Source organism: Lontra canadensis, unplaced genomic scaffold (assembly GCF_010015895.1).
Source record: "Lontra canadensis isolate GAN:19392208 unplaced genomic scaffold, GSC_riverotter_1.0 scaffold15, whole genome shotgun sequence".
Taxonomy (NCBI): Eukaryota; Metazoa; Chordata; class Mammalia; order Carnivora; family Mustelidae; genus Lontra; species Lontra canadensis.
This window is the reverse complement of record NW_022631009.1, coordinates 24,064,525-24,135,760: the sequence shown is the minus strand read 5'-3', so window position 1 is coordinate 24,135,760 and position 71,236 is coordinate 24,064,525. Positions and strand designations below refer to the sequence as shown.

At 44.6% G+C, this 71,236-nt stretch overlaps 1 protein-coding gene, 1 long non-coding RNA gene, 1 other non-coding gene and 2 pseudogenes across 4 annotated transcripts; 3 read left to right on the top strand and 2 right to left on the bottom strand.

Annotated features, from left to right (window-relative positions):
* Positions 1-15,855: 15,855 nt before the first annotated feature.
* Positions 15,856-35,151, top strand: LOC116868385. Its single transcript, XR_004382805.1, has 3 exons — positions 15,856-15,988; positions 31,502-31,776; positions 34,269-35,151. It is a non-coding gene; the product is annotated as an uncharacterized LOC116868385 (long non-coding RNA).
* Positions 35,152-44,449: 9,298 nt separating this feature from the next.
* Positions 44,450-45,622, top strand: LOC116868384 (annotated as a pseudogene).
* Positions 45,623-45,994: 372 nt separating this feature from the next.
* On the top strand, positions 45,995-46,993 carry LOC116868383 (annotated as a pseudogene).
* Positions 46,994-48,987: 1,994 nt separating this feature from the next.
* CUNH8orf37 (chromosome unknown C8orf37 homolog) lies at positions 48,988-68,919 on the bottom strand. 2 transcript variants are annotated; one of them, XM_032858659.1, is made up of 7 exons: positions 68,747-68,919; positions 66,494-66,553; positions 65,528-65,615; positions 62,450-62,514; positions 61,839-61,904; positions 53,006-53,101; positions 48,988-49,558 (listed from the first exon to the last, which is right to left on the bottom strand). In XM_032858659.1, the coding sequence occupies exons 1-7, from the start codon at positions 68,899-68,901 to the stop codon at positions 49,405-49,407; spliced, it is 684 nt and encodes a 227-aa protein (XP_032714550.1). In that variant the 5' UTR covers positions 68,902-68,919; the 3' UTR covers positions 48,988-49,404. The 2 variants fall into 2 exon arrangements, with proteins under 2 accessions (XP_032714550.1, XP_032714551.1); XM_032858660.1 differs by lacking the exon at positions 66,494-66,553.
* A 470-nt stretch (positions 68,920-69,389) lies between these two features.
* Positions 69,390-69,471, bottom strand: TRNAS-AGA. The gene has a single exon. It is a non-coding gene; the product is annotated as a tRNA-Ser (tRNA).
* Positions 69,472-71,236: the final 1,765 nt, after the last annotated feature.

Sequence of the window (71,236 nt, the reverse complement as noted above, 5' to 3'; positions counted from 1 at the left end):
GAAGAGAGAAGATGTGGTATGGTGGCTGAGCCTGGTGATTTGATTCTGGCTTGTTTTCTTGGAGATCTGACTTGTTACCATTGGGACCCTGGGCAGGGGTGGAGCTGCCCTTCTCTGCATCTGTTCTCAATGCCTGGTGTTAGCAGAATGCCAGGATTCTAAACACTTCCCAGGTCTAGCTGGGCCAATGTAGATAGTACCAGGAATCTGCAGTCAGGCCAGCGGGAATACGCAGGCCCTGGAGGGCACAGGTGAGCAGGGAAAAGAGGAGGCCCTGCCTCGGCCAGAAGTCTCAGGCACACTTCTTGCTAGGCTCTGCTACCTGTCCCAGCTGTGGCCAGCCTGCACCTGCAGATGAGCTGTTCTGGGGTGGGTGGGAAATGGGGAAGTCAGCAGAGCTGAGAAGCAAGACCAGAGCAAGTTTCATTTATAGACAAAAGGGTCACTCTATGGACTTCGGAGATTAGTCTAGGCCGGATAAGCCCTTCGCTGGTGTCCGATATGCAAGATGGAAAAGCTGCTCTTATCTTTGTCTTTTGCCGTAATCCAGCTGAGAATGCCCCTAGCACATGGGCAGTATCGACACAGCGCAATGGTTATTGAAATATGCAAGTTTTAGATCCAGACTGCTTGCATGCAGATCCTAACTTTATCCCTTCCTTACTGGGTGACTTTGGGCAAGTGATGTAACCTGTCTGTGCCTCAGTTTTCTCCTAGGGAAAATGGGGCTCATCACAGTATCACCTCCTAGGATTGTTGTGAGGGAGGGAAATGAGTTAATACGTGTAAAATGCTTAAAATAGGGCCTGCTGGCACAAGATAAAGACTCAAGAAGTGTGAGCGATTCTTGTTTTGTGTCATTATCACAAGAGTGGCCTGTTTCCCCTTTTCTTTTGGCATGCCTGGCTCTGATGGAAAAAGAAGGTCCAACTTGTGTGTCAAAATCAGTCACTTGGTTGTAGCTACCTGAACAGTTGTGTTGGGAAGGACCCTGAGGCCACATCCAGTCCCAGCAAGGGGGAATTATAAATGTCCCATTAGCAAGGTCCGCCATGAGTGAGGAAGTAGGGAGTGGAGGCCTGAGTGCCAGAGAGTTTCCTGTTCTGTGACTTCTCTTACTTTTAAGTTTTTTCCCTTATCTCTGTCTCAGTCCTTCCTGCCTTTGCTTCTGCAAAGCATCCTGGTCCTTGGATGGGTTTTCCTGCCAATAGGAAGGAATCTAGAGTCCATTCCGAATAGGAAACTTCCAAGATTATTTTCTTTGGAGGCAGCAAAGTCCACGTGGCATGGTACTGAGGATGCTTCTAGCCCATCGGGGTGTCTGTCGGTATTTCTGTGTGCAGAGCAGGAGTGTTTGTAGAGAAACCAGGAAGCACTTCGCCAGTTAGTCTTCTATGACCCCCATGGTTCTGGAATCCAAACACTAAACAAAATTTAGCATAGGAACTTCTTCAGGGCCTTGCCTTGACAATCACTGATTTGTTAATCCATGCAGAACCTCCTGCTGAGTTATGTCTGTTTCCATTGTGATGTGGTCATCTGGTGCATCTCTGTTTACACTTTGGTTTGCAAATTGCCTTTCTGGCAGTTTTTAGGAAACGCACTCTGTCTTAAGCCAAAACAATCTGAGTTTGAATTCCTTTTTCTAGCAATTATTAGCGTTATAACTTGAATAAGTTGCTTAAATTCTCTAAGCCTCACTATCCTCCTCTATAAAATGGGAATAACAGTCCCACCTGAGCAGCTCGTACTGAGGCCACAGGGATCGATGTATTGAAAGCACTCTGCATAGGCCTTGCTCAGCATTAAGTGTACCAAAAGCAGTAGCCATTCTTTTCTTAGCCAGAAAGGTCATCAATGTTAAGTGATATAATATACAAATAATACAATGTGATATAATGTCAATTTGTGTGACACTTTTGCATTTATCATGCCTCACACAGAGCAAATGCTCAATGAATATTAGCTATTATTATTACTATTATTATCTCAGCAGCTATGAGGCGTAAGATTATCATCCAAGCCTTTGACTAGGCTTTTTAATATGGGTCCCATGGAGCCCATGATGGTCTGTGTGTAGAACTCATGGGGTCTGTGACCTTGGCTACTAAAAAATATTGACCTTCTGTTTTCACTAACCACTAACTAAAATTTAGAATCTCCTCCAATTATGAATATAGGCAACAAAACACACCAGTGGGAACAGTACTTCTGACTTTGACACCGACACAGTCCACTTTTCTTTATAGTTGTTGCAGAAGACTTGAAAGATCGGCTATACTTGTCACTACTTCAAAACTAGGTATTAAATCTGCTACTAGAACTTGTTATTTATTTATTTAAAGATTTTATTTATTTATTTGACAGAGAGAGAGAGAGAGCACAAGCAGGAGAAGCAGTAGGCAGAGGGAGAGGGAAAAGCAGGTTCCCCACTGAGCAAGGAGCCTCATATGGGACTTGATCTTAGTACTCTGGGATCATGACCTGAGCCGAAGGGAGACGCTTAACTGACTAAGCCACCCAGGTGCCCCTAGAACTTTTTATTTAATGTGTCAATAAAGAAACACATGTTTTGATACTTCAATTTCAGTGTGACTGGTTTTCTTTGAATATTTTATATTTTATTTTATGAATTTAAGAACATTATCTTGGAAAAGGTCCATAAGTTTCCACTAGACTGCCAGGAGTGTCAGTCCATGGCACAAAAGTGGGTAAGAACTTAGAATGTGGAGGCAGCCCCTAAGACGGCCCTCACTTCTGGTGTCAATTGCCAAGTCTGGGGGGTTCCCAAGTCCACCTTCAGTTTGGATAAATTACTAGAAGGACTTATAGAATTTACTGGAGGTTCTTACAGTTACAGGGTATTACAATGAAAGGAATGGGCCAAGGGAAGAGACACACGGGGCAGAAAGTTCCAAGAGTGGATGGAGCTTCTGGCTCTCCTTTCCCAGTGGAATCATGGACAGCACCATTTTTGCTGGCAACGATGTGTGACAACATACGTGGAGGATTGCCAACCAGGGAAACTCACCTGAAATTTGGTGTCAAGAGTTTTTATTGGAGCTCAGTCAGGTAGCCATCTGGGACCACCTGCCATTCTGGAGCCCCTCCATAAATCACATTCTGTGGCCCAAGGCCCTCAGTTAAGCTCTTATCAGGAAGGATAGTCCAAGGGCTTAGAGATACCTCAAAGGAGCTAAGGACAGAGGCTGGACTTCTCTTTGGATAAAGTTGATTCTTTACTATTCAACACTCCACTTGGGAAGCTCCGTCTGGAGCTACAAGCACAGAGGCGGGTAATGAGGAAGGGGGTGGGCAATCAGCTAACCCGTAGTTGTAGCTACTGAAACAAAGTTTAGAGGAAGATTTTTCCAGGGGTCGGGTAGGACCTTGCAAAGATGATGTAGAATTCATTGTTTCCAGAGGAAACTGAATAATGACAACAATTAAAAACCTCACTTGGCCTTCCACACCTAATTCTTGTCTAAGTGTGCTTCCATCTGTCGTCTCGTTTAATCCTCAAAAGAGGTGGAAAGAAGGGGGGTTGTAAGTGTCTGAGATGCAGGAGGCCCAGGAGGTTGGGGTGGGTTGAGGACTGTCTTGGCCTCCTCCCTCGCCCTGCACCGCCCATTGCCTCCTCTCGGGTTTTCAGACAGAGCCCTGCGGCCAAGACGATCAGCAGACACTGTGCCCCATCAGGTGCCTGGTAATGCCGGGGTGGTGCACGGAGCGTAACCCATTTCGGGGTGGCCTGTGGTGTACCACATGGGGTGATTACATGAGGTCATTGCCGGCCTGATGGAGCCAGCTTACGTGTGGGAAAGAACAGGTTTGCCAGAGTGCGGAGTCTCCTAGGCCCAACGTGTTTTGACGCATCTAAAGCAAGCCCAGAGCTGTGGCTTCACCCTGAAGTTTGGGTAAATTACATGCGGTAAATCTCTGAAAAACCGTTCTTTCAGGGCCCTTCCCATAGTATCTTCCCCGAGTTAGACCATTTCTGTGGGCCTGTCTCCTCGGCAGGAGCCTCTAAAGAAGGGAACGCCGTGAGCGTGGGCCTCCTCTGACCAGCTTTGTCCCCACAGGGACCGAAGGCTTTCTGGGGTGCAGCTGGGATCTGGAGAGCTTGGTGTTTCCCCTGACGAGCACATCTGTGCTTACAAGTATACTTATATAAAATGTGTCCAGTAATTGTCACTATTTTAGGGAGGCCCATGTGTTTTTTTTTTCTTTTAAGCTACCTTTGGAAAGGATCACTTATGTATTTGTTTTTTTTTTTTTATTTTTAAGATTTTATTTACTTGAGAGAGAGAGCATGTGTGAGAGAGCACAAGCAGGGCGAAGGGCAGAGGGAGAAGCAGACTCTCTGCTGAGCAGGGAGCCTGACGGGGCTCCATCCTGGGACCCTCGGATCATGACCTGAGCAAAAGGCAGACGCTTCGCCTACTGAGCCACCCAGGTGCCTCAGAAAGGATAATTTAAAATGACCCTTGTTTCCTCAGCTGGGAGGCTGCCATAGTTTGTAGGCAGCTCTTTCAGGTGGTCACGACATGCAGTGTGACCCTCCTCAGCAACTGGACTGCAGCTCTGTGGGGCCAGGCCTGCTCGGGCCTGGTCACAGCTGCATTTCAGCACCTATGCCGGAGCTCGGCCTATGGTCGGCATTTGGTAAATGTCGAATAATAATAGAAATGAATCTTATAAGGTCACTCACTGTCTTAACTTCCTGTGGTTCCTTTAGCAGAAACTGGGCGGTTTCAGACAGCAGACATTTGTTCTCTCACACTTCTGGAGGCTGTAAGGGCTATGTCAGCCTCACTGGGCCAGGATCAAGGTGTCAGCAGGGTCCTCTGGAGCTCAAGGGGAGAGTCTGCTCCTTGTTTCTTCGAGCCTCTGGAGGCTGTTGGGTTCTTTGACTTGTGGCTACGTTATTTCAGTTTCTGCCTCTGTGGTCACCTCGCCTTCTCTTCTGTGAGTGTCAAATGTCCCTCTGCCTCCTTCTTACAAGTATCCATGTGATGGTATTTGGGGTCTGCCAGGAAATCCAGGATAATCTGCCCATCGCAAGATCCTTAATCACACCTGCAAACTTCCTCCCCCCTCCCACCCTTTTCTGTATAAGGTAGCACCCACAGGTTCCAGGACTAGGAGGTGGAAATGTTTGGGGGACCATTGTCCAGCCTACCACACTCACACAGATGAGAGAAGCACGGAGAAGGCTGGGTAGTTCCCCACTGAGGATGACGGCAGGGAGGGGCACCTGTTCCTAAACACTGTTAATTCAGACAAAGAGCCAGCAGAGGAGTCTGGTTCGTGGGAAGCCATCAGACAGTTTTAGGGACCTATATTACTATGGAAAAGGTACGGACAGGAAAAACTGCCCTTTTTGCCCTCTGAGCTCTTAGCCAACCCACACTCGCTCTCCTGGCACACCTTCCCCGACTAGACCCTCCTGTGGGAATGGCATGTGTCTGCGGAAGCAGGAGAGGAAACCCTTCCCGTGGAGGGCTTAGGAGGGCCCTGGTTCTAGGGGTCTCTGGGGGGTTTCCATGGGGGACCCATCTCTTCCTGGTATGCATAGGTAGTCACTCTTCCTCTTGGCCATTACCCCAAGCTCCTCAGTCCCATGGCTGGGTCGGCGAGGGGTGGGTCGAAGAAGCTGATGAAGAGAATGGTTAATAATTTGGGAGGCCTGGATAAAGAAAGGTCAGATAGGGAGGACCCTACCTCGGGCTGGTCAGCTAAATGGGGTGAGTTTTGCTTTAAGTGCTCTTTGGGACTTACAGGTGCTGCTGCCGGCCACCCTCTCTCCCCACACAGATTGTGAGAAAGACAGACTGGAAGAAACTAGAAAGGGGCTGGTTGCAGGAATTTAGCAGATTTGTCTATGCACACCCCTCCACATCACCCTCCTACTGGATATTCCTGCCTCTCAGTGTTGTCTCCAGCCTATTGTTCTAGGGACCCTCATCATTGAACTCTATTATTTTCCGTCCTCCAGAGTTTCTCTAAAATTACCATTGCTTTGCCAGACCTCCCAGAGTTAATCTCCAAGTAAAGAGGCAGAGCATTACTCCAGGATCTCTCTGCTCTGGGGCCCTTCCAACAACCAGGCAGAGGGAGCTGGAGGGAGGGATAAGGTGGAGAGATTCACATTTTCCTTCCTGCAGGGCTCGGTTCTCCTCTGCTGAATGGGCCACCCTCTCTGGGAGCCTGGAAGCATTGCCTCCCATGAGCCCCTGGCAAAGTCTCCATCCATCGTTACATGGCTGCCTTTCCTGATTTACCCCCCGTAGGCACCAAGAGCCACTGTGGGCTGCAGGCAGAGTGCTGAGTGGAGAATCAGGCGGACTCAAGGGGACTTCTGCTTTAGATGCCTGAGTTTTTCCGGACAGGCTCTTGGCCTCGGTCTGCTATTCTAAACTGGGACAGGGTGACACAGGCTGATCACTGGGAGCTTCCCAGTGGTGCCACCCAGACTCTGTGGGGTTAGGATTGGCTCCAGGACTCCGTCTGGATCTTGGAGTCTAGGTTTTGTTCCGTCTGTATCTGTAGCCTTCTTTGAAGAGGAGAGGGGAGCACGCTTCATGGCCCAGGGCTCTGTGTCTGTCTGGATTTGTAGTCATGGTGTTTAATTCGTTCCAGGACAGGTGTACGCCTAGGCCTTGCAGGGGGACCAGGCTCTCTGGGTGCCCTCAGCAGGGATGGCTGGGCAGCAGAGGCGAGGGAGATAGGCTGGTGAGAAGCCGCCTGTGTCCTCCCTTTCTGCACAGCCTTGCTGGGTGGATCTGCCGAGGAGCAAAGCCTGAAGGGGTAAGCCAGGAGGTAACAAAATCCCACAGAATGGGGGAGCTTAAACGAAAGAAATTGACTTCTCAGGGTTCTTGAGGCCCGCAGGTCTGAGACCACAGTGCCAGCCCACAGTCAGGTCATGGTAAGGGCTGTCTTCCCAGCTCACAGACCATCTCCTTTCCTCTGTGTCCTTGCATGGGGGAGAGAGAACATCTCTTCTGTCTCTTCCTAGAAGGGCACTGATCCCATTAATGGGGGCTCCACCCTCATGACCTTATCTAAACCTAAGCACCTCCCACAGGCCCCACCTCCAAGTGGGGCAGAGATGGGGGGGCATATAGCAGTGTTCTTGAGGGACAGTGATGTCAGCATCACTCCTGTTGCCCACAGCGCCAGGTAGCTGCTGGCAAGTCTGAGTGGCGACATGAGGGTGGGTATGAAGGGGGCTTCCAACCCCCAAGCCCTTCCCTGGGGTTAGGCTTGCCTGGACAGAGAGTCTTCCATTTTACACATGACACACTCATTACATCCATTCTCTCTCCATGGGCCTGAAAACCCCTGAACGCCGCCTATGTGTTGTGTCCTGCAGAAGTAAGAGGTGAAGGCCAGTCAGATGTGGAGCCTGCCCTCTCTGTGCTCCCCTCGGTAGGGAAGACCAGCCAGTGAGCCTGGTGTGGGGGGTCCAGCAAGAGAAGCCTCTACAAGACTTAGACTTGACATCTCATATTCCTTCTTACCTCCAGGACTTGACATGTTTCTTCTACCTGAATTACTCTTTCTCCTTCCCCTGTTGAGCTCCTATGACCCTTCAGGTGCCCACGAAAATCTTCCCTGAGGCCCTTTCCCTCATCTTTCCAATTCCTTTCGACATCTCAGAACCTTGGTTCCTTTTCCTCTCCCTTCCTGCAGGGCTGTGACTGTGTCAGTTGTGTTCCTTGCTGTACCCCAGGGTCTGGTCCCTAGTTAAGTGCTCAGTAAATATTTATTGGACCATTGGAAGAAAGGTGTTGCCTAGAAGAGGCACTGGTTAATTTTATTGGAAAGGAATCAAGGACAGCTTTCTGGAGATGGGGATGAGTAAGCAGGGGTTTAAGGAAGGAGTTTGCTGAGTTGCAGTGGGAACAGCATGTGCAAAGGTCCAGTGATATTGTATGGAAGGTCAATATTGTTGGGATGTAGAGTGAAGGGGGAACAGGTGAGATGATGGTGCAGCAGAGGCCTGGGTGTGGAAGGCCCAGAGGGTCTATTCAGGAGCTGGGGGATGTGGATAAGAAGGAGGATAATGGGATTGCTGGGTGAGGTAGATTGAAGGCTCTCAGACTGATGCTAGGAAGTTGTATGGTGGTACAGGAGGAGAGATACAATGAGGCCTGAACCCAAGCCGCAGCTGCAAGGATGGAAGATGAATGCATTTGAGATTTTAGGCTGGAGAGCCAGGGCTTGATGACTAATTTGATGTGATAGAAGAAGTAGTGGAAAGTAGTTACGTGAGTCCACTAACCCAAACCACAAACATGAGAAGAAGAACAACTTTGAAGAAGTTGAGGAGGGAAGATCTAGATCAGTTCTCCTTTAAATACGTTCAGTTTGAGGACCCCTTGGGACTTCAGGGAGCAAACAGTTTTCTATTTGGTCTAGAGCTCAAAGGATAATTCAGAGCAGAAGGTGCAGGTTTGGGTTCCTGGACATATGTGTGGCAGTTGAAATCATAAAGATGAGCAAGACTTCTGGAGAGAGGGTGTGGAGTAGAACCAGAAGTCTGGGCATACAATACTCAGGGCAGTAAAAATTCAAGGGGCCTTCAAAAAGGGGACCTGGGAGTGGACACCAAGAAAGAGTGGCAGAAGAGTGAGAGAAACAGCAAAGGGAGTGTCATGGAAACTGTTGCAGGGACTCTGGGTTGTCTAAGCAACACAAGTCCCTCCACCTCCCTTGATAAGCACATGGGCCTTCCTGCTCCAGAGACTGGATCATGATGGTGGAAGCCAGCAGTGGTAAACCCATTCCCTTCATCAGTGATTAGCTTAGGAATAAACATGTGATCCATTCTGACCAATGAAACATGAGTGGAAGAGTTCTAAAGGGTTTTGGGGGGGAAAAACTTTTCTATACTTAAGACAGAAGCCAGGATGAGATGGTTCTCTTTAAATTTTGAACTTGGTTGAGTTGGCAGGTTCTGGAATAGTTGCAGTTCTCTTGTGACCGCATGGAAAAGCAGCCTAGCAATCAAGTCAACACACCAAAGCTGACGGAGAAGAGAAGTGAAAAGAATAGGGGTCTTTGATGACATTGCTCTACTGTAGCAACCATCCCCGGATTCTACTCCTTCACTGAGCCCTTTCCTATGTGATTATAATGAAATGTATTTTTGTTTTAGCCAGTTTGGATCAGGTTTTCTGTTCCCTTCCATTAGAGTAACCAAGGAAATATTTCAGCAGAGTCACACTCCTCAGAAATTCAGTTATGAAGATAATAGTGTTGATTGGATTTGGCAACATGGCGGTCATAGGGCACGTTCAGTAGAGAGATGGATGGGCTAGAAGTCTGGCCGAAGAGACTGAGGGTGACTGTGATGTGCAGAAGTAAAGACCAGAAGTGCAGACAACTCTTGTAAGAAGCTTGGTTGAGGAAGGGTAATGGAAAAGCATCTTGTCAGAAGACCTCAATGTTTAGTCAGTTATGGTTAGGCTTTGCTGTGCTAACAAACAGACACCAAATCTCTGTAGTTCAACATACACAAGTTTTATATTTTGTTTTTGTTTCTCACTTGGAGGCAGTCCTCTGAGGATCACACAGAGATTTCTAGCAATGACTCAGGGATCTGGGTTGTTTTGTGTTGTGGTTACGCCTTCTCAGTGTGGGAAATTCACAGTCACCACGGCAAGGGAAAGGGGAGCTAAGGAAACTTGCTGCGGTTCTTTCCTGCCTTATCCTCCTCATAACATTTGGCATTTTGGCTCTGAGTCCATTGACCAGACTGGTCACAGACGGGACCCTCAAATATGCCTACTTCTTAAATCCCTGGGACCTCTGATGGTCCCCTTGTATGGCAAAAAAAAAAAAAAAAAAGATGTTGCTATCATCCAGATGAGATTAAGTTAGATTTAATCCAGATGTGGGTAAGGATCTCAAGATGGGAAGGTTATCCTGGATTATCCAAGTGGGTCCTGAATGCAATCACACAGTATTCTTGGAGAGGCAGAGGAAGATTGAATACAGGGAAAAGAAGGGATGCCTGACTGGTTTAGCCGGTCGAGCATGCAAAGCTTGATCTCAGGGTCATGAGTTCAAGGCCCACTTTAGGTGTGGCCCACTTTTAAAAAATGAATTAAAAACAAAACATAACAAAAGAGAAGAGGAGAAAGCAATATGACCACGGGTAGGGAGATGGAAGTGATGTGGCCACAAGTCAAAGAATGCCCATGGCCACCAGAAATTGGAAGAGGCAAGGAATGGATTCTTCCCTTCCTGAGAACCTCTGAAGGGTGTGTGGTCTTCCCAATTCCTTAATTCCAGCCCAGAGATACCTATTTCAGACTTCTGGCTTCCAGAACTATGAGATAATAAATTGTTGTTCTTTGTCGTGAGTTAATTTATGGTAATTTGTTATGGCAGCCACAGGAAACTGATATGCCAGGTTTCAGGGGATGGCCCAGGAACACCCCAGTCTTTGGTCCTCTGACTTTTCCCATCTGGGAGGTCAAGAAGGGTTCCTATGGGCCCTTGTGCCCATGGCGGACGGGAGGAAGAGGCTGAGCTGCACTGTTGCTGGACTGAAGAAAGAGCTTCAGAAAATGGCCTTGAGACACACAGGAATCCTTTATGCACCTGCTACGTGGCAGACAGTCTTGGAATACAGATATGGTAAGACTTGGAGGTGGGTGTGGATGGATTCCTGTTGTCCAGGCTGAGGCTGGTCTGTCCCCAGGCCCAGCTGTGGGCTGGAGTTGTTGGAGCACAGGACTTCCCAGGCCCACCCTGCTGGCCTTGCTAAGCAGTCAGGTGCCGGGGCGGGAAGGGACTGGAATCTGGAATGTCCTCCACCCCAAAGCAGATGTTAGGAGGGTGCCGGTCCCAAGGGCACATGCTGGGTGCAGGTTTCTCCGGGAGGCAGGACCAGGGCAGTAGAGTCCTGCCAGACCGGCGAGGAAGTTCATGGGGTGAGGTGTGGAGCTGCCAGACCGCGGGGGGCCTGGGAGGTGTATAGCCCAGGAGTGGAGCTCCGGGGCTGAAAACAGCCATCCAGAGGGCTGCCAGCCACGAGAGCTTCCAGCAGCTCTCTCCGGGGCCAGAAGTAGGCCTTGACGGGAGCTGTGGTTTGTGTCACTTTTGTGCCTGCTTGGCCCGAAGGAAGGGATGGATGTCCCTGGAGGACAGAGGGGCCTTCGGCCTTTCTACCACTGGTGGGACTCTGGGCAAATCTGACCTTGGGTCCGAGGGTTTCTGGACCTCGGCTTCCATGTGACACTCCACCGTGGCAAAGGGGATGTGTGTGAAGCCATCCCTGGGCACACTGAACCAGAGAGCGGTACCTGCCTAACTCATTGAGCCAGCTGATGGGGGTCATGGCATCTCACCTTCAACTTTATGGATAAAACAGAGTGCAGGGAAGAGGGAGTGGTCCTGTCAAATCAGGGAGAGAAAGACTGAGGGAAGTTAGCCAGGAACGGGAGCTGGGGATGCCAGTCAGCCCTCAGCAACCAGAACATTCTGGCACTTCCTGAAAAGAGGATGTCCCCCTCAGAGGAGAGAAGTAAGTACTCCATTCATGTTTTGAGGGGGGAGGGCACTTTGAGAATCTGACATGATGAAGACAGTGGCAGCTTCTGTGGTGCTCTGTGGCTCCCTCTTCTCTCTCCATTTCTGTCTTCCCTTCCCATCTCATCTCCTGGCTGCTCTTTTCTCTCTCCATCCCTCATTTTGTCTCTGTATGTCTCCTGACTCTTCCTGGATCTCTTTCTGTCTACTGCTGCTGTGACACACATCTGCACACACTCCCACCCACCCTGGCTTTATTCGGGTCACTTGGGCTCAGGGGCCATAATGTGACAGGAAGCACCTGTGCCCTGACTCGGCCCAAGCACATTTTATTTTCCTCATTTATACTTCCTCATTCATCCTTTCCTTTACAAATACTTGGTCACAATGTCATCTGTGACTTTCTGTCCCATCACATATCTTCATCTGTTTTTATCACCAAACAGCCAAACTTCCTTGTGTCTTCCTGGTATCCCCCAACGCCCAACCCTTTGGTCTGGACCAGCCCAGCAGAGAAGCCTCAGCTCCTTGGGGCCCAGATTAGGTCAGGAGCCTGCTTCGAGGTGGGCTGCAGGCAGGCATGTCCAGAGAGGTCTAACTCCTCACCTTGACTCCTGAGAAGCCACTCAAATAAGAAGAGGGAAATACAGCCTCCCCTCAGCTCTTAGCCTCCTGGGGCTGCTCCCCCAGGAGAGCAGAAGAGCACCTAGGTGAAGGCTGCAGAGATTCCCATTAGCACATGACTTAGAGCTGGGACACCAGACCTTGGTGACCTCTGGCAAGTTCCATAATCCCTTGGAGCTTTAATATATACTTTTTTAAGATTTTATTTATTTGACAGAGAGAGATCTCAAGTAGGCAGAGAGGCAAGCAGAGAGAGAGGGGAAAGCAGGCTTCCTGTGGAGCAGAGAGCCTGACACAGGGCTCGATCCCAGGACCCTGAGATCACGACTTGAGCCAAAGGCAGAGGCTTAACCTGCTGAGCCACCCAGGAGCCCCGAGCCTCAGTATTTTTAATCTGGAAAATGGGTAGTTTGTCATCACAGGTGTCTTCACGTATAAAGTCACTTAATTCTACCACAATCTCATGAGAAGCTACTATCATTATCTTTGCTTCACAGGTGAGAAAATAGAGGTGCAGAGAGGTTAAGCAACTTGTCTAAGGTTGCACAGCTGCTGAGCAGCTGAGCTGGGATTCAGACCCAGCAGTCTGGTCCCGACCTCCCACACTGATGAGTGCACATTTTCCTGTTGGCTGGGGAAATACCGTTCCTTTCCTATATACTTCAGTAGCCTAGGGGAACACTGGCGGTGCCCCTCTCCCAGGGGCCCTGAGAAACTCTATATACAGGCCTGGCTCTGGGGACAAATGCCTGGGAAGAAGTGACCCAGTCTGCATAAGTGATGGTCCAGCACCTGAGGGCATGTGGCCATCTCCACCTTGGCCTTGTGAGGGATGTGCAGGGGGTGTCACTGGGAGGAGGGGGCTGCTCCCAGACTTTAGGAACCAGCTGTGTTTTTCAGCGAGGTTGCTTCAGGCTTTGTCACCACAATACGTTTATTTTTGGAGAATTACTATTCCCAGCTTGGCCCACCAGGCCTCTTATTCATCAGCCCCATCCCTTCTGGTTTCTGTGTAAGTGCATTGTGAATCAGCTTTGCTGCTGCTAACTTTGCTTCTCTTCTAAAAACAGTATTTGTGTGGGAAGCTCTGTGTATTTGCTTGCTTCAACAAACATGACTTCCGCCTACGGGACACCATGATGGCTGCTCTGGGGACATCAAAGATGAGATCGGTGTGGCCTTTGCCCTCAAGAGTCTTACAGTCCATTCACAGCACTATAATACGCACAGAGGTCCCTGTCATGGAACGTGAGTGGCCTCCAAAGTCCCACCAGGACATCAGACAGGGCTCTCAGGAAAGCTTCCACAGGGAAGACTGTACAAAAGTAATTCATGGTGCAGAGATTCCAAGACACTGTCACTCGTACAAGGACAGTCTTAAGATATAATTTTATTCCTCTCTCCTACGACAGTGCAGATGTTGTGGTGGGACAACCTCAGCTCCACGAGGTCATTCAGGGACCCAGTTCTGCTCTACCCCATTGCTTTGCTCCATTGTCCTGTTGGGTATCCTCTTCAACCATATGGTTAATGCTTGGTTGTTGCCACATGAATGTTCCAGCATGTTCCACATGAATGTAGGAAGGGCAAACAGAAGATGGAGGACAGACCCAGAAGGGGCTCACTTATCCCGGTGGCCACAACTTGTTCATTTGGTCACATCTAGTTACAAAGGATGCTGGGAAATACAGTCTATAGCCAGGTAGACAGCCCAAAGTGTAATGTGGAAGAAAGGGACGATAGGGGGATAAAGGCGTGGGCCTTGGCATATGGATAGGATACGCTGGGTGGAAATTAGAGGGGGAGGATATTCTAGACAGAGAAGATGGCAGAAGCATGGGAAGGTGCAGGGTGGATTTGGGGCAAGTGAGTAGCAAGCATAACTGAGTGTGGGGTTTAGGTAAAAAAAAACTGGGGTTTAGGAAGAAGAGATTGTGGCCCACCTATGGGTGGAGCTGGGGCGGACTTCATCTCTTTAACAGGCTAATCAGTCTTCGCATAGAAGGTGACCCTTGTCACCTGCTAGCCAAAAACAAATCTTCTTTGATCAACCACACAGGATGTGCGCACTTTGGGCCCGACTCAGGAAATTTAATCTTGAACTGATAGTGATCTAGATCCTATCAATGGGGCACCTGGGTGGCTCCATCAGTTAAGCTCTGACTCTTGATTGCAGCTCAGGTCATGATCTCGGGGTCATGAAATGGAGCCCCGCATGGGGCTCGGCACTTAGTGGAGTCTGCTTAAGACTGTCTCACCCTCTGCCCCTCTCCCCACCCATGTGAGCTTGTGCGCGTGCTCATGTCTCCCTCTAAATAAATAAATAAAGGCACCTGGTTGGCTCAGTCGGTTAAGTGTCTGCCTGCAGCTCAAGTCATGACCCTGGGGTCATGACCTTGGTTTTGGCGTTGGAATACATGCATTTTAATCATGATGTTATTGTTTTAGCTCAAACCTTGTTTTTGTCTTTCCCAAAATGGCCATGCTGTCTTTCTGAGTTTTCATAATTTCTGGATTTTTTGTGTGATTTACTAAACAAAGGAATTTTTTTCATGCATAGTTATCCCTCCTTCCGATATGAAATGCCAAAAGCAAACAAACAGAAATCATGAAGAAAAAAATCACCAACTAGGTATCTCTCTCAATAACACGCTGTTCTGTCTTTGGCATTCGACACTTCAACAAATGCTTATTAAGGCGCTATTGGCAGGTACAGTGCCAGGTGCTCGAAATACAGAGAAGAGACACAGTCCCAAATATCAGGGAGCTCACAGTCTGGGGCAGGGTGCAGGGCTGTGTGGCGTGCAGCATAGATAGATAAATAATTATTTATGATTTAATCTGTATTTATGTATTTATTATGTATGATTTAATAAGTATTTATGATATAATCCACAAATGTTGCAAGAGACATAGGACAAGACTGTATGGGAACCTGAGAGAGAAGGCTGAAGGGGCCTCAGAAGGGGCTGATCTCGAAGACTGAATAAGGGTTAATAACGTGAAGAATGAATAAAAGAATGTTCCCGGTGAAGGGAACAGTTTATGCAAAGGCTTGGAGAAATGAGAACGGGTGGGGCAGGGGTGGTTGGGGAACTTCTGGTAGCTCCACGGGGCTCTGGCTCAGGGGACCAGGGGCATTGGGCTGGGGAAGCAGCTGGGGCTGTCCACACAGGCTTTGTTGCCACGCCAAGCAGGTGGGTTTCAGGCCCAAAGGCTCTGTGCGGTCTTGTATGTGATCGGATCTGTCTGAGAAACAGCAGCCTTGTCAGCACAAATTGGGAAAGGAAGAGACTGAGAAGGGAAGCTGTTGCATTATTTCAGATGGGACATGCTGTGGCTTTCAGTGTGTGCAGACGAGGGAGGCCAAGAGAGATCTGGAGGATATTAAGAAAGAAGCACCTCTTGCATTTGGTGACTGGTTTGGAGAAAAGGAGTGGTACCTGTAGATGTTTGGACGGGGGTGGCCGCTCCCACAGATGACATTATGAGGAGGAGCAGGTAGGAAGTGGACGGTGTGGAGTTTGACCCTGGCAACTTTGAGATAAGGGTAGGCAGTCTGAGACACAGGAGGAAGTTGGAGGTAGAGGACGTACCAGTGTGGTGATGCTGGTTGAAGACAGGAGTGTGTTTAAACCTGGTGAACACTGAAGGACGCACCTGCTGTGTCGTCAGCTACTTTCACTCAATTAAAAGAAGCTTAGGGGATGTCCGCTGTGGTCCCAGAACCTCTGCATTGACTCTGTTAGCCCTCTGCAGAAACCTGCAAGGAAGAATTTGTTTCCCGTTCCCGGGCCAAGCTGAAGAAAGGATGTAGGTACGGGGAGCAGTCCAATTTTACGGGGAGGTGCCGGGAAGAGCAATGAGCTTGCTCAAGGTCAGACAGCACAGAAGGTAGCAGAGGGGGGATCTGGAGCAGGTCTTTTGCAGCCTGGTCTTTATCACAACTGCTTTTCATGCTGTGGGTGAACTTGGAGCAGAAGGTGCTCATATTGGGGTAGGATGTGGTACCCACAGGGGGTTGCACGAGTAGGTGGGCTGAGGGCAACCTGACCATGGCCTTGACTCTTGTTCAGGTACTGAATTCTGTATTGGGCACGTCATGGGGAAGACTCACTCAACCCAGTGATCTGGTAACCTTTGCAAAGGGTTTGGTTCTCTTTTTATTATCCTTGCTGGAGCAGGAGGCTTACCTGCCTCTCAGGCCTCCACATCTCCTGCCATCCAAGTGGCTGGAGGTGAGGTCTGCAATGAGCCAAAACGGACGCCAGGGTAGGCCTGTCTCTGGTGAGAGGACACGTTCCCTAGCATGAGGTTTAAAAAGGTTTGCACAAAGGGGGTGAGGGGTGGGGGGCAAAGTAGGAGGAGGCACTTAATCACCCACATTTATTTAGCAGGAGGCTGAGGTAGTGGGTTGAATTGCATCCCCCATCCCCCATAAATATGTCCAAGTCCTAACCCCTGGTACCTGTAAATGTGTCCTTCTTTGGAAAAGGGGTCTTTGCTGATGTAATGACCTTACTGAGTGTGAGATGAGATCATCCTGGATTCGGGGTGAGTGCTAAATCCATGAATTGGTGTCCTCATAAAAGAAAGGGGAGGGGGATCTAACACACGCGAAGAGGTCCCTGGGAAGCTGGAGGCAGAGAACGGAGGTCTGCTGCAAGCTTGTGGCCAAGAGCATTTGGAAGGAGCGCGGCCCTATGGACATCTCAATTTTGACCCAGGAAGACTAATTCAGATTTCTGGCTTCCAGAACTGTGAGAGAATAAATTACTCTTGTTGTAAGCCACCCAGTTTGTGGTAATTTGTTGTCATAGTCCCAGGAAAGCAATTCGGCCTCAAACAAGGGGCAGGCAAGAGCCTCCTATGCCCGAGGCAGGCATCAGTAATCACTCTCAGCATTCTTTCCCATGGAACCCGGTGGAAGCAGACCCTGCCCCATCCCGACCAGCTGCAAACCCGTGACTGGAGCTGGCAAGCCCCATGAAACTCATCGGCATCCTTGGTTTGGTGCCTACCCCTGGGTGACGCCCTGGCAGTTCTGGAAAGGGTCTGGCGGGACCACTGTTCTCAAGGGGCTGGGTGTCTTTGCCTGTGTGGGGTGTGGGGGGCATGGGGATGTGAGGTCTCGCCTCTGCAGCATTAACAGCTCTCGTCAGTGTTTGAACATCTGCTCAGGCCCACCTAGATTCTATTCAACAGCTGGGCATCTTCCAGCTCGCTGGCTGCCCAGCTGTGGCCCTGCACACGGCAGCCCAGCAGTCAGTCGTGGCTTACCCCACGAGATGAATAAGTCACCCACCGAGCATTTGGCAGTGAAAACCACGTGATAAATAAAATGCACCAGCGCCTAGATTTAAGGGCTATGAACTTCCCAAGGAGGCCTCCTTAACTTGGAAAGGAGCCACGGAGAGAGCACAGAGAAAGCGTGACCTGGGAGCTGGGTCTTGAAGGAGGAGGAGAAATTTATCCAGGTATGGAGAAAGAGACAAGACCTCGTTAAGGATAGAGGCTTCCTTACGCATCATGGCGGGCATTTCTTACCCATCTGTCAAGGGCGGATTGCTCACTCAGGGTACTTTCCTTCCTTCCTTCCTCCCTTCCTCCCTTCCTTCTCTCCCTCCTTCTTTCCTTTCTCTTCTTCCTCCTCCCTTTTTTCAGCATATTGATGAAGTATTACTTTCATCAGAATCACTGACTATAGTTACAAAAATGCAGATTCCTGAGCTGTATCCCAGACATTAAGTGTTGGAATCTCTAAGGATAGGACTTGAAGATCTTCAGTACCTGCATTTTTAAAACATTTTATTTATTTATTTGAGAGAGAGAGAAAGCATGAGCAGGGGGAGAGGCAGAGGGAGAAGCAGGCTCCCCACTGAGCAGGGATTCCCAACACAGGATAGGGATCACGACCTGAGCCAAAGGCAGACGCTTAACTGACTGAGACACCCACGTGCCCCTTAGGTATCTGCCTTTTTAACCCTCTTCCCAGATTACTCTGCTGCACCATCACCTGGAAATTATTGACCTAAAGGTACTTCCAATGCAGCCCACAGTCGATGGACTGATAAAAAGCAGGCATGTGGGCCTTTGTCTGGAGTTCCATTCTCTCCTCCGGAAACTGGTCGTGATATATGGAGGCTCCTTGGTTCAGAACAGCCCTGAACTGTGGGCCAGTCTGGGCAGGCCCTGCACAGGGTTGTAGCACTTAGTGGCTAGCCTGGGATCCAGGGAGAAAGGCTTTTTGCTACTTATTACCTGGGTGGTCTTAAGCAAGTGGGTTCACTTCTATCTCAGTTTGCGCATCTGTAAAGTGGGGCTACCAATAGAACAAACCTCAAAGGGCTGTTGAGAGGACTAATGAGGGTGTGTATGTAAGTGCCTCACCCTGGTAACACTGTAGAGTTTAATAAAGCAGAGTTTTTGTTTGTGTTTGTTTTTAAATAGTGGTGATGAAGAAAAGTAACTCATATCTTATCTAGGAGAGAAAACATGATTGAAATCATCATTACAGAGCCCAGGTGAAACTTAGCTGTTTAGGAGCTACTGATCAAATTGCTGAAAATAGTGTCAGTGATGCCTGAGGGTAAGCAATGATTCTCAATAGACGGCACATCAGATCCGCTGTGTTCAAGAACGGTCTAACCTTAACCCTGCCAGGCCCACTCTGTTGAACTGTAATCTCTATGAGGAGGCATCTGCATTTAAAAAAAAAAAAAAAAAAAGAGGGGCACTTGGGTTCCTCAGCCTGTTGGTTAACGGTCTGACTCTTGATCTGAGCTCAGGTCTTGATTTCAGGGTTGTGAGTTAGAGTTAGCCCTGAGTTGGGCTCCTCACTGGGCATGAAGCCCAGCTTAAAAAACAGATAGATAGATGATAGATAGATAAATAGATAGAGCAAGTAAGCTTTCCTACAATAAGTGTCAAGTGAAGGCACTTGAAAATCTTTCCTGATCTTTCCTGATTGCTTGATTGCTCCAGGAAATCTTGCTTCAAGGCATTGGGGGTGGGTTCTGGAATTTGCATTTTTAAACAGGGACTTCTTCAGAGAAGTTAGGGAAGCTCTGGTTGAAAGCAAGTTTGACCTTCTGTAGCAGAGAGAACTTTTGGTGTCATCTGACTAGTCAGAAGCCTCCTCCTTGACTAACCACCCTTCTTTGTGATTGTCTTTCCCTGCAACCAGGACTCCGGAAAGTGCTCTTGTCAGGGAGAGGGAAGAGTTGTCTGGAGGTTACAAAGCAGAAAACCTTAGTCAGTGCACGTATGTGTTTGTGCGAACCCGTGCACACTCAAACACACTTGCGGAAACTACCTAAGACAATGGTAGAAAAAAGAACTGGTTAAATCGTTGAATTTGGGCACAGAGACTGTGCTCAGAGAAATATTACCTCTAATTTTCAAAACAAAAGGATGAAGAAGGGATATTCTCATGGATAGCTGGGGAGAATTTGGGTCTCAGCCCTGAATGGAGGGTCCTGTCCTGAAACCCAACAGTCTCCGCCTCTGTCACTTTCCAGGATGGTTACAGCTTCAACGACGGTTTCCTCCTGGGGAATTCTGGGAGGGCTAAGCACACCTGTGTGCTTAATGCCTAGAAAATGCTAGAACCTGACCTACTAATGGTGCAAGAGGGAAAGGGGCTCTTAGCCAACCTCAGTGAGCCCGGAGTCAGGATAGGCAAAGGCTCTGGCTCCCTGCCTCCCCATTGTAGAAGGCACTTTTAGGCAACAGGCTTGAGCAATAGAAACCAGAGCAGGACAAAAGAGACCACAGTGACCACTGAGCTGAATGCAAACAGTCTCACTGACTGACTGACTTCAAAATAGCCATAGGCCCTAACTAACCGATGGGCCACTTATGACTGGTAGTCCTAAGTTTACCAAAAAAGGGAAAATTCCATAGGTCCCCATAGTCCCTCAGGATGGACCCTCAGCACTGCCTCATGGCCAACAATCTCTTCTTTGCTGTCCTGCCTGCTGCTCCCTGGCCATGTATTCAGAAAACTTCTGGTTCTTTTGTTCTGCCTTGGGTGAATTCTTGACAAACTGCGCTGCTGACCCCCAACCCATCAGAGCACCCCACATCCACCTCTTTCTAAGGAACACTCTCCCCAGTCTAGACTCTCCTGTTTGTCTCCTCCCCGAGGCGGGCTGCCAAGAGGACGGCTTTGCTTGCTGAACCCCATGCTGCTGGTATGGTAGCTTTTCTAGGTGACTTCTCTAACAGGAGCTTGGAAATAGTATTTTGAACTTTTCATGCTCATCTAGTCCCATTTTGAGGGACTGTCCTCAGCAGACATATTGAAGTTTGGGATGAACCAAATGTGCTGGATTAATAGACCAGACCAGGTACCACCGGATATGGCAGGGATCGAACAAGGCCCGGAAAATGGTTTATGAGAACAAAACAACAAACACGAGAATATGATGGGTGGATTATGTGGCACGTGAATTATCCCTCAATAAAACTGCTGCCCTCTCACCGGCCCCTCCCCCACCCCAACAAATAATTAAATACTGAAAAGTAGTTGATTTCCTGGAAAGGTAGTTTCTCATTTTAAGACCTACTGACCAGCCTATGTGAGGCTTGGTTTTTCTCTCCCATCCTATCCTGTTTAGAAATACAGCCTGTGTCATCCACCAGCATCCCAGAACCGGACCCACGCCCACCCCCACAAACCATGCCACTATTTAAGAGAGTGAGATTTGAAAAATCCCGAAACAGCTAGAGAGGTTAACCATGGTTTTTCAGGTTTGGGTTTACAAGCTGAATCCTGATTCCTCCTACTACTAGCAGCACTCAGTGAAGAGTTGACTACAGGCCAGGCGTTGAACCCTATAAGGTAGCAGGAGCTGCATTTCACGCCGGAGAAGACTGAAGCACGGGTTCCGGAAATTGCCCGGAGTCACTCAGCTGCTAAGTGGCTGGCCACAGCTCAACCTCAGGTTCTAACTTTGGTTGCACATGGGAAACATCTGGAGAGCTTTATAACCCACTGGTGCCTGGTTCCTGCCCCCACATCTTCTAATTTTATTGATTTGGGGTGTGGCCTGAGCATCAGGCTTTTTTTTTTTTTTGGTTTTGGTTAGAGCACACCAGGTGATTCTAATGAGAATCTATCTCCAAAGTTGGAGGACTACAAGATCAAGGCTGTTCACTCCTTGCACGCGCCGCACCCACGACTTGAGTAGCTGTAACTGACACAGCGTGGCTAAATTCCTCCATCTGGGGTTAATTCAGGGACGAAGAATATAAGTTTCAGGCCAGTGGCCGTGGCTGCAGAACCCCACAGGATTTCTTAGGCCGTGGCCGATCCTTGACCTTTGTTAGCCTCCTCTCCCCACAGCAGGAGGCCAGGATCAAGTCCAGCCCCACCCCACTCCAAGCCCTCTGCCCACATCTCGCCCTGGGTGGGGCGGGGTGGGGGCCGGGCAGCTCTTCAACTCCAGAGTGCGTGTCAATAGCAAGAATTCTTGATTGTTAACCCACCTAACCCAGTGCCAAGTTCCTGTAACTGGCTTCTGGACTCGGTCCTGCGTCAGCCCTTGTAAATCTGGCTAAGATGACACTGCTTCTGCCAGCTTCTTGCAAAGTTCCCATCAGGAACACTGCTCCTGTTTTCATGTGCTGCCCTTGTTTCACTTAGCAAGGGTCTTGGGCCCAGAGCTGCCCCTTTGTAGTAACCGCCCCAAATCCCTATCCTGCCACCATTCCTGAGTGGCTCTCCCTCCATCTAGTTTTGCGCTGGCTTCCTTTCAAGTCCTGGCAGTCTGCTGCCTATTAAACGGTCCTCTTAAAGACCCCACACTTGCCCAGGACTTATACTTTCAATGGTTTATTGATCTGCCCTTCAAAAATAGAGATTAGAGTCCTCTGAATTTAATATGGAAATTCAGTTGGAAACACGCAGTTGAAATACTCAAGAAGACAAAGCGGGAAATGAGCCCAAGAAAATGATGGCCCACCCTTAGGACCTCTCTGCTGTGGCCAGGCGGTGAGGGTGAGGGGAGGGGTTCCTCCTCTTCCTACCCTGTCCTCAAGGCTGGACTGGCTCTGCCTGCAGCCGCCCTGCCCCGCCCTCCCAAACCCGGGCTGCCTTGCTGCCCACCCCTGCCATCAGGAGGCAGCTGCTGCAGGGAACCTTTGTCTCCCCAAACCTCACAAGTTCAGCAGGACATTGGCTAAACTCGATTGAACAATGTGAGACCCCTGACTCTCATCATTGACCTCTGTCCTGAGTACGGACCCCTCCTGTGGTCTAGCACAGGATGCTCTGACCTGCAGACTCCCAGCTCATCTTCTCACGGCTGAGCTCCCCCTTCTCAAGGCTTTCAGGTCTGACTTTTAGAAACACTTCCGGTACCGACACCCTCCCCCATGGCTTCAAGCTCTTTGCAGAACCTCCCTCCTCCTCCTCCTCCCTTCAGCTGAGGAGCACAACTGCCTAGAGCCCATGTGAGTAGAGGCGCTTTGTTCTTACACCTCCAATTTACCTTAGGCCTAGAAGCCACTGTTGACGTTCTTGTAGCTTCTTGCAGTTGACAGGCAAATACGTGCTCACCTTCCTTTGAAATCTGTGCCATCCTCCTACACCATCTGTAATGTGGAGGCTTAGTTCCTCTACTGACAGAAAACCTAAAGTAACCGTGTTTCAGCCACACAAGATTTTTATTTTTTAAGTCAAAGAAGTCTCAGAGGTAGACAGTCCAGGGCAAATGAGTTGGCTTTGTGAGGTCCTCAGGGACCCAGGCTTCCTTCTGCTCACTGGTCTGCCATTGCTAGGTTGGGACCCTCATCCTCACAGCCCAAGATGCAGCTCAAGCTTCTATCATTCCACGAGATTTCCAGGTTGGCCGTAGCACGAAGGAGACCAGAAGTCTTCCAAAAGTACCAGAGAGCAGGCCCATGGCCACCCTGAGCTGCCAGTTAGGCTGGGCAATGTGTTTAAACAGTCTGGGTGACAGTGATTCCAGCTAAAAAATCAGTCCTAATTGTTGAGGAAGAAGGGGTGGGTGTGTGTTTGACAGCAACTTTCTGTCCCTTCCAGGCCCTTCCCTGCCAGCCTTGTTGTGCCCTCCATCTACAGCTTGGTTCTTCCTCACAAGCTCTGAGGGCTTTAATGCTTATATCATTTGGGGAGTCCTCAGCACCCCTGACCCACTCTGTGACCTTCCCAGGCCAACAGTCGTGATCTCCCTCCAGCCTCCCATCCTGGCGGCCACAGCATGGGGCTCATTGGTCTACCTTGGTGAAGGGTGCAGTGTCCTCTGACCACAACCCCTTATCCTTCCAGCTCCCTCCTCCCTCCCACCGATTCTATTCTGGGACCTCGTCAGGATCTTGAGTTCTCTGACTCTGCATTTAACATCCTCAGTTTACCTCTCAGGGTCACATGGTGTCCTGCCTTTCTTCTGCCCACAATCCCAGCTCCCTCCCTCCCTGATGAACCCAGCCCTGTCTGCAGAGCCTGCCCCTATGGACACCACACAGTCCAGACTCGTGGTGTCCAATGGCAGCTGCCTCCACACACTGCTTTCAAAGCCTCTTCCATGGGCTTTGAATTTCCTTTGCAGAGATTTCAAACCCTAATGACTCCCTTAAGCCCACCCTGCCCCCCAGTAATGATTCTGCTTCTTCTCTTTTATTTTTTTTAAAAGATTTTATTTATTTGAGAGTTTGGAGGGTTGGTGGGGGCAGAGGGAGAGGGAGAGAGAGAATCTGAAGCAGACTTCCAGCTGAGTGTGGAGCCCAGTGCGGGGCTTGATCTCACAACCCTGAGATCATGACCTGTGCCAAAATCAAGAGTCGAATGCTTAACTGACTGAGCTATCCAGGTATGCTCCTGCTTCTGATCTTTCAGAAAAGGGGTCCTCAGGTATGGTCTCCTCCATTTCCTTCCCTCTCCCCACACCTGCAAGCTTCTTCAATCCAACCTTTTCCTTCTGTCCCCATCACCAAGGGGGAGGGGTCTCCTCACTGAGCCAAGGCCCAACCAGCTAAGGTAGCTCCACCTCTCATCTTCCTTTGAGTAGCCACTCCATTTCCTGTACCTTCAATTTCTTTGTCTTCCTCGGCTTCTTCCTCCCTGTACAGAAATATGAGGCTGTCTTCCAAACTGAAAAAGCCCTCGTGTATCTCACTCTACTGATCTCTATAGAGATCTTTCCACAGCCTGGTTTGTGGAAAAGTTGCCTACCCTCCCTTTCTCCACTTCCTCCCTTTTGGATTTCTGCCCTTTCCTGTCTGGCTCCTGCTCTTACTATTCTTCCTGGAAACTGGGCCAAGGTGCCCACTGATAAGGCCTTTTCGGGCCTGTCCTTGGTGGCTGCCCTGGGGAAGGACTCACTATCAGCCCCTCCCTCCCTCCTCGGAAATTCTCTGTCCTCTTGGCCACCCTTTCTCTCGTCACCCCTCCATGGTCTCCTGTGCCAGCTCCTTCTTCTTGGGGCCTTGATACCGGTAATTCATCCATCCCAGGCAACGGAGGCTGCCCCGGCGGCCTGGGCCACCTCACAAGTCTATATCCGCTGAACTGACAGAGCGCCTCCCTGTCAAGGAAATGTAACATGCAAACTCAGCTTTCATTTACCTTTCCCTAGAAAACAGGACCTGCTGGCCTTATAAGGAAGGCCCTGACCTTCCAGCCAGTCCCGCCCTGTTCCCCAGTTGTTGCTCTAAGAACACAGGCTCCCTCGGGAGAGTTCTTCAGTGCCTGAGAGGCACCGTGTTCCCCAAGCCGGGGGTTGTTTTCCCTTGAACAAAGCACATCAAGCTCCTTACCAATTGTTTTTATTTTTGTCACTTGACAGCGTGTTGAGAACGTTGGATTTTCCCAGCGCTCCTCAGCCCCACTGCTCTGCTCAGGGGCCGTATCCCTGTGGGGAAAAATAGTTGGAAGAAAGGCAGGCAGGGATGAGGGGTCCCCACCCTGAGAAACCACCCTGAAAGGATTTTTATACCACCCTGGAAGGAGCCCTCTACCTTTTCCTGCCTGATAGGTAAATGACAAAAACCTCATTGGGTGACAGGCATGTGGAGGGTTAATCAGATTAAAACAGCCCACCAGGGAGCCCATACAAACCCCTATACAAACTCCCCTGGCAACCCTCTCAGGTCCACCTCCTTGGGTCCCCTCCCTCTTTGGGGGGCTTTGTACTATCGCTCAACAAACTTTACTTTGCTGCTCACTGCTCTATCTGGTCTACCCTTCATTCTTCCAAGCGCCATGACCAAGAACTGAGGGCACTGAAAGGAAAAAAAAATCCTGTAACACCCAGGGATCTCTTTCATGCCCAGGTTTCAACTGCTTCCTACATTCCAGCAGGACTCTGGTTTGAACCAAAGTTCCCCAGTTCTCAGGCATGTTTGGGAATGTCTGGGGGCCCACAGAATGGGATCAGCTCCGGTGTGTTTATCAGTGGACTAGATGTCTCCTGGGGAAGAACACGGCTATTGTTTCAGTTCCCTCCATCGCAGATCAACAGAGGGATCACGGAGTTAATCCAATACCCATCCACAAGCACTCTTCTAGCAATGGGAGGTGGAGGTCAGCAGGGAAGGAAAAAGACCAAATCCTGTCTTCATGGAGACAGGCATAAACAGCAAAATAAGGAAGATGCGTGTGAGAAATGCAAAGGAGAAAAATTACATGGGTAAAGGGATAGGAAGTGTGTGTGTGTGAGTGTGCATGGCTGTTGACATTTGAGGAGGCATGATCACTAGGGCGGTGTGGCGAGATCGAAGTGGGGATGCATGACCGTGTGCAAGGGAGAGTGCTCCAGGTGGAGGGAACAGCAAGTGCAAAAGTCCTGAGAGGACAGAAAAGGTCCTTCACTTGAGGATTGAAGGGAGCCCAGTGATTAAAGAACAGCAGCCTAGAGATAAGGTCATTGCATCCTGAGGGTGTGTGAGTGTGTGTGCGCGTGCGCGTGTGTGTTAAGGCTGATAGCTCAGGGCTTGGTAAAGACTTGGGTTTTGCTCTGAGGTGGGAGGACAGGGGAGGGTTTTGGGCAGAGTGGTGACATGGTCTGGTAGATCGTAAAGGTTCGCTCAGACTGCCTTGTTAAGAACAGGCTAAACGGCAGAAACAGGAAGACCAAGTAGGAGGCTGTTGCACTAATCCAGGCAAGATACGATGGTGGCTGGGTCTGGGCTGGGAACAATGGAGGTGATAAGTGTTTAGAATTTGCCTGGATTTTGAGAGTACTGCCAACAGAATTTGCTAATGGTGGACCCAGAGATGATATTATTTAAGAATGAATAATCCAGACCCTGGGTACTGATTACCGCCTATGCCTATGCTATGCCTTCAGACTGTACCATATGGATGGGGTTATGTTCCCCCTACAAAGCAAATTAATGGTTCCAACATCAGTCATTGTGGAAAGATGCTAATCCTGGGGTAGGAAGGAAGGCAAGCTGGGACTGGGGTCAGGGTGTAGGGATGCTAGGAACCTTCCTGGTCATGGAGGTGGTGGTTTTGGTGTGGGCAACAGTGTGGGCTGAGTGGGTTAGTCCTGAACTGTGCGGGGCTTGGCCTGCTAAGGGACTAGGATATAGCTGGTTCCCGTTGGTTTTCAGAGAAACTACTTCTCATTGTGGTCAGACTTCATTTACTTGTTACACATTTGTTCTTCTCAATGCAGACAGGAGTGCCCTTGATGGTGGGCACTGGCAGTGTGGGTCAGGGCTAGTGTCGTGGCTATTGGAGGGCCCTAGTCATGGCTGAGCCCAGGGGGCCCACAGTAAGCAGAACCCAAGGAAAAACCATGAGTACCAAGTGGCAGCAGAGGCCTAGTTCATGAAGTAAGTTCAAGCAAGTTACCCCCCCCCCCACAAACCCAGGGCCCCCCAGATTTCCCTGGGATGTGTGTGAGAGGCCCTGGAATTTCCTAGGAGCAGGAGGAGATCCAGGCAGAGAAAGACCATCCTGGGTGACTCACTGTCATGCTATTTTCCACACCAGCCTCCTGTTGTCTGGGAAATGTGCCTTCTCCTCCTTGGCTGACTCCCGGTCTCTCCCTCCAAGCTAGCTTTCCCTCCTGATATCCGTACCTCCTAGGCATCTTCTGATATTCAAGACCTCAAACCCAACATGTCGCACAGTGAGCTCTTCTTCCCCTGCCAATCCCTCTCCCTCCGCTCAGCCCCCAGAACAATACCATCACCCAGCCAGCTGCTGGCCAGAACCCTGGAGGGAAACTTGACTCCCTCTTTCCTTTTTTCTGTCACACCCACTTAATCATTTGGTCCAGTGTGTCACCTCCCAAACACCTCTCGATTCCCTCTTTTTTTCCATCTTTGCTGCCCCAGGCAGAGTTCTGGGGTGACCCTTGCAGGTTACCCTCCCACCCTCTTCACCCCCACAGCTCTTCCTGGTGACCTTCCTGGTCCTGTCACCATCCTGCTCGCCATTCTTCGTGGCTCACCATCACCTTCAGGAGTAGAGCTCTCCCCACGGCACAGCATCGGGACCTTGTGTGTGCCTGTGTGTGGCCCCAGGCTACCTGTCCATCTGTTCAGTCTTGGGCACCGCACTCTGTAGCACTTCCCGTGACAGCTCTGAACACTGGGGGTGGAGGGGTGGGCTGGGGTGGGGGCTGTTATTCCCAAGGTCTTCTGTTTCTTTGGACTGGAAGGAATTTCAGGCTCCCTAGAGGGAAGAGTATAGAAGAAAAAGCTCCTCCCTCTGCCCTCCTGGGGCAGGGGTGGGCTATTTGTTGACCTGGGAGAAAAGACACAGCGCTTTCAGCCGGATATCTTGCTCTTCCTGTCCTGCAGAAAGATGCATGTGGTCCTGTTTCCCAGTGTTTGTTGACTGGGGTGGACTTTGCTCTGGGAAAGGGGGAGGTCTGTGGTTTTAGGTGGGAGGAATTCAATTTATGGGGGACCCTTCGAAAGCCCACTCCCTCCAAGGGCTGTTTATTATTCCCCTAAGACTCTTGTGAAATGGGCTCTTTCAAACCCTCATGGTTCAGCTTTTGCTCTTTCCTCCCTGAAAGATCCAGCCATTGTAGTGAATTTCTTTCTTGTGTCCAATCTCACTCAGGTTCTGCATGAGCTGTGGTGGTCACCCCTAACCCCTTTCTCCAGGCTGACTCCTGGGCACCATCCTTGTGTCTCCACCACACTTTGTTAATCCGTCTATCCTTACAAGTCCCTAATTATGCTGCAGTGTCTGTATGTTTAATGCAGGGTTTTTTTGTTTGTTTGTTTCTTTGTTTTCTCTTTTTCATCTTTGTACCTCTTGTTCTTGGCACCAGGTCTGGCACGAAGGATTTTGCTTGGTAAAAGTTTGTGAATAATTTAGTTCAGCCTAGTGTGTTTAGCATAGATGGTGTTCTGGGCACGCTAAGCACTGGGATACAAGCTGTGAATAAGATGGGGACCCCTGGAGGTGTATGGTCTAGTGGAAAAGGCACACACACTTGCAATTAAATAATTATCAAATAATATGCTAAATTCCAAAACTAAATGTACGTGAGATGTGGCTCTTAGGTGGTTAAATACTGGGTCTGGAGTTAGGACCCAGATTTAAATCCTAGCTCCACAACCCACTAGCTTCATTGTCACAGCTGTGGAAGGGGAGGAACAGTACCCGTCTCCACAGGTTAAGGGTAAAAGGAGATGAAGTACGCAAAAGTATCTGGCGTGGTTATTGGGCTCAAGTTTGCAGAATTGTTTGTGCTGCCTCGTGTAGGAGCCTGGAGCCTTTGATTTTGCCTTGGGCAGTAGGACAGATTACAGGGAGGAGGGACACTGGCCCAGGGTTCAGAGACAGGGGCTCTAAATTGCATCTCTGGAGAGAAGTCTTTAGGGCGGGGTGGGGTCTGTAACCCTGTGACCCTCAGGCATGGCAGCGTCCAGAGAAGTGAGCTCACAGGAGCAGCAAGGAGATCTGGGTAATGTGTCCCCAGCCTGCCTCTGAAGCTGCTGAGTCAGGCCCAGGCCCAGAGGGCTCTGTTTTGTTCTGAAGGAGCTTGTGGCCGAAGGACAGGCCCGAATAGGGCCTGGCTGCTGGGACTTTGTGCCCAGTTATTTCATGGGAGCAGCTCAAAGCTCTGCCCTGCTGGGGCCCCTCCCATGCCCCCCACCCCTGCAGGCTGGCCCCAGGGAGCCTCAACCCAGATTCCTGAAGGGAGTTCCAGCCTGGATTTACAGAGGGAGTGTTTTTTGCTTGGGGCTTTGTTCTAGATGCAGCCCCCAAAGCAAAGAATTCCCGCTTCAAGAGGCAGGTTTCAGCCAGTGATGAGATCCCAGCTCTTGGAGTCTGTAGCCTTGATCAAGTGGTCTCGGTTCCTTTAATAGCTCCTTCCTCTGTCAAAGGGAGAGAGCATCACCAACCTCTCGAGATCCTGACCAGAATGAAGTGAGAAAAGGTATGTTCTCTTACTTTGCATCAAGACCTTCCTACCTAATGTTTATTATTCTCAGGGGTCCTGTGGGAGAGGGAAAGAAATGAACTAGAGACTCACTTCTGATTTGATCCATCTTGGAGGTGCCTGGAAATCAGGGCTTCTTGAATGTTCTCATGGTCCAGGGATCTGCAGGATGGATTCTGACACAGCAGTTCTGTGATGGGGGCTTTGAGTCCACGTTCCTAACAGTTCCCCCACCCTCCACCCCCAGCTGAGCTGACTCCTGATGTCCTGTCACCACCACACATGGGCAGCTCAGGGCTCGTCGTCTTCACGTCCCTCAGGGTTCCCTGCCTTGTTCTCCTAACCAGCCTGGCTGCCTCCAGCTTTCCCTGACTCCTCGCAGGCTGCTCACTGTCACCGGATGTCTTACTGAAGTGGAGGAGAAGATGTCTGATGTCCAGCCACAATGATGGCAGGAGCCGCTGCTTTCTTCAGAGAGGGGCAAGGAGCGCATCTTTGTCTCAGGAGTGGAGGGGCTTTTATCCAGCAAAACACCTTGGAGGCTGCCTGGGTGTGGGAGGTGAATGACCCAGGGCTAGTTTACAAGCAGACCTTAAGTGGTGTGAGGTAGAGCATGAAAGGGGACTATTTAAAGTCCTGACCTTTCTCCATGTGGGGGGTGATGATGTTGAGCTCTTTGCTGAGACTCAGTTTCTCTGTTGGGAAAAGGCTTAGCAGGTGCTGGTAATCACGGGCCAGTCGGCAGGGAGGAGCACCTGCTCTGGGAAGGACCAGATGAAAGGCCCAGAGCCCATCCTTTCCATCCCCTCTCTGCTCTGCTCCAGTGTCTGGGGGGAAAAAGAGAAGGCCTGGATCAATCCCTCAGGCTTTTAGGAACCTGTGCATAGGTATTCGCATAGGATCAAGTCCTTCTTGAAAGAGCAGGTGGCCATCTCCATAATGTGCTTGGAGATACTCTGGAGAAAAGGGCAAAATGGGCAGGCAGGTGCTGGGGAAGAGGGTTGGTGTCCCAGTTGGTGGCTCCCAGCATCGCCAGGGTCTGGACCCTACAGGACCCTTCCCCGCAGCCGAGAGGACTTCCCTAGTTTTCTGACAGCCTCAGTGTCAGCCAACGAGAATCCCTGTGCTGCCTTCACGTGGTTCTAATGTCAAGAAATAGAAAATTAAGATTAAGGAAATTGGACAAATCTGAAGGAGTTGCTGTGCACCTGGAGGAGTCTGGAGTTGTAGCCAAAGAGTCTGCCACCGGGGGGGGCGGTTGGAGGGGCTGCTCTAGAAGGTCAGATTCTAAGAGCGGATCTGGAGGCACGCAATTTTCTAGCTGATGAATGAGAAAACGCAGATGGCGATTACTGCACAGAAACCGCATTCGGGACATGGGGGCCCCCGCGAGGCTTTATGCACGTTTTTGGTCTCTTTGCACAAAAGAGATAATTGGCGTGAGCCTGGCGGGTCTGTTAGCTAAACACAGATGTGTGCTTGCAGCTGCAGCTGGACTTGTCCAGTGGCAGGAAGAAATTGTGTGCTGTGCAGGGGTGAGCAACGGACAGAGCAGGGCAAGCCGGCCACCGGCCTGTGGCGCCCCTGATTCCTCCTTGACGGCCTAGATGTAAGATAGGGAAACGCTTTGAAACACGGGAGGCCCTGGAGTTAATCTAGCAAAATACTTTACACCTATGGCAGCTCTGTGGACTTAAAAAAAAAAACCCCAAACCCCAAATCCACTTTCCCAATATCTTTCTTTCACTTATTTATTAATCTACTTCCAGAAAGTGATGGAGGCAATTTTTAATTAAAAACACGTATCTAAACTGGGTAGCTTTGACATAAGTCAGAAAGGTCAAAAGCCAGAGAGGAAGCAGGGAGAAAATTCTGCGCAGAACCTAAGGTAAGAGGTATTAGGCACTAAATGCAATCCTGACCCTCACTTGTCTTGTTTTCTCCAGCTTCCCATATTTGTGACCCTGAAGAAGTTGCCTTTCCCATGGCTCACTCCTGAAAGAAGTCACGGAAAATTTCTCAAGGAGTTCAAAGCTGGAGTCTGGATCCGCTCACAGCAGCTTTCAGAGCCCAGGGGTAGAGCTCAGGAATCCTCCTTTCTGAGCCTGTGGCCCCCTGCTGCGCTGCCCTCTCCTTAACCTGAAAAGTCACTGCTCACCCGCCATGTTTGTTCTTGACCCCAGACCCAGTGAAAGCCCCTGTTCTGGCCTCAGCTCATATGGTGAGTGTCCAGGGGTGAGGCAGCCGTGGCAAGTATGGGGAGGCCAGGTGCTGCCTGGAGTGCCCGCTTCTCCCCTGCCTGCCGCTACCTACTGCCAGCAGGGGCCGAGGACAGGTCTTTGGCTGGTGTCTGCACATGGACCCCTTCCCATCTCAATGTTCATCTGAGTTGGGGCTGTGTGGCCAGAAGTGCAGGGAGAGGCCAAGTGTGGGAGAGGCAGGAGGCTGGAGAGTGGACAGGGCACTGAAGACCATGTTGAGCCGGCGACTTTGTGTTTTAAGCACGGAAGGGGCCTAGTCAGATTAGATCCTCATGCCCACATAGCACCGGGTCCCCAGCTACTGTGACAGGTGACATTCAACACTCGCTTCGTCTCTGCCATTCCTTAGGCCCACTCTCCGAGCTCCAGTCATACTGCCGATCTTTAAGTTCCTCCAAAGGGCTTGCTCTCTCCTGTCTCTGGGCTTTCCCGTGAGTTTGCCCTTTTATGATTAAGAACCCACAACCTCCACTTGGCGGATGCCTGCTCCTTCCTTAGGAAACAGGGGCCAGCTGCCTCACCCTGGGGCAGGTGACCCATGGCTCCTTGTAGTTCCCCTTCAAAATATTCTCACTTGTAATTACATGGATGGGGTGGATAGTCCCTATTTTTGTGGCCCAGCAGCCTATTTTGTATTATAGCTACTGTATCTTTTTGTTATCCCTCCTTCGCTCTCAACCTCTGTGCTGTGGGTAAAGCTGACCCCTCCCCTGGGGGAGCAGTGACCTAGTCTACACTAAGCAATAGTTCATCCCCCTCAGCTTCAGTGATGGGCCCAGGAATGGGCAGGTGATCTAAATGAGCCAATCAGGGCTAAGGGCACTTGATCCCTGAATACTCGTTTGAGTTTTGGGGATCATTAACTCATTCACTTCTAATGGCCTAAGTTGGTAATGATTGAACCGCAGGTTGCCTGGGTCACCACGACTTGCCTGAGAATTGAATTAACCAAGAGGCAGCGAAGGCAAGAGATGGCTCCTCGTGACAGCATTTAAGCTTTGAATCAAGCTATTCCTAGAGCCAACTCTATCCTTGCAGGCTGCTCTTATAGGAACCAGTCAATTCTCTTTTTATTTTTTATTTATTTAAAGATTTTATTGACAGGGTGAGAGAGAGCGTGAGTGCATGCATAAGCAGGGGGAGCGGTAGGCAGGGGGAGAAGCCAGGAGCCCTATGTGGGGCTTGATTCCAGGGACCTGGGATCATGACCTGAGCTGAAGGCAGATGCTCAACCCACTGAGCCACCCAGGTGCCCTCAGTTCTCTTTTTTAAACACAGATCTGTTTGGGTTGGATTTGTTGTCAGTTGCAGTTAGAATAATATAAATGATAACCTTGTCTTCCTTTTTCCATGATTGCAGGGACTATGTCTGTGTCCCCAGGGCCTAGTTCAGGGCCTGGCCCATAGAAATGTTTAACATAAATGAATCAAGACATGAAGAAAGGGATCTCAGTGCTTCTCCAACCCCACCCCTTCGTCGTTTCAGACTTGAAAAGGAGGCAGTGGGTTGTGGTTCTTTCTGGGTGATGATCCTGTTACAGAGTCCCATTGGAACTAATTTTCATTAGAGCATGGATCTCAGACTATAGGAAAGCAGCCCCTTACAAGTCATTGCCAAAAGTGGCTCTGGGAAAGACCTGTTGCCCAATGAGATTTTTAGAGTGCCTGAAGTTCTACTGTCAAGATTTCTTTGGCTTACAGTTCTGGGAACGCTTAAGAATTCTCTGTGAATATATATATATATATATATATATCTGTATTTACTTATATGAATATAAAGAAACTCTGAAAAGTTATACAAGAAACTAATAAAAATGTTTACCTGTGGAGTTGGGATGGGAATTGGTTCAATGAAAAGCAGGTAGAGGAATGAGGATTTTTATATTGTTTGTATTTTGAACCCTATGAATTGAGCCTTTTCAAAAATTAAGTTAAAAAAAGAAGAATATACATGAATGCAGCACCACTAGGAGCCATTATCAGCTTTTAACAGCTGGGATGGGGGGCATTTATTTATCAGCTTGTTTTCCAACTTGGGAAGCTGGTTTAGTTGGGGAGGCCATGATAGTGTTGCCAGGAGTGGTTTGTCTTGGTTGAGGGAGGGGATGGTAGAAAGAGGGGAACATCGGGAGAGGTCTGGCCTGGGCAGATCACACATCTGACAAGGTAAGAGTAAAGAGAATTAGGCCAAAGGGAGGGGTAGGGCATTGAAGATACTCTTTCCCAGGGGCCCACCTGCCTCTGGGGGGACTTGATAATTTCTGACTCCTTTCACCTAAATAAGTTCCTGACACCATTATTTATGTGTCTGTAGGCATGTCCTCTCAACTTTCCGAGCCTGTTGACTTATCTGTAAAGTGAAGGGGCTGGACTCATGGTCTAGTCTGATGTTCTTTCTGGTTCAAATGTTCTCATTCTAAGATGCTGTCTTCTCTTCTTGCAACCTGTCCAGAAAAGGCACAGGTTACAATAATCAGGGAACAATACGTGTATCTTCAGGACATGCCAAGCTTAACCACCGAAGAGAGCTTGGGATTTGGAGTATCTGGCAAGGACAGTCACAGTGCCTTCCTGTATGTTGCTTTTGCTCATGCAGGTTAAGCAGACAAGCCAGCACGTGACGATTTAGCTAACTGTGCTGTGACGCGCTTCCTGCCACGCTCACCCTGCACTTCTGAGGCTCCCTGGAGGACTCCCTCATGCCCTCCTGATGCAGTGGACTACTTCATGGCCGGTGGACACCTGCAGAGCTGAAAACCTTACCCTAGGGAGGCTGCTGTCTCTTCCCCCTGAGAGAACAGGGAAGGCTCTCACCTTAGAAGCACAGTCATGGTAGTAGCTCTGGTTGTCTCTGTGGCCAGAGGGTAGTGAAGGGGGCACAGGTAGCATTTGGGGATGACCGGAAGAACACAGACCTGAGGTGGGGGTGATGGTGGAGCATCTGGGCTATTGTGTGGGGCTGGATGCTGGACATGGACCCTTGGGCACAGGGTCTGTTAAGGAATGGGATGCAGGAAGCCCAGGGGGAACATTCACCAAGGGCTCAGGTTTAGATTTTTATATGATAGCAATAAATATGGGCACGGAGATACAGGGATAGGACTGAAAGGCTTTCTGTCCCTTAAAACTGGCAGCTCCTGGCTTTCAGTTCTTATGATGGGTCAAGCACAGCCACTGCTCACAACTAAGAGAATAGTGTGGGGTTAAAATTTATAGAACCTACAGTGCTTATAATACACTGGAAAAAATATGCACATACACCCATACAATATATATATTACATATTACATACAATATATATGTCATTAAATTCTGTACTCTTACGTGGCTTGTACTTTTGTTCATATAGTACTTGTGTTCATATAGTAATTTGCTCAATGTAATGATTTAGATGACGTCAGAAGTTTTGTGATCAGTGTCTGGAACATTCCTTTTCTGACTGGCTGTGAGGCGCAGCCCCTGGAGGCCTAGCTGGCCCTTCTTTGCCAGCAGGCCCTGTGGGGAGATGGCTGGTCCCTCTGAGCCTTCCTCTGCAGATGGTGGGCTTGAGGTTGCCCAGGCTGCCAACAGGACACCATCTTTTTTTTTGTTGTTAAGAAAAAAAAAATCAGTAAATGTCTCATCTGCCCATCCAGAAAGACGGGGACCAAATGAACAGTGTTCACCTCTCGGGAGAGTGGGAGGATTTCTGCATTTTTATATATTGTGTGTTTCAGTGCGCCAAAAGAGTGAGAGTTATGATTTTTTCCTTTTGTGTTTTTCTGTACCTTTAAATAAATAAAATTAAAAATAAAGCCCAGTCACTGCATTCTGGGAATATTTGTGCGGAGTAGTCATGTTCTAAGGTCACGGAGATAGGGTTTCCCCGTCTCAGAAAGCCTGTCAGCACAAACGCACTGACTCCTGTGGCTTCGACTATTGCCTCTGCCAAGCCCGGGACCCTGATTGCCCATCTTCTGTTGGAGGTGAGGAGTCCTTTCATGGTTCCTCTTGAACTTTAGGACAACTTAGGTGTCCTGAAGTACTTAAGGAGTCCTTTTTCGGAAGGGAGTTACTGAAATTGTGCTGATATTTTCCAGAGGTGGACCCTAAACTCCAGATGACAAGTGCTTCCGCGGGGAGAGGGTGGTTCCGAGTCCTTGGTGAAAGGGATCTGGAGTTTGGTGCCTCTCCTTTTCTCCTAAAAACAGACAGGTGGTTCAGACCACGGAGGGTTTCTATTTTTGGCGGGAGAAGAAACACGGAGCTCCACCACTGCGGGACATCCTTAACAACAGCAGGCCAACTGAGGGAAAATGGACATGGATCATATTTTAAAACAGTGTTATGGATGTTGTTCCCAGACCACAGCCCAGCAGGGACATTTTATCCGGTCCTCAGTGCAGGTCTGCCCCCTATGGGCCAGATTCTCGATTTATTAGTTTCATCAAGTCTGGTAAGGCTCAGAAGATGCGTCTTTAAAAAATTTTTTTATTTTTAAATTTATTTTATTATTTTAAAAATATTTTATTTATTTATTTGTGTGTGTGTGTGTGAGAGAGAGAGAGAGAGAAAGCGTACAAGCAGGGGGAACAGCAGAGGGAGAGGGAGAAGCCGGCTTCCTGCTGAGCAGGGAGCCTGACTTGGGACTCCATTCCAGGACTCTGGGATCATGACCTGAGCCTCAGGCAGCTGCTTAATGGACTGATCCACCCAGGTGTTCCTTTACTTATTTTTGACCATGGGTCTTTTTAAATCCCTAATCTCTCAGAGCAAAATTTGTGTCTTTCTTCTCCACTCTAACTAGCTGTAGCTCTGTAAAGAGTTCTTCAGGACCTCCTTCATCTGCTGGGTCCTTCAGGCCTCAGGGACGGAAGAGTTGGACTCAGAATGTGACTGGATGACTCAACAGCTGACCCGAAAGTACAATAAGAATTTTTAAACCATAGAAGGGGAAGTTTAGGCAAATTTCTTTCCTTACTCTCTGTCTGGGAGAAGTGTATGTTTCTAGCGCAAGTACTGACACACAGATGAGCAGTTTCCATTTTGGTCATGTTATAACCCAAGATGAGCCAATGTGGGGCATCCCGTGTTGAATTTCACTAGGCTGTGAAGAGCCTAATGTACAGATTCTGCCTGTAGATGTCTGTATTTTGATGTTTGGGATTCACCAGAGTCAGACACTTCGTGTAAAGGACTGATTATTATAGTTCCTTAAGAAATAATCCACGTTTTACCAACTCTGCTCCTGTGTGATGACCAGGAGCTCTGGGCCTGTTGGCCACACAGGGAGCACAGTGCAGGCGGGCGCTTTCATTTTGCGAAAATACTCCTGCGATTTGACACTCCCTTGAAACGGGTCATTTTGGGTCTGCGTAGGACATGAAACTTGGTGGTGGTGAAACACGTTTAAGGCAAAGCAGAAGAATGCCAAAGGAGAAAACCGATCTAGTTTTGTGGCAGGAAGTTCTCTTTTATATTGACAGAACTTAGCAGAGAATTCACACTTACTGAGCACTTACTATGTGCCAGGTGCCATGCTAAATGCTTTCCATGGATTATTTCACTGGTTTCCTCCCACCAGTTCTGTGAGGTCGGTGTTCTTACAATCTCTTTTCCACTGGTGGGGAAGAGGCACAGGGAGGATAAGTGACTTGCAGAACATCCTGTGCCCTGAAGTTGTAGGGTCAGGACTCAGATCCAGGCAGTCTGACTCCAGGTCTGTGCTCAACCCTGCTGACCATCAGGGGCAAAGGCAATGAGGGGCCTGGGGCTCCTTCACTGGGGACACAGTGCTGAGCTTCCCTAGCATACATACCCATGCCTTTCCAGGTGGGGTCATGCAAATCCCTTCCTTCTTAGTCTCTGGGTTTTTTCACTAGACCTGGGATATTTCAGAATAAATTTGTGCTGGTAATTAGATTAAATATGCAGTGTTCTTCCATAAAAGCTGAGTGCAGAGAAGCCCTGGTAGTCTCGAGTATACAATAAGCAGTGAAAGGAAACCAAGGCCAGAGAGAAGGGACTTGGAAGGCGTTTGCTGGGTCTTTCTTAGCATCAGATGTTGAGGTGGAAGATGATTGTAATATGCTATGCCTCAATCTACTGGGAAAAATCTTGTTTGACCCCCATCCCTCAATAAAAAAAAGTAAAAAAAAAAAAAGCATTACATTCTTTGAGAGCAAATCTTTTATAATTTTCCCTACACGTCTTGTGAATGTCAATTAAAAACAATCTTTGGGGCATGGGTTAAGTGTCTGACTCTCGGTTTCGGGTCAGATCATGATCTCATGGATTGTGAGATCGAGCGGGACGTCAGGCTTCCCGCTCAGAGGGGCATCTGCTTGAAGATTCTCTCCCTCTGCTGCTCCCTCTTAAATAAATAAATCTTAAAAAAGAATCTTTAATATAAGAACTTACAATGGCTCCTAAGTTACGTATAATTTCGCTATTGACTTAAAATTGTTTTCAGTCAACTTTCTAGAGTCCTGATTTCTACTTGGTATTATTAGTTAAGTGGCACTCTTTGCAGTGGAAGATGATGCCCGTGACTGACTTTGGGGAGAGCCACGTGCTCTGAGATGCTTCTCCTATTGGGAAGGATTTGCACCATTTCTATCCGGAGGTTGCAATTCTTTCCCATGGAAGGAAAGTAGCTTATGATGGGACTCAAACCTTAACACCAGCATTGACACCAGGTTGTTTCCAGGGACTAAGAAAAACACTAATGATAATATATTCTGAACCCTAAATGAAATAATTATTTTAGAATGATTACATCATGAAAAAGACTCATAAAAGTGTTTAATCCTAGAAAGGACATTAACAATTACCTACTGTAAGCTCATATTTTTATACCTGCAGTGAGAGCTTTTAAAAAATAACTTTTCTTTTTTTTTCAAACAGACAAGGACAGTAAGCCCAAAGAGGAATGTGATGTGCCCAAGATCTACTGCTACTAGCAGATATTGGTCCTGACTGCACACTGGAATAACTGGTTTTTTAAAAATGCTGATGCTCGGGCCACACAGCAGATGGACTAATCAGAATTTTGGGGCCTTGGGCCTGGGTACTAGCACTTTTTAAAGCTGCCATGTGACTCACTCTGAAGCCAGAGTTGAGAACCACTGAGCTAGACAAGAACCTGGGGTCATCACATCCATCGTAGTCTCTCATTCCTCATCCCTGGGACCATGGCAGACTTGACTAGTGGATTATGGAATGCTTTCCTGTTGTGCCTAACCTGGCCTCCTCCCCATATTGTTCCTGGAAGCTACCACCTGTCCATCAGCACTGGGTGACAATTTGAAACATAGCTACAACTGGTCACTCACTGTACCTTGCTTCCTCTAGACAAAATTATAGAAAATATCTGAAAGTATTTTTCTGGTAAAACTGATAGTCTGGGGTATTCATCTCAGTCCATTAGGGCTCTCTACTGGGGAAAACCGGGGGGTGAAAAGCCCCGGATTACTCAACGAGGTTCTGTTCTAGCTCATTCTGCGGAGAACAGCTTCTCCTTTCCCTCTACACACAGACATAGTTGGGTTGATCTAGGTTTGCATCCTAATCTGCTATTGACAACCCATGTGACTTTGGGCAAGTTCACTGTGCCTCAGTTTCCTCAACCGTAAGGAAGAATAATGAAACTATCTCATGGGTTCATTCTTCTTGCCTTTCTTTTGGTATTGATCTCTAGCAAACTGAAACCTTGTCTGTCTGAATCCTCTTGGCTCCCTGATAACAACTTGTTCTAATGAACAAATTTTTTTTAAAGATTTTATTTATTTGACAGAGAGAGCAAGAGAGGGAGCGGGAGGGAGAGAGAGAGAGCGAGCATGTGTACAAGTAGGGGGAACAGCAGGCAGAGGGAGAGGGAGAAGCAGGCTCCCCTCTGAGCACGGAGCCTCGTGTGAGGCTTGATCCCAAGACCCTGGGATCATGACTTGAGTCAAAGGCAGACACCCAACCCACAGAGTCACCCAGGTGCCCTAATGAACAAATACTTGATAGAAAGGGTTTGGTCCTTAGGCCTTACTCACTAGTATTGAGTGCTTATAATGGCCTTCTGAAGACCGTGACTACGTTTCAACACATTTTTTCCTTGGGTACTTTGTACTTCCCTATCCAGAGATAAGCTTTGAAGTTTCCTAACAATCTGGATTTTATTAGAATCAATTCTATTCAAAACTGAGAGCAAAGTGTGTAGACTGCTGACCTGGATGCAGCAAAGAGTCCAGTGGCCTGGGTCACCACTCAGGGCCATGAGACTATGTCATGCATGGAAATCGCCTTGTTTCTAGTTGGAACCAGACTTTCAGATCCAATCCCCCAGAGCTCTGATCCCTATTGTTTTTTGATTGAAACGTAAGTTCCTTCCAGGCTCTCATCTCAATACTGCTCCATTCTTCTTACCCATCTCTTGCCATCCCCTGTTCCCCCATCTTCTGTCTTGGCCAAGTTTGTTCACCATGCCTGTTCTATGGTGAACTCCACAAGCCCTCCCTCCACTTTAACTGAACATGGCTTTCTTGGGAATGCCTCCTTGAAGTCCTTTCATTCTCAGAGTGTGGGATGCCATTCTTCACCCCCTGAGTTCAACAGGTGAGGATGAGTGGTCCTCCTGGAGGGAGGAGAAAGAGTAATTGTGAACAGTAGCACTACACATATTCTTGTCACTCAGAGAGAGTGTTTGTCAGCCTTCTCTCTCAACTGCTTCTTCCTGTTAGCTCAATTTCTATTCTAAGGGGTACAAGGGACAGGTTTCCTAATTCAATCCTACTTGCCTGGGCAGCTCCAGATCTTACCACTCTATTCTTCCACATTCATTACAGAAAAGCCAAATCAACTTACTTGTCATTCTTTTAAAATATTAAGACAGCTTAAGAATCATCTTCTATAAGGAGGAAGAACCTTCTCTCCCAACCTGATTTAGATGCCTATTCCCTGTAAGGACCCTGTTTATGGTTGACTTCTTTCCCCCACTGACTGAAAGCTCTAAGAGGATGCAGGTATTGTCTTTTTGAAACCCCGTCTCTCTGACCCCAAAATCTGGGTGCTTCCCCACAAGCACCTTACCTCTCAGTGTATGGATGGTACAATACTGGGCCCATAAGTTCTTTTAAGAGGAACAATATTCAATGCCATTTTCTAGTTAGAAGGAAACGTGATTAAATCCAACTCTCATTTTATATATGGGCCCAAAGACACAGTGGCTTACCCATAGCACCCCAGGAAGTTAGTGGCACAGCTGTCCCAGACAGTTCCCCCTAAACCACTGAGAGATCATTCAAGACTTTAGAGCTCGAAATCTAAGCTTCAAGATGAATATGCTAAACACACAGATAATTGTAACACAAGGTATTATATGAGAAGTAGAAAGTTTGAAAGCAGATGAAAGGGGGAAGAATCACATCTTCAGGTCAGGTGGCATGTGTGTAGGGAGGGTACAAAGGATTTGTATAACAGTTCTCAACCTTTTTGGTCTCAAGACCGTTTTACACTCTTAAAAATTATGTGAGCCCCAAAGAGCTTGGTTATTGCAGTTCTATTGATATTTACCATATTAGAAATTAAAACAGAGAACATTAAAGACTATTAAAAATAATAAATACATTACATGTTGTCACATTTTCATGAAAATGATTATTTTCCAAAACAAAGGTAGTGAGAAGAGTGGCATTTTATGTTTCTGTCAATCTTTTTAATCTACGACTTAATACAAGACACCTGGATTCTCGTATTACTGCTGTATTCGCTCTTGGAGTCTTGTTTTGGGTGAAGCCTTAGAAGAAAATTCAGCCTCATGCAGACATGTAGTTGGAAAAGGGAAGAGTATTTTAATAGTTTTTTCAGAGAACTATGGATCTTCTTCAATACTACATCAAAACTTGAAAAGTGCTAGTTCCTTAAAAGTTAATTGCACTGTGGAAACTGAAATCGTACCAATGAATATTTTGTACTCTGTTACATTAAAATCCATCGGTCTATTTTGCATTTTATTTTATTTTGTTTTACTTTATTTTAAAAGATTTTATTTATTTATTTGATAGAGAGAGATCACAAATAGGCAGAGAGGCAGGCAGAGAGAAAGGAGGAAGCAGGCTCCCTGCTGAGCAGAGAGCCGGATGCGGGGCTCGATCCCAGGACCCTGGGATCCCAGGACCCTGGGATCATGACCTGAGCCAAAGGCAGAGGCTGAACCCACTGAGCCACCAAGGCGCCCCTATTTTGCATTTTAAATGCATAGTTTTGTAATATCATGCATTGGTTGTTTAGCAATGCTGATTTGCTGAATTATACAGATCTTCCAAATATTTTCACACTGCATTATATAATAGGATAGAAAAAAAAATCACTTGTTCATATCACCACTAGGCTTGCCAGGAAAGTCTTAAGTATTGGGGAGGATGTCATACTCACAGTGGTTGATACATTTTCCCAAATCCTTATTTTTGCTTGAAGACTTGAATTTTATCACTGGCAAAAACAATGTCAGTTATTTTCCTGGATATGACTCACTCAGTTAATTTCTGCAAAAATGGATGCCAAATATTCAAGTCTGAATACGTAGTTTGTTGTTCTTTCACGCAAAAATGAATTCCATAAAAAGAGTGGTCTGTTTGGCTCGCAACTCAATTGCACGAGTGCTTTTTGCATACTACCCATTTAGCCACACAGCATACGAAAAAGATCTGTTCGTAAAAGCCCCGATCAATCAAGTTAGCAATTTTTACTGTCTTTTTCAAGGACATTCTTTTTTTTTTTTTTTTTTTTTTTTTTAGATTTTTATTTATTGATTTGACAGACAGAGATCACAAGTAGACAGAGAGGCAGGCAGAGAGAGAGAGAGGGAAGCAGGCTCCCTGCTGAGCAGAGAGCCTGATGCGGGACTCGATCCCAGGACCCTGAGATCATGACCTGAGCCGAAGGCAGCGGCTTAACCCACTGAGCCACCCAGGCGCCCCAAGGACATTCTTAAGTAAAACTGGTTTTCATACTGCCACATGCCCATGCCATTACTTTGAATCATGTTCAGAAAGGTGCCAGCAGGTTGACCCACATTTGCTCTGTAGTATGAATGTCCACAGTGAAAAAGGAAGTTGATGTTTTAGCGTTATGCAAATAGGTTTGACCATGTGGACCTTCTTTTGTGGGGACTCCCCTGAGAGTGGACAACACTCTGACAATTATACAAGGTACAGGCTTTGACAAATGAGTCAGATTTTGATTGGCTAAGATGAGGGAGAGTCGGAACATCAAGAAGGCAGTAAAACGTGAGGTATATCTAAGGAACAATGGGTAGGATATACATCTGGTTGAAAGAGGAGGGAAGCAGAGGCAGATAAGCTGAAATACTGGGAAAGGCCCAGATGCCGTCATGACGATCAATTAGGTTTAAACCACACAGGAAGAGGAGACTAGGGTGAGTGGTTTTTTGGTTTTGTTTTTGAAAGCTTTAGTTTTCAAGTTATATAAAAATAAAGCTGGCCATGTTTACATTTACTAGTTATAAAATGAAAGTGAGAACATAGGTGCTTTTCTTATAAGTAATGTTTAGGGAATGAAAAAATAAACATTGTGGTCAAATGCTTTGTTGTACCAAACATGATGGACTCTTTGATTTAGACAGCATTATTTTCAGAAGGAAGAAGAATGAGAACATTTATTAAGCATTTATTGTGAACTAAAAACTATGCCAGTCACTTTTCATATAATGTAATCCTTACACAAGCTTATAAAAGAGATATTACCATTCATACAAATGAGGCAAATGAAGCCCAAAAAGTTAAGTGACTTTGAAGGGACATGACTGAACTCTGATTTGGTAACATTTCATATTGTCATCTATTGTCTCATGGCATTTGGGGAAAGTCTGAAAACAAATTTAATTACCAACCATATATCCAAGCAACCTTTTAAAACAGGGCACAAAATACTGCCACAAACTCAAATAAATATATTAAATCTCTAAAAAGAGATCACATATTTTGATTTTTTTGTTCCCTTCAAGGACAATTTTAAACAATACGTGAAGCTGATTACTAGTAGTGTGTTGACTGACAGAATTTTGTTCGACATAAAAAGTGAAGGGTGCCTGCCTGGCTCAGCTGGTAGAGCATGTGACTCTTGATCTCTGGGTTGCCAGTTTGAGCCCCAGGTTGGATGCAGAAATTACTTAAAAATACAATCTTAAAAAAATAAAAAAGTAACAGCTGAGAAAAGTCAGCATTTGAGAGTTACTTCTAAGCTCATCGCAGTACTTATTGGATATAAACACCTTTTTATTCCATATTTTAAAATATCAGATCATGAAGAAAAGGAGGGAAAGCAATTCAAAATCATAGTCTGATGCCATCTTCTTTGACCCAAGAGAATAAAGGTGCCAAGTTTACTAACATCAACATACGGGGTCTGGCTGTACACCACCATATCCACATGGCTCGTTCTTTTTTTTTTTTTTTTTAAATTTTTATTTATTTGACAGAGATAGATAACAAGTAGGCAGAGAGGCAGGCAGAGAGAGAGGAAGGGAAGCAGGCTCCCTGCTGAGCAGAGAGCCCAATGTGGGGCTCGATCCCAGGACCCTGAGATCATGACCTAAACTGAAGGCAGAGGCTTAACCCACTGAGCCACCCAGACGCCCCCACGTGGCTCGTTCTTCCGGCACTTGGACCTGCTCCTTTGAATACCAATGCTCCAGAAGCTCCCTGAACAGTGTACCTGTGTCTGTGGCCTGCATGAGGAGGCACTTTGGAACTAGTCCCCTGGTAAGCAGCACGCAGAAACCTGGAAGTGGTGGAGATTACTCATAACCTGGAGCCCAGGAGAACATGAAGACAGTGCCATTTCCTCTGTGGCAGACAGCTGCCCAAGAATATCTTTCCTCCCTCCTTTGAATCACCCTCCTCTGGGAATCCCAGCACTCCCATCAGGGATCTGACCCCCATGGTTTCCTGACTCTCCACCTGTACCTCCAGGGACCACAGTGATTCCTATACCAATGAGCATTATGGCAACTGCTTCAAATGGCTTAGTATCCACTGCGTCTACGGTGGGAAAGCATTTGGGAATAAGAAAGAATCATCCAGGCTTAAAGACTAAGGAAACTGATGAGATTTGTGGTCTTACTACTACAACTTTTGTTGGTAACATTTCTGAGAAAGCTTCAGACATGCCTTATAAGATAACCCCTTGCTAAATGTGGCTTGGTTTTGAGCTGGAAGAATACAAGGTGTATCTGGAGAACTTCAAGCCTTATAAGGAGCCTGAACCTAACCCTGTGCACTCAGGTTATGGTACAACCTGCAGATTGGAGAGCAGAAGCTACTTGTTAAAGTTAATGCAAGGACAAAGGCACAACTGGGTAAATGAAAAGCAAAGAAGAAAGCTTCTTGTGGGAATGCCAGGCTAGGAACTGTCACTAATGATAAGAAGCCTCAGATGAAGAAACAAAAGAGATCAGATGATCAAAGGGGATTTTGAAGTTTCAATACACTCCAGTGAACTCAATGCCCTCTCACAAAAATTTGACTGACCCCAGGAAGATGAAGAAAAGGGGAGGACAGTTTCCACACACTTCCAGTGCTCCACTGATTGATTATTTTCTTACCACAAAGGAGGAAGGGGGATATAATCCCTATAAAAATAGAAGAACACAAAGGAGACCTGATATCCCGAGAAAGCAGCATATTCAGAAAAACACAAACAAGAAACTGGGAGAAAGGCAACAAGGAAATGGCAAAAGACAGACAGGAAATTGAGACAGAGAGAAAACAGAACAGATGTAAATGGGAACAAGAAAGGTGAGAATGGGAATGAGAAAGGGGGAGAGTGTGAACGAAAGAAGGAATGGCATCAGGAAGGACAATGGGACAGGGATCGTGACTGATTAGGAAAGGAGCTCAGATAGGAATAAGACTGAGAGGAAAGAGCAGAGATCATGAAAGGGAATGAGGATGAGAAAGAATGTGAATGGGGGGAGTGCAGAGAAGACAAGAAGCAGGACTATGAAGAGGGTGAAAAAGATGCAGATGAACAAACAAAATCTGAATGAAAACTCTGAGAGAATGAAGCTTCTTACCAAGAGCGCCTTCAGAACTGGGAAAGCAGAGACCGGAAGAAAACCTGGGAGTAGGAGAAAGAGACTGAAAGAGAAGAGAGAAGAGAAATGGCAAAAGAGGCTAAATGACTAAAATAATTCTTAGAAGTTATGACAATATAGATGATGCCAAATCTCACAGAGGATGTGTTCTTCAGAAAAGGGTGCGTGATAGGGAAAAGGAAATGGAAGCAGATGTATAGGACCAAGGAGAGAGAAGGAAGAATTAGAGATCAGGTAGCACCTGCTGGATCCAGATGCAGAGGTTGCAACAAAAGGCTGAGAGGACATGGAAAAGTACATGTAAAGCAAGAACCAGAACCAAAGGATAAGGAAGAAGAAAAGCAAGAAAAAGAAGAAAAATGAGAGGAACCCAAGAAAGAGGAAGAGCCAGAGCAAAGGCCTGTCTCAAACCAACTGAGGCCATCAGCTCTGTCCCATCTGTCTCCTTGGCCAGTGGCAATGTGGCCCTCAACACTCTTGGGGAGGAGCCTCCCTGTGGTATCATTATTCCTCATGAAAATTCTCCAGACCAACAACAGCCTGAAGAGCACAGACCAAAAACAGCAATTAAGTCTTAAGTAGGGTGCCTGCAATAGTCCTGGTCAGCCTCGTTCTGTGAAGGGAAAGAAACTTTCGGTAGATAGTGTTTTTAACTAATCTGAGGATGAAGACCGGATGATATACCAGGAAAAAGGAAAATGGTTCCCCTGGATCACTGTGAGGATGATAAAAATGCTACCAAAGGCCCTGCAAACACTGAAGAGAAGCATAAACACGTTAAGAGTCTCATTATCTCTTCAGACAAACCCAAGTTTTTTGGTTATCTCCTGGATTGGTCTATTATGGATTCTCTACTGTCAGAATGACAGATTAGACCATGGATTAATAAGAAGATCACAGAATACACAGGTGAAAAGGAGGTATATTAGTTGATTTCATTTGTTCTAAGGTTATCGCTTATAGATCACTTCAAATTATTTTAGATGATATTGCCATGGTACTGATAAAGAAGCAGAAGTTCTTATAGTCAAAATGTGGAGATTATTGACATATGAAACAGAAAAAAATGGTCCTGTGAAATAAAACTCCTTATACATTTGGAAGAAAAATACCAATGCTCTTTTATAAATGCATGTACACACACACTTACACCAATGGCATGTTTCTCCTCTCCAATGTAAATAAATTCTCTGTTCAATTGGATCGTCTGAAACTCTTTCATTGACATTTTAAAAGAAATCACCAAAATTATTTCAAACTAATCCCCATATGAATATTTTACTACAAAAATAAAAAACTAAATACAGAATAAAGCTACTTATTGTTTATTCATTTCTAGGCAGGATAAGGGTCTGAGAGTATAATACAGTTCAAAGAAAGTAGCTACCTAGTTGACAAAAAATAGATAATTGCTAATGTAGAAAATTATTATAAATATTAAAAACAAATAGGCAAAACATCTAGGAAGTTTTATAGACTTTACATTTTAAAATTATAGTTCATCAGAAACTATGTTTTTCTTCTGTATTGTTATTAAAATGGTTGGGTTTTTGCTTAAATTTCAACGTAATAATTTATCCATTGGTATTTTTATTATTTAAAAAAATATTTTATTTATTTATTTGACAGAGAGAGAGAGAGCACAAATAGGCAGACAGGCAGGCAGAGGGAAAGGGAGAAGCAGGCTCCCCACTGAGCAGGGAGCCCAACATGGGATTTGATCCCAGGACCCTGGGATCATGACCAGAGCGGAAGGCAGTTGCCCAACCAACTGAGCCACACTGGCGCCCTCCATTGGTATTTCAACATAATATTCTTTCTACATTTTGGATTAAAAATTGTACAATATTAAAAAGCTTATAAAGTAAATTGCCAACAAAAATGTGAACTCATATGTACATTTCCGACATTGGGGAATTATGTGACAGAATGCCAAACATGAGCAATGTATCCAAGATATAGAACAGTAATGAAATAATAAAAGAGAAAAAAAAATTTCAAATTAATGATTTAGTAAATTTGCTCATTTGAATAAAAAGAAAACATCATTGTTGTGACTAATGATATCTCAATCAAATCCCCTTGTTTCTCATACAATTACACAGAGATAAGATTTTAGGGAGTAAAAAATGTTTATTCAAAGATAAAATCTGTAAACATTGTCAATATAAAAATGTAAGCATCTGCCACTGTTGAGTTCACTATGGGTTTTGCTGCAATGCTAGACTTACTAGCACATGTGTCACGGCTAGGAAAAGGATTTTAATGGCCGATCTTTCTCCTTACTTGAGTAAGGTGACTGGAATGGATTCAGCATAAGACTAAGCAATCACAACTCTGCTTCAGTTACTCCCTTTCAGCATGCCTTGTGTCGTACATTTGAACTATGTCTTAGACACACACAATAAAGCACTTATGGCAGATTGGAAAGCCTCCAGAGTTTCTTCATGGTGCTGGGAACTGGTAATTTTGAGGTAACTGATTTGCTGAATGTGCTGCTATTATAGGGTTCCTCCAGTCTCAGAGATGTCAAGGAGGAGCACAACAGATTACCTGTTGGTTCCACTATGTTTTATTTCTTCTTTCATGCTCTCATCTGACAAACAATATGTCAGCCTGATCCCACCGGAAAATCAACAGGCTGCCTGAGCAAATATCTCAGTTGCTGTTCACTTGATGGAATTTTAGGCACCGGAGGCTAGAGAAGTACTTGGAAAAAATCCAATAATGATTTATCTGTATTAGGATTTTTCCTTGTGATTATAGGTACATCAAAAAAAAAATTTATATATAAATGAATATTTACTAAAATAGCAAACTACCCTTTGATTATCTAAATGATCAAAAGGAGAAGAAATGAGCTAAAATAAGAATATATACTTATCATTACTGTGGGTAATATAATTTGGAGTTCTGAGGTAAGGTCAATATAGGCAGTCTTTTCATTTACAATGAACCTGTGCTCCCCCAAATCCTTCAGTTAGCCACTGATCACATGGTTTTTGCCACATCTAAATTCTGATCTTTGGCAACAGATCTGACCAGAGGAGATGATGCCTATACCTCCTCCCCCCACCACCCTCAGGGATCTCTCTGCACTGGCTGGCTTTATCCTCTTTAAATGCTGTAAATGAGGAATATTTAGCTACGTGTATTAGCAGTGACTAATTCTGCAGTTGCTAATGAATGCCTACATATTTGTACGAAACTCCATAATTAAACTTCCATTTAACAGGAGAGTGGCTAGCAAAGAATTTGGATAACTTGCTACCTTACTAAGTGAAATGCCCATACAGCAAAAAGAAATAGTTCCAAAATGTTAAAGCACATTATCTTCTCAAGTCCATTAGGTCTTTGAAAATCTATACTATATAGTCATTGAATGAAATTTCCTGTCTTTTTCCAAAGGGCATGATACTGCTTTGTACCTTCGCTAAAAATGTTGATGATTACTGGAGACTGCTTTCATTGTAGGCATTAGTCTGAATATGAAAAGTCTGCATTCTTAATGTTTACCACAAACCCAGCGAAGCTGTTGATCGGTCTGAAGGTCAGTCAGATCTTCAATACTTCTCCAGCTACACTGGCAGGCATATGCTCGTGTTCCTTTCTTCTTTACCAACTTTGTTCTTAATTTGTGGAATTCCGGCATGTTGTTTCTATTAATAAAAAAAATGAAGATTTTAGCACAGTGGCTTTGCTCGAGCTGGATGACTTTAAAAAAAAAAAAGTTGTCATTGCTTTATTTTCCTATTTTTACCACATCTGAACACTAAACAACCTTGGCCCTCTCACCTAAACAACAGAAGATAGGCTTCTGTGTTCTTTCTGATGGTATTTCCTTGGTATCCAGTGCTTTTGAATGGCAGTCCTCTAGGTCTGTTTATTAAAGCTGTTGTAATAGAACATGAGAACTAAAAGGCTGAATGAAGAATTATTGATTTGTCCTATCAGAGATGACATGATATGAGAAGAGAGTGGGAATGATGGTGGTACATCTCCTACTCAGATACTCACTTATACCATACTCTAAAAGCCCGTAATATGGTCAATGGAGGGCATATAAGAGGCATAAATAGGGTTCTGATGGGTTAACTATAGCATTTTTCATTAAATAGACATAAAGTGCCTATTATTTCTATTTGTTGAACTAATATTTTATCTTTCAATTGTTTCAATGATATACTGATCAGCAAGATAAACTATTAGCAACAGAATAAATGTCTATCCTGCATTAAATGTCAATAACGTTAACATAATTAAATCAATGGGCAGGACCATCATAAAAAATGATAACTGTCTGACTTGATGCTACTGTAGAAAGACTAGAGAAGTTAATTTAAATTTAATGAACTGAAAATCAATTATGATTTTCATTACAATCCATGTACTGAATTTACGTAACTACTCTGTAACAGGAAAACAAGGGAAAATTCAAAAATGAAATGATGAAAAAATACAAAGTAAAATGATAAAATACAAAGTAAAATGATGAAATACAGTAAATATTAAGAAAAGAGACAAAGTGCTGTCACTGCAACAGAAGGAAGGCTACAAAGTGCCCTCTGGTGGCCAATGGGCACCACACAGTACTGTATTGTACAAAATACAGGCATAATTCAGGTTGAACCTAACAAAACCTAGATTTCCCAGGCCAACTGTTTGCTTTCAGTAAACTACGGGAAGAGGTGGATCATCTAAGTTTTATCAGAAAGAAAAAATCAAATTTAACGTTTGATACTTGACTGAATCCTTAATTAGAGATTTTATGAGTAGGATTCATGAATAGCCAGGACACTAATTAATACATTTCGAGTTGTTTTTAGGATGCACATATCTTAAAAGTTTAGAAAAATAATTTCCCATAAAGAAAATGATTTAGTAGGAAAATAAAAGCATCTTATGTAGCTACTATGGCAGGATGATCAAGTATAGCTTATATCTCTTTTTGAAAACTCTAGAACTTGTCAGAGCTAAGATACACATTTCCCTCATTTATAAGATAAGGACAATAAAGCAAGCCGATGTGTAGACCGATACCACTAAAAAGAAATGGCTCCCCAGGCACTGTCAGGCACCAATGTCAATGGCACCCTGCAAGCCTTTTAACTTGCCTTCTTTGGTGACCACCTACTTGTGCTTTCCTTTGGCTCTTACTCCCCACCTCCTCAAGTGTTTCATCTTCTCCCTGTTTCTTTACTTTCAGCAGCTCACATCCTCATTCACACAGCTCTGCCATCAGGTGTGAAAATCTTCCATTCCCTAGCTTTCCTCTGAATATATCACTAGTTTACCTCCTTCTACCCAGTTACAGAGAGCTCACTACAGCACTGACATTACATGCATTCTGTCATTCTATACTAGTTTTTGCAAGATTGGTGGTTCACAGTGGTGACATAGGGGGATTACTGACCACTCATCACATTAACCAGAGCAGAGGACTAAGAAAAGTCAGAAATGGCAAAACAGACCTGAATTAAAAATTAACTTTTCCCACTCTGGGATTAAAAGTGGGCTAACCTGATCTGGGATTTAGGGACTGTACTAGGCTTCATTTGGATTGGGAAATATGAAACCTCTCAAACTGTAATTTTTCCATGAATTTGTATATTTGAATTTTTGTGTATGCTTAGAGAGGATTCAAAGTTTTCATAAGACTGAATTTCAAAATGCGTGAAAAAATATTTTTTAAAGATTTTATTTATTTATTTGACAAACAGAGATCACAAGTAGGCAGAGAGGCAGGCAGAGAGAGAGAAGGAAGCAGGCTCCCTGCCGAGCAGAGAGCCCAATGCAGGGCTCAATTCCAAGACCCTGAGATCATGACCTGAGCCAAAGGCAGAGGCTTTAACCCACTGAGCCACCCAGGCGCCCCAAAATGTGTGAAATTTTGATGTGAAAGAGTTTAAATAAACAATTCAAGTAGAAGAGACTCCCATGGATTTACAGGAGAATGGCTGCCAGAAGAGGTGTGGAAGAAACACTCTCACCTTTTTATCTATTAGAGAGAGATGCAATATATTCTGATTACTTGCATCAGAAAATACAATTCTTGTTTAGGCTCAGGTTTGGGGTGGGGGATAAAAATGCATGGTGTGTGCACTTCATTAATTTTTAGGTCTTAATTTTTATTTGAAAATGTGATACATAATTCACAGCCTAATTTTATTTATTTATTTATTTATTTAAGCAGGGTCCATGTCCAGCAGAGCCCAACATGGGGCTTGAACTCATGACCCTGAGATCAAGACCTGCGCTGAAATCAAGGGTCAGATGCTTAGCCAACTGAGCCACCCAGGTGTGTCCCATGTGATGTATAATTCAGATACATTTTTATGACTTACAAATCTTAAAAACATTAGGTATGTAGTAAGTGTATAAGAATGCATAAACTGCAAAAACACGAGAAAGACACTATCCTGACCCCAAGGAAGGAGGCAGACCTATACCAACTTAAATTTTCAATCTTCCTCTCCAGTGAGTGCTAGACTAGGTACACAGCGCTGTGGACACAGAGGAAAGGATGAACTTACTTCCAAGTTGACAGAGAGGTAAGGGAATCATGAAGGATGTGCAGTGAATTGTACCCTGAGGGACAGGTCAGGTTTAGGCGAATAAATGCTGGGGTGGTGGAAGGGAAGAGCTTGAACTGTCACAGGGACAGCGGTACTAAGTACTCTGATGCAGCTATAACCTTGTGAAGGTGAAAAGCTAACTGTGGAAGGACACGCCGGGTGGCAGACAGATGGGCTCTTGAATGCTGTACTGAGGAACTTGGACATGATTCCCCAAGCAGAAGAGCTTTGGGCACGTACAAGTCGCACTCAGGGTTATGCGTTAATTCTCAGAAGGGGAAGGGTGGCCTGAAAGAATTGACCTCAGGCGGAGAAATCAGTGAGAAGGCTTTTACTGTACTCCTGTCTGGAAGTAGCATATCCTCACATAGGCTGACTGCAGACAGATGGAGAGGAGGAGATGACAGAAATATGCAAGAGGTGGAGGCCACATGATCTTGCCAAGTCCACCAAGAGACGTTATAGCAAAGAAGAAATATAAAGTCATTGCTTGGTACGTTTTTCACAGAGTGAAGTTCTTTGGAAACATACCTGAAAAACAGATAATCGCATGATTTGTCCCACACGTAGTCATCGTAGCTTACTACCCAGAAATCACATGCTATACAACGCAGATGATCACATGCTCTGTTCAGAGAAAAATAACAGTACATTAAAGATTACTGGTACGTTTAAATATGGAAATCTGGTGATTTATTCATAGGATACACTACATACTCCAGATTACTGAGTAAACAACAGAAAAATAAAGATTAATGTGCTAAACATTTTTGTATGAAAGGATGGATAACATACATATCTTTAGGTAAAACTTCTCAGGTTAAGTTTCTGCACAAACTTACATGTTAAATTTCTATATAAAGCTACTTATTTTTCTAAGCTCTTACACACTGACATATATACATATATATATGCATACACACATATGCGTACTGTATAGATATAAAACAAAACAAAAGGGATGTGCAGATCTTTTAGTGCAATGGTTTTCAAATTGGATCTGAGGGAGATCTTCACTTAAGATAAACTTCTTTGGGACGCCTGGGTGGCTCAGTTGGTTAAGTGGCTGCCTTCGGCTCAGGTCATGATCCCAGCGTCCTGGGATCGAGTCCCGTATCAGGCTCCTTGTTCGGCAGGGAACCTTCTTCTTCCTCTGTCTCTGCCTGCCTCTCTGCCTACTTGTGATCTCTCTCTCTCTGACAAATAAATAAATAAAATCTTTAAAAAAAAGATAAACTTCTTTAAGTTACTTCCCTTCCTACTGAAAATTTCAGGGGTGCCTCTATCACAGAATTTGCCACATTATAGGAAATGAATCTGTCCCCCCATAAGTTACTTAATACTGGGACAGAATCTTATTTGCTTCTGCTTCCCTAGTACTTGGCATTAATATATTCATTCACTCACTTAGAAGATACTTCCTGAAAGCATATTATGTATGCTGGTGAGTTTCTGTCCTCATGGAGCTTATATTCTAATGACAGAAGAAATGATACTCATAATAACTAAATTACATAGTTTGTTAGAAGGTGAAAAGTGGGGCGCCTGGGTGACTCAGTCGGTTAAGCAGCTGCCTGTGGCTCAGGTCATGATCCCAGGGTCCTGGAATCAAGTCCCACATCGGGCTCCTTGCTCAGAAGGGGGTGGGGCGCCTGGGTGACTCAGTCGGTTAAGCAGCTGCCTGTGGCTCAGGTCATGATCCCAGGGTCCTGGGATCAAGTCCCACATCGGGCTCCTTGCTCAGAAGGGGGTTTGTTTCCCTGTCCCTCTGCCTGCCGCTCCCTCTGCTTGTGCTTGCTCTCTCTCTCTCAAATATATAAAATCTTAAAAAAAAAGGGAAAGTGCTTCCAATTTTTGAAATGATAAGTAGAGTAAATAAAATTGGGAGTATCAAGAAGGAGTGGATTGCAATTTTAAGTAGAGTAGTCTGCACAGGCCTCACTGAGAAGGTACGTACATCTGAGCAGGTTCTTTAAATGGAGTGAGAAGGTGGTTAAGAACAGGGGTTAAGAGAAGGTTATATAAGAAGGGAGGGAAAAAAAGATTATTTTTATGTTGATGGCAGAGCTGCAGTGAAAAGCAAAACACTGATGATATAGGAGAAAGGGGAGGAAGTGCTGGAATGACACTTAGCATGTAACAGATCCTTACTGAAAATGTAACAAAATGAAATGCCTCACAATTCTCAAAATGCATAAGCTACATAGTAAGTTTAGGAGTAAAATAACAATATACGGAAATACTTATGAACTGCTGATGTTAACAATTTGATTTATGTAATAACTGTGATTTACTTTAAAAAAGAAGAAACTTTTTCCATTATTTGACGTATTTAAGAGCTAAAATCAATATAGATATATATTGGATTATCTAAAAATTAAAAGGAAGAAGAGGTTTTTCTTTCTTTTTTTTTTTTAAGATTTATTTATTTTAGAGATAGTGTGTGCCTGCACATGTGCACATGTAGGGGGAGGGGCAGAAAACCTTCAAGCAGACTCCCCACTGAGCCAGAGCCCGATGTGGGCCTCAATTTCATGACCCATGAAATCATGACCTGAGCTGAAAGGCAGAGTCAGATGCTTAACTGACTGAGCCACCCAGGCATCCCAATAAAAGATTTTAAGATACCAAAAACAAAGTGAAAATACCAATCAGTGACAGAATGGAAGTAAATGTTTTCAACACAGTCAAATACTTACACTATACAAAGAGTGCTTACAAATGACAACAAAACTTAAAACTTGAAAATATATTCAATCTCTCTCATATGGGTATCACAGAATAGCAGTTAAGAGCACAGACTGTGAAGACAGACTGCCTAGGTTCAAATGTATTCCACTATTTACCAGCTGTGTAACTATAGTCAAGTAACTTCTCTGTGACTCAAGTTTCCCCATCTGTAAAATGTGGGTAATAATAATACTTACATACCTTACAGAATTGTTAATGGACCTAATCGTTTAACATTGGTAAAGTGCTTATAACAGTGCCCGGCGCAGGGTTTGTTAGTTAAAATATAATGTAATTAAATTATAAAGCAACCAAGAAATAAATGTTTTAGCCAATTAAGTTAGCAAAAATTAGGACTCCCAGACATTCCTGGTGGGTATGTGAATTTCTGTAATCTTCTGGGAAAAACCTTAGCACTATTTTAAAATTAAAATTATGCCTAGCTGTTGCTCTAGCAACCGCATTTTTGGGAACCAAAAATTACATATAAATAAAAACATCAGTCTATAAGCCATTAGCTCAAGAATTTTTACTGCACTGCTGAATTGCTGAAGTGGCAAAAAACAGGATACCACTTGGATACCTATGAAAAAGGGAAAAGGCTGAATAATATGCAATATATATAGACTGTTAGGTAGCCAATAAAGAGAATTAGATTTATCTATTGACCTAGAGGGATGTCCAAAGCAAGGTACACCATTAAAATACATAGCATGAGCCTATTTTTGTAAAAACAACCAAAAAAATTTTCCTGCATAGGTATTTGTAAGTTTGTAAGAACATGGAGAAAAATGTGGAAGGTTATATACTGTACAGCTAACACTGGCTGCCTCAGGGGTAGTGGGAATGGAGGAGAGAGATTATTAGCTTTTTCTTTACATATTTTTAAACTGCTTTATTTTTTAAATAAGCAATCAATACTTCTGCAATAAAAAAATAATTAAAAAACCCCATCATTAGATTTTTTTTCACTTATTTCTCTCTAAAATTCAGATATGGTAACTTCAAAATTGCAAATACTTTTGGCCTGAAAATTTCTTTGAAAATAAATGTTTATTTTAAAAATTATTATTAATCATAAAAATAACTACTCGAAATCTATAGAAGCTTCATAAACAATTCCATATTTTCTTTTAAACTGAGTTGTATTTATACATATGGAAATTCAACACAATTAAATTTGTACACATCTGAACTTGGATTTTTAATGTACAAGTAAGGAAATGCAAAATGATGGTTCCCAAAGCTGCCATAACTTGCTTTCTTATGCATATGTAGTTTATTACATGATTGCACAGAGTGTTAACTTTAATGCTTTAATACATATGTGCAATTTGGCTAAATTATTGCTGTTTTGGGAACGATAATTTAGAATTTCCTGACGTTTTGTACGTGTAAAATCTCAAACATAATGTTAAATACAGCTTTTTAATTTAATTTAAAATTTAGTAGTTTATTCAAATCTATTCACACTACATTTTCCTACAAACTGCCCTGTGAGAAAAATAAAACTAACTTGCAGCTAAGAAATCATTCTGCTGCTACGATTCACTCTATTAGATCGTAATTAGTAGGCATCTATGGAATAATACAGCTTTACAAGTGGTTTAAAAAATAAGAATGTAAAATTCGATTTGGCTTGAAAATAATGCCTTGATTTTATCTATACCTTATTAATGCCACCATGCTTCCTGCTACCACTCTTTCTCCTTTCCACCAAGTGAGTAAAAGACTCACATCTTTATACTCTAAAATCATTCAGCAGTACTCCCAAACCAGAGCTTTATCTGGAAATCAAACAAATAAAACACATAGAAAGTAGGCAGAATAGACTCAATTTCCTTTATGCCCTGGGCGTGTAAATCAGTGCTTATTTTCAGGGCTTAAATATATTTCTCTTCCATAACTATATGCATATAAGACGATATCTTTAAAAAAAGGCATGATTCTAGTGAAAGATAAATTGTCAGGATTCTTCTTCTAAAATGTGGAGGGAAATGGGGGCGCCTGGGTGGCTCAGTGGGTTACGCCTCTGCCTTCGGCTCAGGTCATGATCCCAGGGTCCTGGGATCGAGCCCGCATTGGGCTCTCTGCTCAGCAGGGAGCCTGCTCCCCCCCCCACCCCACCTACTTGTCAAATAAATAAATACAATCTTAAAATACAGTCAAATAAATAAATACAATCTTAAAAAAAAAGAAAAAAAGGAAAATGTGGAGGGAATATAAATATAAAGGTGTCACCAACAGCTTTGTCCTTCTGTCCAGCTAATACATACAATTTTTACTATTTTTAAGGTGTTCATGATCGGAATGTCCAAAATACAGCCCAATATAGTCTTCTGCCCAGACTCTGGTTCTCAGTTAAACCCTGCCAGATCTACACAGCAGTCTAGGAAGCCTTGTTGTTTGGACAGTGGGAAAATAACAGTAGCCTCAATAGCAAAAACAGTTAAGTTTCTTCCCTCTTGCACACATTACATGGTCTCCGTAAATTGGTATACTAGAAAGGATAATGGACAGGAACAAGTTACATATTTGAGTCCTTGGTTTGTAATAACTTTTCTGATCTTGGCAAGACACATTACTTGAAGTCATCCTTGAGAACATTCTTTTACTTCCCATAGCTATTTAAACACCAAGTTCTGTCAATTCTAGATTCTAAATGGCGCAAATATGACACCTTTTCCCTCCAGCTACTTTCACTACTCAGGTCACAGCTACCATCCCCGCCTCTTTCCTGGACCATAGTACTACTACCTGCTGACTGTTCTCCCTGTCTTCTCTTGTCTTGCCCCTTCAACTTCCAAACCATTTTCTATTCAGCAGCCAAAATGACTTTCTTTAGAAACACAAATACGGTTGTCACCCCATCTGCCAAAAATAAAAACCAAAAAATCCCCCAAAACAACTAAAGCCTTCCACTGCATATAACACACTTTTCCTAAAATCTGCCAGAGGACTCCAGAACCCCAAACCAACTGTCCCTTGACTACCTCTCCAGCCCCATCAAGAGTGATTCTTTCCCCCACTCACAGCTACTCCAGCTCAGGGATCATCTAACACTCTGTGCCCTCTGGCTCTAATGGTCTCCTCTCTTTGCCAACTCATTTCTCATACTGTAGTCTGATTAAATGTTATTTGCTTGGGAAAACATTCTCTAACCCTTCATATTAGCTGGTGTGCTGATTATCTAAGCTTATCGTACCCTGCACTTTCCCTTCACATTATGTATTATGTAGGAGCTAGCAAGCAGGTGGTTCATTAGTATGTGTTCAATGAATTTAACACCAGTGTCTCAATTTCCTCATTTATAAAATGGGGTTAAAAAGTCTTGCTCTATTTGCATCTTGCTTTTTTTCCTGTGGAGCTGAACCAATAAGCATATATAAAAAAGTGCTCTGGAGAGGATAAAGTACTTCACATATAAAATGTTTTAGGTGCATATTGAAGAAGTATAGGCTTATCTTTCTGTGGGTGCAGATCTGTTTTATGAAGAGGTTTGTCCATAAGGGTATCTTTGTAATAGTGAGCAAGACAAGACTGTGAATGTACACATTTACGCAAACAGTATGTGTTTTTTCTTCTTGTAGCTGTGCAGAAAGTAGGAAGGAGTTTGACGAATATTATCATGCTCATGCATCAATATTGTGTGACTGGATCCTTAAGCTATAAAACAGGCCATTCTTTTGTCTAGTTAAATTCCACCTGGAGCAAGACTCTTCTGTGCTAGAACCAAATCAATGTACCTGTAAAAAATACTATATAAAAGAAAATCTTCATGAAATATTTACTCTTTGAAAGTAAACCAGAATGGATCATCTTAGAGACCATTTTTATTTACTATTTTTAATTTTTTGAGAGACAGAGAGTGTGAAAGGGAGAGATCTTAAGCAGGCTCCTTGCCCAGCATGGAGCCCAGTGCAGGGCTCAATCTCACGACCCTGACATCATGACCTGAGCAGAAATCAAGAGTTGGACGCTTAACTGACTGAGCCACCCAGGCGACCTAGGACCATTTTAAAAATTAGAAGACCCATGTAGGTAAACACTGATACATATTTCCTGAGATAAAATGGGAACATAGCGGAAGAATATAGGATTCCTGGCACAGAACTAGAACACAATGAGAAGGCAGCACTAACAGATGAAAAAGACACACGAATGACTGTAAACTATTACTTAAACTATCCTCGGCATCTTTTGCACCACAGGCAGACTATAACATAGGATTCCATCTAATCCTCACGGGATCTCCGTGGAGTGTGTTCAGTTTTTAACGGGTGAAGAAACCAGTTTTAGAAGATACATCCCTCCTCTCAAGGCTTCACATCTCATAAGTGGCACAGTGAGATCTGAACTCAGGCATTCTGCCATCAGAGCTCTTTCTCTTTGTGCTTTAAGTACTATCATTTGCTTCTTACCAGTTCCTTTCCTGGAGAGGGTTTCTTTCTTTCTTTTCTTTTTTTTAATTGATTGATGATTGATTGTTTATTTATTTATTTATTTATTTTTGGTATCTAGTGTTTAGCACAGGGCCTAGGACAAGCTGGGCATTCAATGAATACTATAAAAAGAAAAGAAAAAAGAATCTCAAACAGAATGACAAAATAAATTTGAAAATAAGCAGATAAGATAGTTAGAACACACATTAGAAAGGAGGGTCATTCCAGACAGGGAATAAAAGCAAAAATTTTCAGAAGCAGAAAGATGTAGTGGAAATTAGAGGGTAACAAATGTTTTAGTGGAAGTGGACTATCTGACTTGGGCTCTCACTGGACGTGAAGGGACCAAGAAGAGAAAGAACACAATTTGGTAAAGCAAGTAACCTTAGAGTTAATGTGGGACAAATGGTAACTCTCATCTTCCCTCTGAACAGAGGAGATATGCTCAGAAGAGTATTAGGGGTATTATCCTTCCTGCTGTATGTGGGTGAAGCAAGAGAAGGAAGTGGAAGGTAACAGGGAATCTGGTGCAGTTCCTAGGTGACTGGAAAGAGCCTGCGATTGGAGGGGGTGTGGTCTGGAAACTCAGAGACAAGTCCCAGTGACTCTACACAGGTAAGTCAGGATTGACAGCAACCCGACTATATTCTTCTCGAAGGGCTAGCTTGTGTCTCTAATCCTTTGTATAGAGAGCCCTCAACACACAATGATTTAACTGCTATTAATTGTTATTTACAGCCCTTACAGCAGTCAGCACCCCAGGGGGCTTGTGTTAGCCTTGATGTTTGCGATACATGCTTCTCCAGACTCCTCAACTTTCCTTTGGTCCCATAGCCTTTCTTTCTAGGCTTCCTAGGGTCTAGGCCAGCACCACTACAATCCTCCAACAATGTCTTTTTAGATCCCACTTCTATTATTCAATATAACTGTTATTCCTCCTAAAACATGGTCAACATGCAATCATGTATCTCATTCTTCTCTTTCCTAAAAAATTAACAGAAAGTAAAAGAAGTGTTTTAGGAATAACTAGATAAGAGATAATAAACTGGGCAAATAGGCCTCTGCAAAAATAGAATCAACAGTATCAGGACAACAGAAAGATATGCTTAAAACCAATTTGTTGGGGCGCCTGGGTGGCTCAGTGGGTTAGGCCTCTGCCTTCGACTCGGTCCTGGGATCGAATCCCGCGTCGGGCTCTCTGCTCGGCGGGGTGTCTGCTTCCCCCTCTCTCTCTGTGCCTGCCCCTCTGCCTGCTTGTGATCTCTGTCTGTCAAATAAATAAATAAAATCTTAAAAAACCAAACCAAAACAAACAAACAAAAAAAACCCCAATTTGTTTCTCCACATTATGACGATGATAATGGAATATGCTAGCAGTATGGGGTGGGTGGTATCATGACCATGAGACTTCCCTGAAAGGTAGTGAGTATATAGTGGGTGTAAGGGATGGGGAAGAGACAAAGAATGGAGGATTTCTGCATTTTAAATGTATAAAACCAAGCGACTATGTTTGAGAGCTCTTTGGTACCGAAAAGCTAGCCTTCTCATGCTGTGTGTTTGGTCAAGATGGTGGGTAACACACCATGTGGCTGCATGGCCACACTGCTTCACCAGTCTCGCCCACTGGCTTCTGCTGCCCAAAAGGCAAACATGGCAAGGCAGAAGCTCACTCTCTTGGCATCCTGTGGAAAGCAGGCTGGCACTGGAGTGACCCAAGCACTTCAAGTGGGGCTTAGAAATGGGCATCAACACAAGGAACAACGCATACCCAATATCACAGCTTTTAAAAGCTACTGCCCAGAATAACAAACATTTCAGTACGGTGTTCTCAAACTGGCTAATAAAATACACCTCTGATTTCGACAGAGACGGATGCCAAGAACTACATCTTAACAATAGGGTATCAACTGCAAAAAACCTAATAAGAAAGATAATCTATTTCCTTTCTTTTTAAAAAAGATTTATTTGAGAGAGAGTCTGTGTACATGCAGACACACAAGCAAGGGGAGGGGCAGAGAAGGAAGAGAGAGAGAGACTCCCAAGCGGACTCCCTGCTGAGAGAGGACCCCCCCCCCCCAACATGAGGCTCGGATCTCACAACCCCGAGATCATGACCTGAGCCGAAAATCAAGTTGGACCCTGAACTGATTGAGACACCCATGCGCCCCAAGAAAATCTATCTGACATCCTACCTCTGTGAAGTATTTGTTCCAATTCCACACGGAGCAGCAGTTCCACCAAGGTACACTGGGCTGCAACTAGACATGTTTGATAGATGGAAGAAAAAAATTACAACAAAAAAATATGAGAAGTTAATTTGGTCTCATTGACTCTATATTCTTGTAATCAAATTGTAGATTTTCCTGAGAAGGCCAATTATTTCAAAGAAGAGGCATTTATTCCAGGATAACTGCATTATTGGATATAACCCGTACATTCAGGAACACTCAAGGAGTTAAAATGAGTCACAGAAAAATGTGTTTGCCAAATAATATAAGGGACAAAGTAAACATCGAAGAATGTAACAGAACATTAATTCTGAGAAACTGTTCACACTTATTTTTTTTTCATGTGGCAGAAAATTATTTACAATGGCAATAATCTTCCATTCAAGTTCTTTTACACCAAGAGGTCACAGACCATGAGAACACTGAAGATATTGCTATTGGTCTTTCTCCTGAAAGCCAACCAGTGCTTTGTTGTTCAATGTCACTGTTGTTTAAATGGTAACAAAATATACTAGACTTTGCTCATAGTGTTTGCTCACTAGTGTGTGTAATTCACTAAAGCCATCTCAACTTACCTTTTACCAAGGCCTTGAATGGAAGCTCTGACAGATGTGTTACCTGAAGATTTAGATTTTAATTTCTGTTTAAAAAACAAAAACAATAAAAGGCCAAGGGTAATTTAGGGAATTCTAGCATAAAAACAAATATTTTTTATTTTATAACAACAATATTTTTTAAATGACTTAAATAAAAATTTTGTATCATTTTAAAGTTTCTGAAATAAAAACAACGGTCAAAACCTTTTAAAGGCAAAAGGGAAGTAGACCTCCCTGAGGAATTCGTAAATTACTCAGCTAATTTTTAGTCTAGGAAATTGATATACTGCCATTATTAGCATGCTAAGATTTACAGTCACTTTATAACTCTTCAGTTAATAGCACATTCAGTGATTTAATATGAAGGATCTGCTATTTAAAACTTCATCCTGGAAAAATTCAATTGAGGAGGAAAAAACCTCAGACTCATTTTTAAAGGCTGTGAATGGTACTCACCTGAACTAAAAATAAAACTAGCCAAACTCCTGGGTAACTTTAGGAATATTAATTTTGATCAAACGAAACAGTATCAACCAATAAACATGCAAGGAAATTGTAGAAGTACATAGTCACAACCATACAGTAGTTCCTGTATGGTTACATAACATGATCATCATTAGTAAGCATTTATTAAGTGTTAACTGGTATATGGTACCAAGCAGCATCAACCAACCACATACTAGGACCACCGCCAAGGAAAGGAAGTTGGAGAAAAGGCAATTTAAACTACGCAGAGACATGCCTTCATTTTACCTTGTAGGTGAGGAAATTTAATGGAGGCAAAAATATTTCACTTTACAATTTCCCTGAACTTTCTTATTTGATGTTAAACAGAACTGGAAGAATTTCTGGTGCATGTCTGGAAAAATAATAATGTACGTGTCTTTTTTTTTTTTTTTGAGAAAAATGTTTCGTGTACCATCCACTTATGGCTTGAAGTTAGCACACTGTGGCATTTGTTGTCATTCTTGGGCTTTTCTGCGTGGGTCTGAGAGCAGTTCAGAAACCGAACAGAATGGGTGAGTGGTTGGGGAGGAAGCAGTACTCTCAGGAACATAGTCTGGTCTGGAAAAGGTGGGCATGCACCCCTCTTCACAGACACCTCTTTTCCTCACCGAATCCATGTTTGTCACAGATCTGCTCTCCTCCAGGGTTTTATTTAGGTTGTTTTTTCCCTTGCAGTCTGAAGAACTGGATATGGTAACTAAAAAAAGGGAGCATACAGAAGAAGCACATAGAGGTAAACACCTCTTCTTGATTGTAGGAGTTACTCTTATTTCAAAGTAGTGTATCTTAAAGCCAAAGTAGAAAAATATCCCGGTTCCTTCTGAAATGTCTTGAAGTAAAGAGACAGTGCCTCACCTACAGATACACAACCTATAATACTTAATAACGAATTGTTCAGATGATCCATGAATAACAAGATCATGTTATCTTCTCCACTATTAATTAAACTAGCGTTGCTATTTGGCATTTATGACGCATTGTTGTTTGCAGAGTATTTAACACCATTGTTATTATGTTGATAAGTTAATCAACTAGACCATCAGCTTATTAATCTACCATCTGCTTACGAACTGAAAATGTTAAATTTAGAGAAGTAAAGATCATAAGCTCTCTATCAGTCATTTGATTTTTAGTCTGGCTGACAAAAATAAAAGTGGCTCATATCCATATCCTTACCACCACCACTGCCTAGTGATTTTCAGTCTATCTGGCTTTAATCTTCCCCCTTTGAAAAAAACCCTCTTTGGTATTATATTTATTCTTAGATTTTTGTTCTTTGTGGTCTCTGTAATTGAGACTTCCATTTGGTTTCCTCTTAAGTCTCACAAATATATTTTATATCCACCACACTGGTAAAAATTAAAGTATACACATTTTCATCTACTGCTGATGAGAAGAATAGAAATGACAGTCACTCTGGAAAACACTTGGGCAATGGGTAGAAAAGTTGAAGATAAGTACATCTAATGACCAAGCAATTCGTCCTCTAGGTTTGCACATTCTAGAGAAACTCCTGTATGTAGGTAAAAGAAGACACGTGAAAATATCCGATGAAACACTGTTTTTAAAAGCAACAACTGGGGGGTACTGGGGAGGCTCAGTCCTTAAGTGTTTGCCTTCAGCTCAGGTCATGATCCCGGGGTCCTGGGATTGAGCCTGGCATCAGGCTCCCTGCTTGGAGCCCTGCTTGGTGGGAGGCCTGCTTCTCCCTCTCCTACTCCCCCTGCTTGTGCTTGTGTTTCCTCTCTCGCTGTCTCTGTCAAAAAAAGAAAAAAAAGAAAAAAAAGAAAAAGAAAAAGAAAAAAAAAAAAGCCACAACTGGGTGCACTCCAAATGTCTATTACCAGGGAAGTGGATAAACTGTGGCAGAATTACATAATGGACTACTATACATCAGTTAAAAGGGTTTATGATTATACAAGTATAATTAAAATATAAAAGTATGGATGGAAAAGACAGGTTACCTCTGGGAAGGAAGGCAGTAGAGTAGGAGCTGGAGAGTTCTTAAACTATAATTTTAATTTCTTTAAAAGAAAAATCCAGAGACGCAAGTATGACAAAACATTGATATGTTCACTATGGGTGGTTAACTACAGAGCTGGCTGTCACACTGTTTTATGAGCTTTTTATAAAGTTGATAAGTACAAAAGCATTTAAACATTAAAATACCAAGAATTTACTCATTGGTTCATGGGATAACAGCAACGGCACTGCATCTGAGCACATTCCTATAATAAAAGCTATTTTTGGTCTCTAAGAAAAGTGTTCTTTAAATACGCAAATAAAGTAACCTACTTCATCTGTGAGCTGACTTCTGCTTTAACAGCTTTTCTAATTTTTCATTCTCACTGAGAAATGAACAGCAAATACATGAGAGTTTCTAATATTTTATTTCTTCTACAACTCTAAGTGGAATAATTCCCTTAAAACAGTTGTATTTTTCAGAATTCAAAGAACTAGATACTTGTGCATTCTATACACTTTCAGACTCTTCTAAACATGTTTTGAAATAATGAAAGAATTACTGCACATTTATAATACTTAACTTACAAAGGGTTTTTTGTCAAAGTTGGGTTCTTCAAATATTTCATTAATAAGACTGTCAAGATCATCTTCTTTCTCAAATGTTTCTGCTGATCTGAAAACAAAACAGCTGAAGCTTAAATACAGATAAAGTCAATATCAGGAGAATTTTGCTTAGTCTATTATTAGAGTTGATAAGAGGACAAATGTGACATTAATTAATTTTTTCCCTCTATGGACATAGTTGAAGATGTTGAGACAAAGATGTAGTTTATCAGGTAAAAAGTCACATATGTACATTACTATTTCACACTTGAAATGAGTCATTTAAAGCTATAGGTTATATTCAAGAGAAAGCTAGGCATGCACTTTTCTAAATTTTGGACTTATTTAAAGAACACAAAGTATGTACAATTACAAGTAGAACCTGAGAATTATAAACAAAGATAATTTTAATGAGTATTTCTAATTTTTTACCTAAGGGTTCCACTATAAGTCAAATAACTATCTTTTTACTACAGGAACTGAATTGAAGGTTATATAATCAAATGATCAATAAAAAAAAAACCCGAACAATATTCCCTTGACAGAGTATCTCAACTACTCTATATATAGAAGCTTAAATCTAGGTCTACAATATCCTGGTAGACTTGGAAATATGACCTTGGGCAAGTTAACTCTTTTACTAAGTCTTAGTTTGGTCAGTGAAAGGGGGATAATATTATTTGTGTAAGAGGGTTGGGGAGAGTAAATGAAATAACACATACAAAGCACTTAACATATAGAAAGGACTCAATAAATGTTGGCTATTATTATAACTATTACCTAGGAGGTTACGATATTATTTGTAAATATTCCCATCTGTATCATCCTGAACCACTTTAGTCCTATTATTGAAGTTCAACTCACAGCAGTTTTTTTTTTAAACTAATTACGTACTTCTCTTTATTATTTTGAACACTTTAACAACTTGTATATATTTTGATCTCTTACATTAGCAGTTGTTTCTGGCATCCAGATGTTGCACGGTCATTTATTTTATTACTTGCAGACCTATCATTTTAATAGACAACTTCAGTATTTTAATTCTTATTAGGTAAAGAGATAACAGTTGCATCACTATACAATTGGCAGATAGTCTCCTGTTAATAAATTCATAATATAAATTGGTTCTTAATTTTTAAATATCAATTTTGGCTCATGATAAAATTTTTTATATTTGACATTATATACCAGCTAGGGATTGTATTTGGGTATTAGGTTTAGGGCCCTTTCTGCTGTTTTTTTTTTTTTTTTTGCATAATTTACCTTTACAGCTACATTACCAAATGAATTTTTTTTTTTTTAGAAATTGATAATGTTTTTTTTTTTTGTTTGTTTTTTAAGATTTTATTTATTTATCTGACAGAGAGAGATAGATCACAAGTAGGCAGAGAGGCAGGCAGAGAGAGAGAATGAAGCAGGCTCTCTGCTGAGGAGAGAGCCCAATGCGGGGCTCGATCCCAGGACCCTGGGATCATGACCTGAGCCAAAGGCAAAGGCTTTAACCCACTGAGCCATCCAGGAGCCCCCAAATGAAAAGTTTTAACACATGAATAACAACAGTTCTGGTTTGCTATAGCTTTTATAAATGTATTACTGAAAAATCTGAGGTAGTAAGGTGAGGTGGGATGCTATGAACATTATGGATGGATTTCAGTAGTGCAATAACAGGCTATGGAGAAAGGCATAAAAGGACCTGTTCTTGAAAAGGATCCACCTTTTCAACTCTTTCCATTTTGAGCTGCCTGCTCCAAGACATTCTAGCCCTCTGCACACTAGTTCTCCTAACATGAACAGGCTCTGGACCGCTCTTTGATTAATTCTCTCCATCCCCCAATGAATGAATAAAAAGAACAAAAGAAATTGCAAAGTAACACTGATGTGGGATAGGGAAGGTGATGTCCTGGGCATGAGTACCTAAAGACCTCCAGCATGCACGACAAGAACATACCAATTAATGAGTGATATTTGCATAATCATTGTCAAGAAATCCCTAGCCCCTTCAAAGTGGTCATTTTAGTTGGCTCTTTAGTTGATTTTTAGAATGCTGCCCACTACTCAACTAATTTTTAGAACTCCTGTTTCTGAACTTTAGAATCTTCTCAATATTTTATATTCCAAAGGTTAATTTTTATAAACAAATGCCATTAGAGGTTAAGTCTGATAAACTGGGTACCAATGTTGTTGGGTAAATACTTCTGGAAAATCATGCACATGAACACCAAGACCAAACAAAACCCAGTGAAACCACAGAGGCAGGCATAAAATGACAAGAATGACTTTCTTGGGCTCTTCCAAATCTGCCTTTGTGTAATTTCACAAACATGTCCAACAGAGTTACTGCAGAGGCTCACAAGTCATCACTTGGAAGGACAATATTCATTCTGATGAAACAATTTTGACCTTTTGGGATTGAGGAGAAAAATGAAAGGAAAAAGAAAGTCCTATTATTTTATGATTATACGGAATCAAAGAGATTAACAAATTTGAAAGGTAGTTCTTTGGATCAAAAACCAGAATACTTAAAAAAATCTCCTCAAATTTCAATTTGGATGCCTGAGATTCCTTGGGACCTCACCTGGGGGCCACGGGAAGAAGGTAGGTGGTTTGGATTAATACAGTGTTTACAATAATAAACCATTTATCATAAATGTAATCTCATTCAATTCTCTGAGTTAAAAAACAAACAAACGGCTAATGATGACAGAATTGTACGGAATCGTTTTCTCCAACAACCCGCCCAAGGATTATACTGCCTGGGAAATTGGGTCAGAGGCGAAAGGCTGAGGTTCTCTGTGGGAACGAACACCTCCCGGGGCGCGCGGGGTGCGGGTGGGGGATAAGAACGGTTCTGGCTGTCAGAGCTGGTCAGAGAGGCCCTCTCGGGGCTCAGGGGAGGGGCCCCAAGCTGCACCTCTCTCTCCCCACCTCCATTAGGTCCCCACGGACTCCGTCTGGGTGGAAGACACCGGGTGAGGGCTCTCACGGGCGGGGCTAGCCTCCTGGGGCTTGCCCGGGTTGCCGAATTGGACCTTGGTAAGAGATGCCCAAATCCTCCTGGACAGGGAGTTGAGGTGTGCGCTGGGGTGGGGAGCTCAGGATTTGGGCCCGACTAGGGACTGCAGCTGCAGATCGTGGATAGAGGGCGGCTTCAGGGCGTGGAGCAGGCTTTAATAGGACAGCTCACCCCTCCCGCCTGTTAACCTGAGAGTCTCTTTCGCCTCGGCTCGGTTCCGGTCATTGCTGAGAATGCCGCCGCCGCAGCCTCTGGGCCGCTCGACCATGCCCAGTCTCGGTGGGTCTGGTCTGCAAAATTTGGACTCGACTTCATCCAAGAGCTCGTCCAGGTCCTTCGCCATCTTGAAACGTTACGTCTTTCCCGGTGCCCGTCGCGGCAGCGCCGGGTGGTTTCCAGGGCAACGCGGGGACCCGCCGAGCGCGCCCGCGCCCGCGCCCGCGCCCGCGCATGCGCTCGTCGTCCCAAGGCGGCCCAGGCGTCGCGAGGCTTTGGGGCTAACGCGCTCGAGCAAAAGGACGCCGTGGGTCCGCGACTTCTGGTGGCGCTGGGCTATCCCCGTGGCCAGGGGTCGGAGCTGTCCCTTGCTGCATGACCTCGCGACGGTTTGCTTTCCGTTCCAGATTGGCGTGTTTTGGCCCATCTCCCCCTCCTGGGCCCAGGTTGTAACCACAATCACACGACACCGTAGCTCCCTCGTGCGCTCCTTTTACGGCCCAATTGGGGTCCCCGTTCTATTCCAACCGTTCATAAATCCTTTAAGTAATCTGCGGAAAAGGCTGGGGAGAACTCACCAAAACGAAAGCAAGTATCAGCAAAAGCTGTTTTTTCCGTAGTCGGCAGGATTCGAACCTGCGCGGGGAGACCCCAATGGATTTCTAGTCCATCGCCTTAACCACTCGGCCACGACTACTGCTGATGTTAATTTTGGCAGTAAGATCTATGTAGACTCTGCACACAAGTGTCTACGCTGTAACAGGTATGTTTTGATGGGGAGAAAAACAATACAAAGCTGTTTGGTCAGATAAGATCATATTTGAATGTTACGGCTCTAATAATTTTAGCTTTTTGAGTTACTCTTGGAGCATATCCCGTGCGGCCTAACCCTTTTCTATCAGGAAGAACTGAGTTCTAGTCAGTTTTCTAGTTAGAGTCAGAAAACAGGAGGGAGGGAGGAAAGTCTGGTACTATCGTCCACTTGCTTTCTCAGCAACGGAGCCATTTCCAGGACGGAATCTGGAACCTAGGGGCGTCTGGACAGCTCTGGGCTTCCTTGCTTGGCTCTCAATTCCATCCCTCCACCTCTCTCTTGGACCAACAGCTCCCGGGACTCTCTTTTCTTGGATAAGGCATTAAAATGCTATTATTACCCACCAATTTAAATTCACTACGCAGGATCAGACTGTCCCATCGTGCTCTAAAGCTCTACTTTGAAAAGTGTAAAGCGTGTTACGAATGCAAGCTGTTATTTAATGATATTCCTTTAAGTACTACAAACAGTCTAACCTGAACTTTGAGTATTTTTAAAGTGGGGTAGCAAAGAGGTGGGCACCTCTTTTTGCAGAAACCCTGAAAGTAGTCTGATCCAAGTGATTTAGTAGCTTCATTTATTTGGTTTGTATGTGTGTTCAAAATGTCTTTAATGCCCCTGAGGAGCAAAGTGCAGGCAGTACTGTAACTGAGCCAAAGGTACTTGCTCACTAGAGCCCACCTTTACATTTTTATGCATTTTGGAAGCCAGTTGTTAAATGCAACCATTAATTAAAAGTAAATTATATAAACTTAAAATTAAACTAATGACATTAAAAACAAAAGTAATACTCAAAATTCACCGTAGTCTAGTTATTTCCACACATTTTATTATAATTTATACTGTTGAGGTTAGTTATATCTATTGTGTCTGAAATACTGTAGAATGGGTTGTTACTGTGAATCTGTCCTTAACTTCCCATTCAAGGATGTCACTTGGGTAGTTTAAAATCAGCCTTCCTGGGTGTATTTACATCAGGGACATTGCAAATGCTACAAAACATGGTTTTTTTCTCCGTATGAGCTGGTTGTCAGTCATCTACCAGCAACTACTAATGTTACTATCAGACCAATTTTGACTATTCTCAGGAAGGCAACACTCCTCTTATTTGTAGGGCTACTGTATTGTAGCCTGCAGCTGTGTTTTATCCATAAGAATCTTGAATACTGTCTGATTTCCTACTCAACTTTTTAAAGTTATTATTTTCTTCCCTCCAAGTTGACTTGCTGGGTGATTATACTTGGAACTGTCCTCCAGCAGAAAGACAGGACTATGCCATTTGACACTGACGTTGCCCTTGCAACATGGGTTTCAGGGGGTGTAATGCATAGTTACCATCCAGTTTAACAGGCTTAATTTGATTTTTCTCTAGAAATGGTGAAATCTGAGGTGTTATGGTTAGTAGTTCAGAAAATCTATTAGCGTGTAGAGGATTTGAATGAAGGACTGTGAAAAGCTAAAAGTGGAAATGCTTGTAGTTGTGTTTTGTTTGTGTGAATATAAGAAAACATTGGAGCTTGTTTCCTTCTTCCATTCCCATCATCTTCATTTTAGTAAAATACCATGTACAGATAGATCATCCAGGGGTTGGTGCTTTGAGAATTTTGCTTACAGCTCATTTGACTCTTCACTGGGCCTCTTGAGTGGT

What these genes read in the sequence shown, in the direction of transcription:
- CUNH8orf37 (XM_032858659.1), bottom strand. Translation starts at nt 68,901, where the DNA reads ATGGCGAAGGACCTGGACGAGCTCTTGGATGAAGTCGAGTCCAAATTT. An exon ending in ATTCAAGGCCTTGGTAAAAG is followed by an intron (nt 61,905 to 62,449) that starts GTAAGTTGAGAT and finishes AAACATGTCTAG; the next exon opens with TTGCAGCCCAGTGTACCTTG. An exon ending in TGCGATTATCTGTTTTTCAG is followed by an intron (nt 49,559 to 53,005) that starts GTATGTTTCCAA and finishes TTTTATTAATAG; the next exon opens with AAACAACATGCCGGAATTCC.